The sequence below is a fragment of the Terrapene carolina genome, unplaced genomic scaffold (genome assembly GCF_002925995.2).
Source record: "Terrapene carolina triunguis isolate 2854851 unplaced genomic scaffold, T_m_triunguis-2.0 Scaffold210, whole genome shotgun sequence".
Classification (NCBI taxonomy): domain Eukaryota; kingdom Metazoa; phylum Chordata; order Testudines; family Emydidae; genus Terrapene; species Terrapene triunguis.
This window is the reverse complement of record NW_020664561.1, coordinates 39,433,927-39,506,015: the sequence shown is the minus strand read 5'-3', so window position 1 is coordinate 39,506,015 and position 72,089 is coordinate 39,433,927. Positions and strand designations below refer to the sequence as shown.

At 40.3% G+C, this 72,089-nt stretch overlaps 1 protein-coding gene across 4 annotated transcripts; it reads right to left on the bottom strand.

Moving 5' to 3' along the window:
• Window positions 1-27,012: 27,012 nt before the first annotated feature.
• LOC113405051 (protein BCAP-like) lies at window positions 27,013-71,691 on the bottom strand. Of its 4 annotated transcripts, XM_029912325.1 has the most exons (17): window positions 71,409-71,691; window positions 65,613-65,776; window positions 64,684-64,801; window positions 63,379-63,510; window positions 61,756-61,818; window positions 59,727-59,798; window positions 57,755-57,871; window positions 51,845-52,030; window positions 50,041-50,150; window positions 48,354-48,489; window positions 46,183-46,293; window positions 39,809-39,913; window positions 38,143-38,301; window positions 36,183-36,268; window positions 35,936-36,098; window positions 34,835-34,960; window positions 27,013-27,180 (listed from the first exon to the last, which is right to left on the bottom strand). In XM_029912325.1, the coding sequence occupies exons 1-17, from the start codon at window positions 71,493-71,495 to the stop codon at window positions 27,052-27,054; spliced, it is 2,064 nt and encodes a 687-aa protein (XP_029768185.1). In that variant the 5' UTR covers window positions 71,496-71,691; the 3' UTR covers window positions 27,013-27,051. The 4 variants fall into 4 exon arrangements, with proteins under 4 accessions (XP_029768185.1, XP_026511473.1, XP_024057295.2 ...); XM_026655688.1 differs by lacking the exon at window positions 71,409-71,691 and having other exon boundaries at window positions 65,613-65,934; XM_024201527.2 differs by lacking the exons at window positions 38,143-38,301; window positions 71,409-71,691 and having other exon boundaries at window positions 65,613-65,934.
• Window positions 71,692-72,089: the final 398 nt, after the last annotated feature.

The following is a 72,089-nucleotide window of genomic DNA, read 5'->3' as shown; positions in this document are numbered from 1 at the left end:
CATGGTTGTTTCAAGTCCTTGGCCAGGGAACAGTGTCCAATCTTCCTTACTTTGGATAGAAGGATGAAGATTTATAAATGTAAAATTCCTTTCTTGAACACCTTTCGAGAAGCGCAATTTTAATGGTGCACAAATTTCTCCCTCGTGGCTAGTGATCAAGCATATGAAAGCTGATTTCAGAAAGGGACTAGATAGAACTAGAGATAAAAACTGAATGAAAGAGCACTACCAACACAATCAAATACAGAAGAAGTTGTGAACCAGAATAGCTTCTCACTTTGAACACTAGAAAGGTTTCCAGAGGTACAGTCCTGCTGGGACACGGCTAATACTCTTTTCTGACCGTTTCACACTTCTCTCCCTCCCTCTCATTAACCTCCTATTGCCTCTTTTGAAAAATCTTTTGGAAAGTTCATTAGACATGATGTCAGACACTTTGCTGGTCTCTTCTTGCCCTAACAAGATTCAAGTATGCTTTCTCCCTGTGGCACATTCTCTCAGTGCTTTAGACCCCTCTTCACATTTTTTCTATTGACTTGGGGTCGAGTCAGTTCCTCACCTCTACAAAATAAGTGAAAGACAAGCTGAGTCAGCAAGAGTGGGCGCTAATATTGGAATATGCCTCTGTGAAGAACAAGCAGAAGGTATTTAACTATTACTGGAGAGTAGGATTTTATTATTTTGTTATTTGGTACTCATTGAGGAAGGAGAGAGAGGGGAATCTGAGAAGGAAGACATTAGAATTTCAGAGAATTCTGAGGCAAAAACCTCATTGGGAACAGAGACATCAATACCAACTGCAGAGATACTGTATCAGGAGCATTGTCCTTCAATCCTATGAAGTGCTGAGCAGCTTCAGCTCCTGCTGTCTTCATTGCCTTGCAGGATCTGACTACTAATACTCAGCACTGAAGGAGATGAAGAGAGCACCTTGGGGAAGGACCCCGGGCCAAGACCATTTTCCTGTGGGACGCCATTAACAGAATAATGAGAAGTATTCTTAAACAAGAACAGGAACACTATAAAATAAAACCATATACAACTTGAAACCAACATAAAATTCTGTGATATACAATAAAAAAATAAAAAACTTCTGAAAAACACACTTGAAAATAAATCTTTGTGAAGTGACAATACTACAACATATGCTCTCCTGACAGCTCTGCTTTATAGCTACAGAACAATATTAGTTAGGGATGGACTTTAAGTTTAAGAGTAAATTTAAAAAAAAGACCTAAGTGACTTAGGAGCCAAAGGCCCATTTAAAAGGATTTAGGCTCCTAAATCCTATTGACTTTTAATGAGACTTTGGCACCTAAGTGCCTGTCAGTTAGGCTGTTTCAAAATTTTCATCCTAACTGATTTTGTTTGGTTCAATTAATATTAATTTCTATTTTAAAATTTTCCTTAAAGGAATGGAATAATACTGAGCTGTGCAATTATGGAGTGGCTAACATACAATGCCTAATCCATAAAGAGTAACATGCATTAATATGGCAATCCATATTCTTATGGAGTGCATGCAGCATGGAACATTGACCATTGCTATTAGGTTTTTTGAGTGACAACTTTGGCTTTGATGGAGTTTCACCCATTTATACCAGCAGGGAATTTAGCCCAATGACTTAGGACCTGATCCAAAGACAACTGATGTCAGTGGAAATATGCCCATTTGACCTTAATAGATAAACCACTGACAAGCTACATCCAAAAAGAGTTGCACAATACAGTTCGGTGTGGCATTGTGTCAGCATATATACAGTTAATCCTAAGCATCCATATCACAAAACCACTGTTATAACTGATATTCTCATATCAAAGCCCCAAAGTTAAAGGGTATGAGACTCCCATTCTCCATAAAGGTAATTCCGCCAGATAAGGATTATTGAGGCACATTAACAGGGCAAGATGGGGAAATGTTTGCATTGTTAGTGTACTTAGTCTATAGATAGGCCATCTCTAATGAAGGCAGTCTGGCACCTTTCATCACTGCTAAATTCTATTCATTTATATTTATTTATATTTTTAAGTTACATGGAATGAAAGATAAGTATGAGACCTCTTCAGGATGAACTGAATGACAGAAAAGTGAATAAGGATTTTATAAGGATTGGGTTTGAATATTAAAGAAGTTAGGGATGCAAATACATTCTCAATTTGCACATGCAATTATGCACACTATGTTCACAAACTGGATAACTGAATATGTAAATGGATATTTATGGTCACTTGGATGTGCAGCTATCCAGTTTGAATGCATGTCTGAGGTATGCACATAGATTTTGCAGGCACAGTTGCACGTCTACAATGGACATCTATAAAAATAACAGCCCTGATTTTCAGCAAGGTTTTCATCTTGGGTATTATGAGTGGGATTTTTTAAAGGAATCAGTGTTGGCCTCTCTGTTCCCACTGAAGTCAACAGGTTTAAGGCTTGATTTCAAAGGGAAGACAGGACAATGCTGAATGTTTTTGAAAATTCTACCTATATGTTTTCTAAAACAAAATTGTTAATATATTTTAAACTCTTAAAAACCATGACATGTGAGATCAATTATTACTTTTTAAAATAGACTTCGGTAGTGGAGAGTCTACAGTTTCTTTTTACACTGATAAATATGTTTATGTACTAAAGACTTCTGGAGAGAACTTTTTTTTTTTTTTTTTTGAGTGCAGGCATTGTTTTATTTTGGAAAGTGTGAGAACAAGTTTTGGGATATGTGTCTAGGGGTTTAAATAACTGCATGAGATGCCTGAGTGAAGTCTATAGGAATTGCTTGTTGATATGAAACGAATGATGAATTTCTTTACCAACATCTGGTATAAATGAAGATCACGTAAATCATGGCTAGCTGGGGTCAGCTTTAACTTATGCTACAGAAATGTGCATATGGAAGTTTATATGGAGAATATATATAACCTCCATCCACTTACATTTCTCTGGGAAGTTTACGTTGATATTAGAACTGCCAAACTTTTTGCAATGAGCAATATTTGGAAAGTTCAGACATTAGGTTCCTGATTAACAGAGCAATCTATTGGTGGTACATTTTTGGTCTGATTATAAATAATTAATTGTGTTATATGTTATTGTGGTCATAAACAATGCCCTGTAGCACTTATGGGAGAGGTGTCGTGTTACTTGTAGGGGAAGGACTATGCTATTGCCTTTAAAGCATCTGAGCATGACCAGGGTGAACTAGACATTTTGAGAAGCCTGAACAGCATCAGATTGAGAGGAGTACTTATGCAGCTTAAAGAAAGACAAGGTGCGGTCTTCTCTCCAACCAGCTTGACCCTTGAGTGTCTGTTAATCATTACAGTACTGTGACCTATTGCGAGGATTTCTAAGAATCTTCATACACTATCTTGTGGTAAGATTGCAGTTTGCCTATATCACTAATGAATATTTGAAATACAGACATTATACAGAAAAATGAAGAGAGAATGTGTAATAAAACACATAATAAAAGTGTTCTTGAAACTTACTAAACATTCACACAGTATATTGACATCCCATAGGTTGATTCGAGGGATCTGTATCTCAGACTGAAAGTGACATGTTACCTTCAGAATTACCTGCCTGGATATACAGTCACAAGCATGTTCTTCTGAAACAGGTTTGGCTTGTGGTTGTGGATTCACTGATCCCTTTTCTCTGAGGTTTTCAAACCAGACGTTTGGAAGGTTTTCCTCACATTTATTTTGTTTTAGTGCATCTTAAGAACTGCAATTCTTTTTAAAGAAGTGTAAGACCATCTACTGCTCTGGCAGTCCATTACAATAATTAGTTAGCACAGATAGTTGGGTTTGCTCATTTGTGTAATTAACGGCCACAATTAATTGAAACCCCCTTTTCTTTTAAGTAAAAACATCAAAGTCTACTGATCACAGAAAGCCCAGGCTTAATTAAAATCTTTACAAATCTGCTTGCACACACCACTTCAGTTTAGTATATAAATTACTCTTCAATTGTTTCCAGCTCTTAAGGAAATTAGGGAAAGCATAAACCAATACATTGACTCAGTAAGATAAAAAATTCAACTGCATGCTCAGAGATTAGACCCTTGTGCAATTATATAGAGATATCAAAGGGAACTGAATATACACTAGATCAGTGGAAAGCAAAGAATGCTAGATACTAACAACATCTTACATTTATTAAGGAAGAACCTCTGTAATTTGGAGAGGTTCAGGTAACTTGGAAGACACCAGAATTTAGAGGCCTATAGCTAAGTTAGTTATTTTCATTGCCAACTTTCATAAACTTCATATTGCCCCTTGTCTGTTTGTAGTATCCACCTGTGATCTCTCGTTTTATACTTCGTTTGTAAGCTCTCCAGTGCAGGGACCATCTTATGTGTTTGTATAGTGCTGGAACAAAAGGACCCTGATTCCTAACTGGGGTCCACAGGCACTACTACAATATAAATAATAATATTACTAATGACAAAATTAAAATACATTTCCCCCCACCTATGAAAATTGTTACATTGTTAGCTGTGCGTGTAAGGATGGATGCGTTGTCCCTATACAAGCAGATAGTTAACAGCCTAGTTCTTTGGCTACAGGAATTTACAAGCGCAGTTGTGAGAAGGAGGAAGGAAACTGTACATTTGAGAGGATTAACAAGTTTGGTGCAAGGGACAGTGGAGCTTGTAAGTACAGGAAACTGCTTATCTCCAGACTAAAGAGCTTTACATTGCCTTTGTAGTTTCAGTAGCTCTGCTGACAATCTCTGCTGGGAAAAGGGGCATTAGCTGCAGAAAACCAAATAGCTGTGAAAGGAATTTGCATTAATTATTCATTGAACTGATGCTACTTTTGAAGCTCAGGTTAAAGGATCTGACATGTCCACAGTGGACGCTACAGGTGGGTCTCACCTGAACAACAGCTTCATGAGCAGCCAAGCAGAATGTATTCAGGATTTTCTGTTTCTCTTTTCCTTGTTCGATGTAAGCTTTCAAATATTGTTTGCTATAATCATATACCAGAAAATACATAGGATATGCAACCTGGGTGAGTTAACATCATTGAAAGAAACCTTAACTTCTGTAATTTTGCTGAGATTAGAGCCCTTTGTCTTGCAGATTCAAAGTTTTATTATTGCTACTTTTGTGTGTTTAACCTGGATCTTTTAAAGTGAAAAGAGGCAAGCAATCAAAACCTGATGCACAACAATTTACTGGACTAGTCAGAAAAAATTATGTACAAGTAATTTCTATAAGAGTTTGTTGGCAGTGAAACTAGTATTTTCTATGTGCTGAACAACTTTGCTCTTTAATGTGTAAATAGAAATCTCCTTTAATTTCACCTATTTGGATTGCAATATCCTCTGTTTTATAAAGTCAAAATGTTGATGAAGAGGAAAAGTTTCAGCTAATGAATGCAGGACAAGACTTGCCAGGCAGCAAGTCTAACAAGACTGAAGTCAGACTTTTCAACATCGTCTCTTGAACACATGTTCAAGAGATTCAAAGCCCATCTAGCAATTTGTTTCATACAGGTTAAAGTTATGTTAGGACCTATAAAAACCTCTTCTCATTCATTTAAAGGAATCTAAATATAGCTGCTTTTATTGTATTCATAATAATGCAGCTGTCAGCAATATGTTTTTCCAGAAGGGATTCGTATGTACACTGTAAGTCTGTTGTTCCTAGTTTCAAGAATGTGGTCATAGTTTGTACTCATCCAAGGAAAGGTGTGCAGTGTAGTTCAAATATAATTTTATATTTGCCAGCACATATGCACATTGTTTTACATAGTGGAACCACAAGAGCTCTAAAATGCAAGTCTCACACATACACTTTCAGATGGCTACCATGTGCTCTATGCCAGGAATTGTAATCATTAGGGCCAGAATTCCCATCTGAGAGATGAATGTGGTCTAACACTTGTGAGAGGCCCATCACCGCCCTAAAGGTCAGATCCTGAGCAATGCAGAGGTCTCGCAACACTCTGAAGTCAGTGGGCAGTAGCTACACCAGAAAACTTAACACCCGTTTTCTAACACCAGAGGAACTGCACTGCTGCTAGCAAGGCTCAAATACTTCCAGCACCAGGGAAATGTGGGTAATTACTACTAAATAAGATCAGCCCTATCATGTTTGTATTGCAAGGCAATACCTTACATTTGTTGTTTTACTAGATTCATGGATTTTAAGGCCACAAGTGACTTATGCTTATGTACTCCACCCCCTGCATGACATCAGCTGTAGAGCTTCACCCAGTAGCACACACACAACTTCCATGGTTCTATAAGCACCACTTGGATTTTACCAAAACATACTGATCTGCTAAGTGCACATTTATCATAAGTAACATATTGATAGGTAAACAATCTAGCTCAAAGAATGTTTAATCAGCTCCAGTGTGATAAAATTAAACAAGGATGATCAATTCTGGATCCTAGATTCAAGACCTTAAGCTTCTGGATGGGTAATCAAATACATACATACAATTTAGTCGCATATCACAGGTCTCATTTGCCACAATGAGACATCATAGGCCAGCCTCATCTGTCACAAGAATAATTTCATTGTGAGAGCCACTTGGCCGCATTGTTGGATATTGCACCTCAAAAACTCTACCCATTGAACCAAAAAATACTGCCTGCTAGCTACCTTGAAAGAATCTCTGTAATCCATATACTCTCTCATATACCTTTATAAAGGACACAAGAGTTCCCATTATGAGCTCTTAGTGGAAGTACTCCATCTTCATCATCTCTACGGCCAGGGTTTCATTGGTAGGTGCCATTTTCTCTTAGAAGACATGTATCTTTCCAACTGTTTGGTTGTCTCGATCATGGGGTTTTACTCACAGCTGGGGTACCTCCCTGTGGCTGAGGCTGGGGATTAGCTTTGCTGGATCTGATGCCTCCTTTCTTCTCTTGCTGACGCTGTGGCCCCTCTTGCTCTCTAGGAGTTTTACTGCTTCCTCTTTGTGGCTTGGCCCTCCAGCCGGCTCACTATACAGTTCTCCCCTTCCAGGGTAACCAAGTCTCACTGTTATCTAGGTGCCATTTCAGGCAGCCTTCCTAATCAATTTTGTGCCACTTTCCCAGTGGCTAGTTGGGGAACCCAGGCACACCTGCTAATTTAGGTTCCATCCAAGGGACCCCACAATCAATAGCCAATGTCTCCACCATTTCAACCCTTGCTGCCATTTCCCTGGGCTTCTCTGCAGAGAGCTAACTCCTGTTAGCTCTACAGAGTGTTGTTTTAGATTTTGTAGTGAAGACTAGGAGTTATAGAGTTTGTATACTTTAGAAACCATAGGTAAAATCCTGGCCACACTAAAGTCAATAGTGGAACTTCCGTCAACTCCAATAAGGTCAGAATTTCACCCTAGATCCTTAGCCCTGTTCTAGCTGGCTTGTGCTACTGCAAAGCTGCCAAGAAAACAACTAAACCAGTCACTGAAGATTGCTGGCTTAAAAAAATCCAAGCTCAGATCATAGCTATAAATTTTATCTAAGTACACCTGCACAGTGAGATGTAGGGTGAAATCTTGGCTCCATTGCAGTCAATGACAAAATTCCCATTGACTTCAATGGAGCCAGATTTCACCCAAGCTCTCTAAGGGCTTGTCTACACTGCACTGTAATGCACATTAAATGGGTGTGATTTCTAAAGTGCATTAATGTGTTGCATATTAATTGGTCTGTGTAGATGCTGCAGGTGTGCACTAAATGTTCTCTAAAGTGCGCTATGTTAAAGCACACTAAAAACAGTTAGTGCACATCAGCAGGGTCTACATGGACCAATTAACGCTCCATGTGTTAGTGTGCTTTAGAAATCACACCCCTGTAGGGCACATAACCTCCCTGTGTTGACAAGCCCTTAATGGGGTTATTTTCTTACAGAGAGAAACTCTAGGTTGATGGAGAGCCAGTGCAGAATCTCCTCCACCACCCTCCAACCCAACCTTTGGGACAGGGGACAGGATTGGAGAGAAAGATGGTGTGCCTACAGGGATCCTGTGTTGTTGGAAGAGCACTTTGGGACCAGGGCTGGGTCCAGGCACCAGCCGAGCAAGCTCGTGCTTGGGCCGGCAGATTCCAAGGGGCGGCATTCCATCTAATCCTTTTTTTGTTTGTTTGTTTTTTTTGTTTTGCGCTTCACCGCTTTGGCTGCCCCTGCAGGTTTTTTCTTTTTGGGTTGCTGCTCCCGCTGCCCTGTAGGGAGCGGAGGAGGGGAGTGCCCTGCAGCAAGCCCAGCAGGGCAGCCCGCGTCCTTCCCTGCCTGTCGACTGGAGCGGCGTTGAGCCCTTCCGGCAGGCGGCGCAGCGGGAGGGTCCGCGTGGCAAGCACCCCGTTTAAGGAAGCCCTGGCTGCCCCCCTTCTCTCTCTCCCCCCCCCACTAGCCGGGGTGCGCATTCCGCTGCCCGGGGTCTGCAGGGCCGGGAGTCTCCCTGCACCCACGCTCCTGCCGCCCCCCAGGTATCTTTTTTTGTTTTTGTATTTTCTTTCCTTCGCCGCTCCGGACGGCCGGCCAGTTTGTTTCCCTCCTCCCCCACCGCTCCGGCCAGGGGCAGGTTTGTTTCCCGCCCCCCCCCCCTTCGCCGCTCCGGCCGGCCGGTTTGTTTCCCACCCTTCGCCGCTCCGGCCGGGGACGGGTTTGTTTTCCTCCTCCCCTTCCCCCCCTTTGCTGCTCCGGCCGGCCAGGCGTTTTTTGCTTGGGGCGGCAAAAAAGCCAGAGCCGGCCCTGTTTGGGACCATCTGGGCTGGGCATCAATGAGAGCAGCAATAGAATCAAGGAAACTACTGAGAGGGCAAAATTTGCAAATGATACAAAACTACTCAAGATAGTTAAGTCCAAAGCAGACTGCGAAGAGTCACAAAGGGATCTCACTACACTGGGGGACTGAGGAACAAAATGGCAGATGAAATTCAATGTTGATAAATGTAATGCATATTGGAAAACAGAAACTATACATATAAAATGATGGGGTCTAAATTAGCTGTTACCATTCAAGAGAGAGATCTTGGAGTCATTGTGGATACTTCTCTGAAAATATCCCCTCAATGTGCAGCAGCAGTCAAAAAATCAAACAGAATGTTGGGAATCATTAGGAAAGGGATAGATAATAAGACAGAAAATATCGTATTGCCTCTATATAAATCCATGGTACGCCTACATCTTGCATACTGCACGCAGATGTCGTTGCCCCATCTCAAAAAAGATATATTGGAATTGGAAAAGGTACAGAAAAGGGCAACAAAAATTCTTAGGGGTATGGAACAGCTTCCATATGAGGAGAGATTAATAAGACTAGGACTTTTCAGCTTGAAAGAGAGACGACTAAACGGGGATATGATTGAGGTCTATAAAAATCATGACGGGTGTGGAGAAAGTAAATAACGAAGTGTTATTTACTCCTTCTCATAACGCACAAATCAGGAGTCACCCTATGAAATTAATAGGCAGCAGGTTTAAAACAAACAAAAGGAAGTATTTCTTCACACAATCCACAGTCAACCTGCAGAACTCTTTGCCAGAGGATGTTGTGAAGGCCATCTCTATAACAGGATTCAAAAAAGAACTAGATAGCTTCATGGAGGATAGGTCCATTAATGGCTATTAGCCAGGATGGGCAGAGATGGTGTCCCTAGTCTCTGTTTGCCAGAAGCTGAAAATGGGCAACAAGGGATGGATCACTTGATTGCCTGTTCTGTTCATTCTCTCTGAAGCACCTGGCATTGGCCACTGTCGGAAGACAGGATACTGAGCTAGATGGACGTTTGGTCTGACTCAGTATGGCCTTTCTTATGTTCTTAAAAGTAAAAGTAACTTTAAACCATTTTTGGCCAACCTCTTTGGTTTTGCACTGAGCACAGTATGTGATTTCTGCCCACTAGAACTCTTGGTCACCAATTCTGAAACTCAAGTATCAACAATGGATTTTTTGCAGGGTGGATAAAACTCAATTGAAAAAAAAACAAAATTTTATTTACATTCATTCTTCTTTTTCAAAGTAAACCTATTTAAAATTATGACATTCTATAATCTCTTAAAATCATTTAATTTAAATTATAAAAAATATTCAAGCATTACATGTTTACTGTTGAATTTTAAAGAAAATCAGGCAACTAAACTGGTGGAAGTCACTGACTACGCACCTGGAACCAGAGCTCATTGAAGTGGTAAACCAGCTTTTGCTAGCAGTAACTTCTCCTGCAGGTACACAGAGAATGTTTTCTTTGTTTCAGTTTATTCAAGTAGTTCATTTCAATGATTAGTTCATTCGAAGTTGAGAAACCAATTGGGAGTTTCCACTTGTTTTCCTCTTCCAATCTATGAACAAAAATGAGGTGAGAGAGAAGGAGATCTAGTAGTTCTAAAATCTAGATGGTCACAGTGATCAAAACCAATCAGTTCTATGCACGAACTACAAACAACACATCCTTTATTTAATAAATCAGTTAGTTATAAATGCAAAACATGTTTTAATAAACTTACCTTTTTTCCCCTTATGTATTCAACACATTTAAGGTAGTTTTATTTAACTAATTTAAAACCATTTTAGTTGTGTATTTTTAATTGAATTCAATTTCCATTCAAATGCATATTGACACAAATCATACATAAATAAAAATAATCATTATCTTGTTAATAAGAAATGCATCATTCACTATTTTCTAACAAAAAAAGTAAAAATTAAGAATCTGAATAAATGTACGTTAGGCAACATAACTGCTTAAATAAACACATTGGAGAAAAACAGAGTTTTTACTTTTTTGGTTGGGTGCAGCAAATTAGATATTTTATTATTTTTAGCAATTGCGTGGAGGGAGAGAGCTGAACAGGTTTTTTTTATAGGTAAACAATTACAGCACGCATTTATACCTTTTGTTACATACAATAATAAGCAACAGCTGCATTTTGTTTATACATAGGTTATTTTGATATTTTATTTTTTTTACTTATTTAGACTTTAGTTTACATTTTATATTATTTACACAAGGTCGCAACAACTTTTTACACCGTTTTTTTTTACTTGCCTTACACAATTTTTGCTTTTACAAGTTTTGCGTTATTAGGGTTACAGTTAGCCTGACTTTTGCTAACAAAGACTATTTGGATTTGAAATTTTTTTCAAATCCCTGTTAGGCCTTGCTTTGCTTTTACAAACATATATAAATACAGTGTATTCTCTTGGTTAGCAAAAAGAAGTACCACATTTAATGTAAATGCTGTATTTCATTACAAATCAACATGCTTTAATGGTTACCAACTAATGAGAATCAATCTTTCTTTAGGAAAATGAAAGTACAAACACAAATATTAAAATAAATTATTTGAATCAAGGTTTCATTTAATTTAAATAATTATTGAAATCTGTGATGTAAAACATTTCTATTTAAATCAATCTGCCCTGATTTTTTATGACTATTCCATAGACTGCCATTTGTTTGCTTAGGATAGTCAAATAACGTTGAATAAGTGTCAAAGTGTCAAAATTAATGGGACTTGTTTGAGAATACTTTGGGAAGCCAAATTTCTATGCATTTTGGAAACTATGTGTTAGCAATGACAAATCCTAACTTTGTAATAGTGACTACAGTAAGGCCAAGAGATTGGTAAAGGAATATACTGGAATGTGGGGAGGACAATAGCTATAATAAGTCTTCTTTAAAATATTCATATCAAAAGCTTTGCTCTAACTGTACTGAAGGTAAACTAAGGAGGAACACAACCCCAGAGAGAAGTTATTGAGTCCACTTTGAGGTCTTTTTGGCTTGATTTTCTTGTTTCCAGTATTTAATTGGCCAAACTACAGCTGCCACTGGAAAATGCCCATGAGAGAGAGAATGAAATGGCTACTCAGTGATTTATTTAGTCTTCATTGTACAGTTGCTTGATCCCAGGGAATGATGCTGTCTTGAATTCCTGAACTTTCTATGGCGAATGTAAGGCATTTGACTTAGTACCGGATGATATTTTGATTAAAAAACTAGAACAATATAAAATTAACATGGCACACATTAAATGGATTAAAAACTGGCTAACTGATAGGTTTCAAAATGTAACTGTAAACAGGAAATAGTCATTGAGTGGGTCTGTTTCCACTGGGGTCCCGCAGGGACTGGTTTTTGGTCCTATACTAGTTAACATTTTTATCAGTGATCTAGAAGAAAATATAAAATTATCACTGATCAGGCTTGGAGATGAAGATGAAACAAAAATTGGGAGTGGTAAATATTGAAGAGTACACTGATTCAGAGTGATCTGGATTCGCTTGGTAAAGTGGGTGCAAGCAAACAATATGCGTTTTAATATGACTAAATGTATAGATCTAGGAACAAAGAAAGTAGGCCATACTTACAGAGTGGAGGACTCTATCCTGGGAGGCAGTGAGTCTGAAAAAAGATTTGGGGGTGGTGGTGGGAGCCGCGATCAGCCGAACCTGCGGATGGGGCAGGTAAACAAACCGGCCCGGCCCGCCAGGGGCTTTCCCTACACAAGCAGCATCCCCAAGTTTGGGAAACACTGGACTAGATGATTGTAATCAAAGCTGTCCCTTGGGTACGGTGAATCGGGGTGACTGCCCCAGTCCCCGTGCTTTGGGGGTCCCCGTGGGTGGGGAGGTGAGGCGGGCGAGTGAGCAGGGTGAGGAGACGAATGGGGAGGCGAGCGGCAGGTGGGCAGATGGGCGGGGGGACAAGGAGGAGCCCCCCTACCAGAACCTCCCCCCTCCTGCCCAGTGTCTCCTGCCTGCCAGCAGGCCCCGCCAATCAGCGCCTCCCTCTCCCTCCCAGCGCCTACCGCCTGCTGCGGATCAGATGTTTTGCGATGTCAGGAGGCACTGGGGGAGGAGCGAGGGCACAGCGCGCTCGAGGAAGGGGGCAGAACAGGCGGGGTGGGGCCTTGGGGGAAGGGATGGAGTGGGGGCGGGGCCTGGGCAGAGCACCCCCCGGCAGATAGACACCGAGTTTCTAATGTCCCAGGCTCCGCACCCCCTTAGGGACGGCTCTGATTGTAATGATCCCTTAAAATCTATGAATAGAAACAAACAATGCCATGTAAAGTAAGACAAAATGCAAACAGTAGCAAATCTTAGGGCTAATTCTGCCCTCAGTTATTCCTGTGCAGCTCCAGCGACGCAGGAACTCAGGCAAACTCATCTCTATTGCAACTATTCTGGAAGCTGGATCAGAGACTTTGGAAATGTAAAAGACATCGATTTGTTCACGTCTGAAAGCCGGTTTGAAGAAAGTTGCTAACTCCAACAGTTTAAATGCTGTTCTATGAAAGGAAAACCAGGCACTGAATACTATTTAGAAAAACTGTAGAGATCTTAGGGCAAATGTGGTTTGTCAAAAGGCTCATAAAGAACGGATACCAATAATAGGGCTTGTGAAAAACTGGATGCCTACCATTTGGTTTTGGATACTGTATAGGAACATTCAGATAAAGTGTTCCAAATCTTGGTGAGAAAGCTAAGTGTGGGACTAGACCATGGCAAGAAGGGATATTATTTTTCAATTATTGGATGCGAGGCTCGAACTGATGTGGAACTGGATGGAAAATAGTGCCTACTATTAACATAAAGTTATTAGTTTAATCAATATGGTGAGAAGACAGAAGGGAAAGGGAATTCTTCTTGTTAACAATTTACTGTTCAAGGCCTGATCAGATGCCAAGAACAGAGACTAAATGATTAGGCTGCTAAAAAGAAACAAGACATTGTACAAAAATCATAAAGTACTCTTGTTTCCAGATGTTAGTCTGGTAATTGAAGCCAACAGAAGAGAACTGAGTCCTAGCAAGTGGTATTTTATAAAAGTGGGAACAGAAGCTTATTTCATAGACCCAGATAAGCCCTGTGTGCTGCTGGGGGTAAGAACTGTTCGTGTAGGTTTGTGGAACTCTGCAGAGAAACTACTGCAGAAGTGATAACAGAAAATAAGCCCTGGAAGGATTTAGACAATGTCTCTCCCAGAAAAGAGTGATGAGGAGGTTTGTATTTGTTGTGGAGATTTAGTTTGTTCTGGGGAGTTTGTTTTGTTTAAGACCTTGGATGATGGTTGCCTGACAAGATCATGTCATTATAGGACAACCAAATTTCCTCCCCGTTACTACATATGCAGACTGAAAGAGAAATAAACATGAACACCACCTCTGAATGCTTCTGTCTAGGGGGAAATTCCCTTTAAATAAAAGCATACAAAAAGAGGTTGTGGCCCAGGTACAGAAAGCTTTATATTTCTATCTCCAATCCATGCATCCCAGACAGATAGATATAAGCTCCATTACATTCTAACTGTACCAAAATTATGTCAATAATTTGGACATGACTAAATGGATAAAGGCTAAATGATAGAGACCCTCCTACATTAGCTTTAATGGCACTTTTCAATGTAATTTAACAAGTGTGTTATGCCAGGTATGTTTACTGATGTTTTCCAAAGAGAATGATTTTTATAGTAATAAATTTCCAGACTTACATAGTTGTTGTTGAGACTTGGGATAAATTCTGATAATCAGGAGATTTACAGTAATTAGTAAACATTGATGGGTAGTACCTTGTTTTGATAACAGGGAGTTTCAAATAGCTGAAGTCTGGATAATCAAGGCCGAGCTACATACTTCTAAAATATTTGCTTGCAAAGGGCTTTTCTTTAACTAGATTTGGATAGCGAGACTGAGAATCATAGTTATGTCTTTTGGCCTTTCTGGCTTGGGGATTGCATTCTGCCAGCTCACAGAAGCTTGGTGAGCCAGTACATTTTCATGCTTGCCATCTTATACTCCAGAATCTAAATTTTCATTAAAAAAAACCCAACCCTCTTAGCCCTTATTGTTGCAAAGATAGCCCTCAAAACATAAATTGAATAACCAATGCAGTGTAATCCGCCTGAGTATGCAAACATCCTGAACCAATTGTGTGACCAACATAATGGCCAGCTCTCATCTCCACACTGGCCTTTCATTCTCCTTGCATTCTCCTCTACAGCCTGATGATAACACAACTCACTGGGAGCAGACTCTTCTGTCCATACTCCTTGAACAAGCTTGAGTTGGGAATTTCAGGGACTCTTTATCCTTCAGCACTTGCACTTAGAAGTTGTGGGGTTCTTTTCTCTTTGGGCAGTTCTGTGAAATTTCCCTTACTGTTAGTCTTTAAGGTGCCACCAGACTCCTTGTTGCCCTTACAACAGTAATCTAAATAAAAAGAAGATTTAGTAAAAATAGAAAAGGGAACTAAACTAGATGAGGTATTTTCAACTCACTCACAGAGAAAAGTGATTGCCTTATATCCTTTGAAAGCAGTATCCTCCTTCTGAACTCTTTTGCCCATCTGTTGGCATCGCGCTGCTGTCTACAGAAATGCTTTTGTCTGCTATCCTCAAGACTTCCTAATCAAGCCCAACCTGATCCAGGGCTGCTACTCCTCTTTCCTAACCAGTTTTCTCCGGTTACCTCTGCACACCATAACGTCTGGTAAAACAGCTTCTTTCTTCACCTTGTAGAAGATAGTCCATTGAGGAAAAGAAAATCCTTAACTATGATTAATGGCTGCCTTTCAAAGGTTTACAACCTAGCTCAGATTTTACTTTCACTGGCGATAGGCATTTTTGGTCAAGTCCCATGACAAACCTTCCAAGCAATTTTATTTAATTTCCCCCGATAACCTATGAATTATAGACAGAGGTTCAGACCTCTGTCACAGAACAGTCAACTCTGAAATCTAATCATGTCAACATAAATGTCAATATTGTTACCGGTACTGCTTGGCAGTACTCCACACACTAGGATTATGGTTAACACAAAAGAGAGAAAATAATCTGATATTTTATTTAAGTAATTATGACATATTTTTGATATTTGATTTTGAAACAATTGCAGAGCCCCATAACTAAAAACAAAGAAAAATATAAAAGCTATTTACAGTGACTTAGATCACTTTAATGGAATAGTACCGATCTTGTAGGTATTTTCCTTTAAATATAATGATCATATTCAGATAGTAATTTATCTGAAAAATAATCTGTGTGAATGAATCTGTAAGAAAATATACAGTATTTGCCCTGGATTTGTCAATGGAACAACCTGTGTGCTTAAAGTTAAGCACCTATATAAGTGACTACAAGTTTGAGGCCCAAATTTACTACAGCCAAATTGGGCTTGAGTTAAATGTGGCCTCTTCCAGTATATAAGAGTTAACTTCATAAAAAGCGAAAGAAAGAGAGGAAGAAAGGGGAAGAAGCTCAGTGAAAGCATTTCAACTGCTCTGGGTTCTGTTATGTCTTATACTAGTCATAAAAAGTACAGTGCAGTACATCACATTATAAATTAAGAAAAACAACCCCCAAAAAGAACAAAATATATTCATGCATTAGGACCATTATGAAAAAGGTAGAAAAGTTTGGGATTTCTTTTAAGATTATTGAAAATTGGGCTGTAACCTACAGAAAATAATTAAATGTAAGTAATATATAGCTCATATTTTATAATATACTGTATATTGATTTTCTTAGAGGAAAAAGATCTAACCTGGAAGAACACCCTGTATTCTGAGAATAATCTGAAATGCCAACCTAGCATTTTCGTACTTCAAAATGTTTTCAGTTTTGATAACCAGGCACGACTGTTAAAAATACATGAGGCTGTTAAAAATATATGTTTACTTTAGTAGTTTATAATTCAAAGGGGCACTTTAATGGGTGGAGCTGTAAATTGGCAAGTGGATTGCTGCCACAACGGAGTAAACTGCATCTCTGCAAGGATCTTTACTAAGAATAGATGTGGTCACAGTGATAATTAAAAAGGGCTTGGCCTGAAAGAAGCTTTGGTGGGGAATGATTAAAGTTATGGAGGTGGTTGCTGGGTGCATAAAAACTACACTAAAAATTACATGGAACAGATTGCTTTAAAAGGGTTACATTAAGATGAAAAAGATACAAAGTATAACTGATAGGCCATAGTTTCTATTTTTAGTAGAGCCAATGAAAGAAATGGGCATTTGAAGTATTTATGCTAACAATAACTCAGAAGGCACAATTTTACAGAAGAAAAAGATAATGTGTTGTGAGAAGATGTGGTGAGACTGTGGGAAAGTGTACACACTTAGAGGCATATTTTTTCTATCACTTTTCAAATGAACCAGATCAGAGATTAATTGCTTTGTGTTAATTGCTTTGTATCAAGTATTTGGTACAGTTTAACCTTTGAAAATAATAAAATATGTAGAAGGTCAACCTCAGAGGTCTGCGATTTCCTGGGGTGGGGAGAAATGCCTTTTATGCAATCAGAATGTCAAAAGGTATCAGATTTCTCTGGGCAGGAATAATTTACTCATCACTTAATAGGGTGATTTTCTTTTGGGCTACTTATAAGCCCCAAGAACCTTTGCAATGGGTCTCAAACCAGCCATGTTATGCTAAGATTCTGGGCTGCAAGTTGTGAATTCATTTTAGTGATGATGTAATCATTGCACCACTGATGGATACTCTGAAGCTTCATCACTCATTGATCATGCAGTTATGAGCTTTGGGATCAACCATGAACAAAAGAGTAAATATTCTAATCCAAAGTGCAGATCGGGATAGGTAGGGGGTTTACAATAAACGTGCCCTCTGACTGCAAGAATTCCTTGCCAGACAATAGTGTGGAAGAAGTGAGGTTTTTACCCACGAAAGCTTATGCCCAAATAAATCTGTTAGTCTTTAAGGTGCCACCAGACTCCTTGTTGTTTTTGCCAGAGAATGGCATCAATGGGGTTTATTTGCCCGTATGGGCTCAGGGAGTGTGCAAGTTCCCTGTACCTGTGGGGGAAGCTCCATCAGCAGAATCATTCTTCTGTGGAGCTTTAATTGACCGGAGCTCCACAGGAGCCTCACCAACAAAAACAGCCTGAAATTTGGGCTAAATCACTGCATCTACTTGGTGCTGAAGCCCAACCCCCTTCCTGGGTGGTTCTGCTTCTATTGTTGTTTGAACTGACTGGCTCTAGCTCTCCCACCACGGGAAGGGATATAGCTGACTTTCTACTGTTACGCTGCAGCCTAGATTCTGCTAGTGGAGTAAGTCAGGCTCACTGTTTCTTCCAAGCCCTTCCTCCCACTCTGCCCACCTTTCACCAGTTATTTCATGGAGAAAGCAGGAGCTGTTTCCTCCCCCATGTAGTCATGCTCACCTTCACTCATGCACCATCACTCCCCTGCTCAACCTGACCAAGACTATTTCAGCTCAGTCTCTGACAATTAAGTTTTTCTTTTACTGGCAACTTTAACTTATCAACTTGCCCCTTGACCCCATTCTTTCTTGGCTTCTAACTGCCCTTGCTCCTTCTTGTCCTCTTCCTCACCCACTTTAAAGTTAGGAACTAAGTATTAAGTACAACAAAAAAATTTGTTATTCCCTGAGCAACTGAAAAATTCTTGGATGTGACAGAGCTGTTGAATCTGTGCCTGATATCTGTCCAAGCATTCTCTCCTTTCTATTGTACCTCCTATGATTATGGAGCAAAAGGCTTCCAAAGGAAAGTGGGCTGCCCATCCAATCAAACATGGAAAGGGAATTGAGAGAATCTTCTAAAAAATCAACAGATTAATCCAGAACATTTGAAATCTAGAACATCTAGAAATGTTCTCCTTCTTCTAATGTCCCACAAGAGATCATGCACAAGTTCTAAGGCAACAGATTGGTGGTATCTTAGCCGGGGAAGAGATTGTAGAGGGCAAAATTAGACAGATGGCTCTACCAATAATTCTGAAATTATGCTAGATTCTAGCAGCTTCTCTTGCAACTCTTCACATTCCAAGCAAAAGAAAGATGATGGGGAATGCCCCTTTGAAAAGGAAAGTCTTCAGGAGGAAGAGAATTTTCCATAGATATATAACTCTATGGGGGACTTCCAGAACAATCAGAAAACAGGAGATTGGAGACATTTATCTGCAAGTTCCCTTGTAGGGAAGACTCAGTGACAGGTGCCTTTGCAAAAAACGTGCATATATGGGGACTAATTTCTTTCCTTTATTCCCTCTGCTGCAAAATGCAGTAGTGGAGATTTTAGTGGAAGTTATGGTGAGTTGGATATTAGTAGTCCCTTTTTAAATTTATCTGGAGATCCAGATCTTGGTTCCAGGCACTAATAAGAATACTAATGGACTATGCAAGAGAATTGGGAAGGCATGAGAGCTAGTAACATATCACATCAGGCTGATGACTCAGCTGTAAGGAACTCAGTGGAGATCATATCTCATATGTCTTCTATCAAGAAATTCCTTGAGGAGGCAGGTTTACAGAGGGAAGCTATTAAGTTTTCTATTATCTCTCTGGAAAGTCTCCATGAATATATCTTACAACAGAATTTATAGCAGCTTTATGCCATGGATAGGAAACAGAGATAAAAGATCTTCTATCAACCCTAAACTACTAGTAATAGCCTATTTGGCAGACAGGATTAAAGAGGGTAGGGCCCCAAGTAGCCTTAAAATTTATGCTTCTGCTTTAAATTCTGTTTTTCCAGACATTAACAAATCTAAAGCATATGATATTATGAGCATCTTCTACTTCAAATCCTGACTTTCCCAAATACAGTGAAAAATGGGGCACTGGTGCATTACTTTCCCTTTTATCAGAGATCAATAATTGCAAGACTGGTGACTGAGTGCTTATTGGCTTCTTTTGGACTAGCAGACTCAAAACTCCACCTGGTTAGAATTTCAGAACCTTAATTAAGGGACACTGTGCATGGATATGGAATTTTCTGGATAGAATGGACAAAATGCAACTCATCTCCCAACTTTACTGTGTCTAGATTGTTCTAGATAATTCTAAACAAAACAGTTTAAATTTTATTGTGTTAACAAATATACAGTACCCAGAAAGGTACAGAGAACGGAGGAAAGACAACTCTTCTGAATGACACTGTCCCTTTAATGGGCTGCTTCTCCTCCCAGCCCCAAACACTCAAACCAATCTGTCAGGTTGATTAAAGAGACCTGGGTCCATGGATCACATATTAACAATCCTTGGATGGAAGCTACAGTAAAACGTAATTTAAGAAAAAAAATCCCATTCATCATGTGGAGTTACTAGTACAAATACAGTGATTAAAAAACATGGATGCTTCAGTACTATCAAGAGCATAATGTAACAGTGTAAGTGTCCTTGACCTTGATTTAGCGAGGAACTTAAGCATGAGACAATAGTCCCAATGACATTGATGGGACAGCAGGACTACTCACATGCTCAAAGTTATGTACAGATTAAGTACAATGCTGAATCAGCCTTTAGGTTGTATTGGCACAAACTGTTTATAAGTCAGATGTCTCATCTAGAATGTAAAACCTATAGTATGCAGAATGAATGGCTTTGTATTAAAAATTAAAAAGCTATAGTGAAATATATTTTTACTAGAGACGCTTCTTAAAACGGAATAGTGTTGACCTGACCAATATTACAGCCTTTTTTTCCTCCTCATCGTTATAACAACACAAACTGTTTGTGTTCTGTGACAGACCCAGACCAATGGGGTACAGGAGTCTGGTAGAGGGCAAATATACTGGTCACTGGATGGGTAGTTTTCTGTTCCCTAAGTGACCAGAGCAGGGGCTGCACTAGAGTAATCAGGAACCTACTAGAACTAGTTAAGGCAGGCAGGCTAATTAGGACACCTGGAGCCAATTAAGAAGAAGCTGCTAGAATCAATTAAGACAGGCTAATCAGGGCACCTGGGTTTTAAAAGGAGTTCACTTCAGTTTGTGGTGAGAGTGTGAGGAGCTGGGAGCAAGAGGTGCAAGGAGCTGAGAGTGAGAGGGTGTGCTGCTGGAGGACTGAGGAGCACAAGTGTCATCAGACACCAGGAGGAAGGTCCTGTGGTGAGAATAAGGAAGGTGTTTGGAGGAGGCCATGGGGAAGTAGCCCAGGGAGTTGTAGCTGTCATGCAGCTGTTACAGGAGGCACTATAGACAGCTGCAGTCCACAGGGCCCTGGGCTGGAACCCGGAGTAGAGGGCGGGCCCGGGTTCCCCCCAAACCTCCCAATTGACCTGGACTGTGGGTTCTTCCAGAGGGGAAGGTCTCTGGGCTGTTCCCCCAACCCACATGGTGAATCTCTGAGGCAAGAAAATCCACCAATAAGTGCAGGACCCACCAAGATAGAGGAAGAACTTTGTCACAGTTCTTACATAGTTTAAATCTCTTGATCACTTTCTGCTGGATGAACTCATCTTTGAAAAGGATGTTCAAACTGACATGAAGAATGTCTGATCATTTTTTGCTACTCTATGTGAGCTCAGAGCAGCAGAAAGGGAAGGTTCCCACTTGTTAAAGCTCCTACAAAAGAGTATTATAAAAGACAGATATTCATGACCACGTAAGCAAGTACAGTACTGATGAGCTCATATTGCTGCTTGACAATTCTTCTGTAACCTTTTGTAACAACAACCAGAAAGAAGTTGGATGCAACCAGCTTTCTCTCTTTTGACGTGATACAGCTGCAGTTGGAATATCTAAAGATTTTTGGGGGGAAAAAAATCAAAAGCTTATTTGAAAACTATGTGGGCACTTATGTTAGTAGCTTTGTCCTGAAGTGCCTCTAAAGATGAAAATGACAGTAAAAGGTACATATAGCAACATTCCAGAAGCCCTATTTGATAGAGATTTAAGATATACATATAGGAAATGAAGAACTGGGTTCTCTCTAAAGAATGGTGTAGGCTCTGTCATCATTTTCGTGTGTGTGTGTGTGGGGGGGGGGACGACAAATAAAATAATTTAAAGGATAAGAGACCCCAAACTCCATCGGTTCAACATAGCTCTGCTAAGGAAATCTGCATTCTATACAGTAAAATAAACACATAGAATTAAATTGGCAGTATTAACAATGTTGCTAAAAATAACTGCAGTAATCTGGTGAGAATTTTAAGTACTTAACCAGTTAGAGAATAAAAGAAATCAGTCTCTTTCTTCATAAAAAGAATAAGCCCAGTTGAGATAGAAAACAAATTATGCATGGGGCTAGCCACCTTATTTCAACGGTGTGGAAAAAAACTTCAACCATCCTGAACAGCCACAAAATGTCACTATGATCAGGAAAACACAGTTGTCATTGTAAGAGGGACTTCAGACTCCTAAAAGGTCCTGTTGGAAGACTCTGGAATTGCAAAGATTATAAAGTGAATTTTAAAAACATACAGCTTTCATTTCATAAACTGAGTTAGATCAAATTTACTGAGCCAAGTCCTAAATTTCTTCTATCTACAGTAACCTATCTAGGCAGTTATAGTGCTTAACTTGAGGAGTTCAGTATAAATTAAGGGAATTTTGCCTGAGTACAGATGGGATTCAGCTCACTGGGATGCAAATGGGAAGGTTATGTCTCATGACACTATGCTGCATATTTGTAGAACCAGTGATAAGTCATCTTGAACGCTGAAGGTTTCTTCCTGCTTAAGAAAGAACCAGCAGCACTGTTGATGGGTTGGAACTCAGGTAATAAACACAGTGTTCATATGATTTGATTTGTGATATGGTCAAGAGTGTCCTTAAAAGCTGCTTATAAAATTAAGTTTTCTTCCACAGTGCATTGGTGGTGGCTGCATATCATGAGGTTGAGTACAAGCATTACAAGGACATCATTTTAGTGATATGACTAAATGACATGAATGTCAATTTTGCCACTAGCAGTATGAGAAAAAAGCCAATGAACATGCCTCATAATAAGAGAACTACACATAAAGACATTTGAATTCTGTAATGTGAAAATAAAGATCACAAGCTGCTGTGTATGCTGAAAAACAAGGAGACATAAAGGTACCTTCTAAAATACAAGATGTAGAAATGTTAATGGTAACACATAGCTAATGCTTCATAAAGAAATAAAATCCTTTTTGGGTTGTCATTTCTCTGGAGCTCAGGATGTCCCCTTTCAGCGTGGAGGCAACATGCACTTACTACTGAGCAGATGTATGACGTATGTGACTTAGCAGTATTATCCAGTTGGATCTAGCAATTGTTTAAACCATTTGGAAACAATAAAAGAGCACAATCGGGAACGGTGCTGTCTTATTTTCAAAAAAAGGCAGATTTTGGGAACATTCTGATGGCTGGCAATGTACCATATGCATCCTAACATCTTCTCTGAACACTCTCCATTTGTCCATATTTTCCTGTAAATAAAATGCTCAGAATTGAACATTGTATTCTGGGTGTTCTACACTGGAGTCATACAGACCTTTCATTTCCTGGGCTGTTATTCTTTTATGTATACAGCCTAAAACTGCATTGGCCTTTGTTGCTCTCATTTGACATTACAAACTATGTCCAACTTGCTGTCACTATCACCAATAAATTTCTCCTACTGAATATCTGCTTATCCAGATGTATTAGTTCAACCATGCAAAAAGTTACTCACTTGCCCGGGGTTAGTAATTTTTTGACAGGCAAGTTATCAACATTAAGATAGGCGAATATACTTTGTTCTTCTGTGTAGTAAATATACAGATTGTCTGCAGCCCTCCAATTCACAATCCTATAATATCTCTGAGGCAACTACATATATGTCTATCTGTCTTTTAATACCATTTAGCAGTTGGAAATAAGGGGGAAGGATCTAGCACCATGTGATCAACCAGCTCTCTGCAGACCACACAAAGTGCTCCACAGAACACAATTTAAGAACCTCTGACCTACAAGGCATGACTTACATACATGCCAGCTGACTTTTATATGTTCAAATTTTCCAAGTGTTCCTTTATGGTTCCCTGTTATTCTTTTTGCTTAGCATTAACACATCCTGGCCTCAAGTAAATAATACTTAAGCACAGTCAGAGTATCAACAGGTAATTTAGTAGCCTCAGCCAAACTCTCAGTGCTTTCTAGTTGCAGCTACCTATAGTAGGAGAATCAAAGTATGTGGGTGAAAGGGCTGCATAGCTACTGTCTCTTAAGCTTCAATCTGTAAATACTTACACATAAGCAACTTTATACAAAAACACATGGTCCCACAGACTCTACCTTGCACAAGCTTAACTTGACGCATATAAGTAATTCCATTGGCTTCAACAGGCATAATGTTAAGTGCATGGATAAGAATTTGCAAGATAAGGGCATAAGTGGTCCCATAATTTCTTTTCTCAGTTCACAAGTGAAAAAATATATATTTTTCTAACTGCCAACCCAGCAACCTCAACCTGATATCTCAGTGGCTTAGTGTTTTCTGAGCAGGGCATCACCATCAGTCAGCCTGACCCAACTGAGGTGTATTATACTGTGATACTTGAAGCATACAAACTTATGTCCTACATTGAGGTAAAGATTCTGCCTCTGAAACTGTCACCAATTGCACTAATCCATGTAGCCAGCTATGGTAGGTAAGGTATAGGTCTGGATAGAGCTCTGCGCGGATACAAAAATGTGGATCTGCATCTGCCAGGATCAACCCGTGATCCGACCCACAATCTGCTAGCCAACTTTTACCTCTATCCGCATCTGCAAGCTGTCTCCAGGGCGGGTGGAGATGAGCGAGCGGGGGGGGGGGGGGGTGTTTCAGGGAAGAGGAAGCATGAGGGCAGGGACTGGGGGTAAGGGCCAGGGTCTCGAGTAGAAGGGGCCGTGAGGAGGGGCAAGCTAAGCTGCTGGATGGCGTGCAGGTGCTGGACAGCCCCGATTCCAATCTGCCACCCAGCCCCAGCCACTGGTTGCTGGCCGCCAGCCCAGAGCGCATTGCACCCCCCCGGGTTGCCCGAGCCGGATGCCACGGGACCGGTGCCGCTAGGGTGAGCAGATGTCCAAATTTTATAGGTACAGTCCTGATATTCGGGGCTTTTTCTTATATAGACACCTATTACCCCACACTCTGTCCTAATTTTTCATACTTGCTAGCTGGTCACCATGATGGCACTAAGTGCTGCCATGAGACATGGCGCCAGAGTTCAGCTGCTGCTGCTCAACATGTACTTGCCAGATATGGGGCCTGCCGCATCGGGGGACAGGAGGGCAGGACAGGGCCCAGGAGGCCCCAGGGCTCGGCTCAGATTCCCCACCCCCCGCATGAGTGGGCCTGCCTGAGAGGATGGGAACGGGCTCCCAAGTCTTCTTACCTGCTCCTGCTTATCCCCTGGCTCGTGGACTTTCATCCCTCCACTCCCTGAGCCGTCAGCCAGGCAGCCCGGCTCCTTGGTCTCTCCTTCATGGTCTCTCCATTCCCTGCCAGGCACTGACTCTCTCCCTTTCCCTCACTCTCCCTTCTCACCACTCCCAGCACAGGCAGCATACTTTTCATCCCTATTTAAAGTGCTCCGGGCTCTGTCGGAAATCAGATTACCTTTTCCTGGACGTATTTCTTGGCTTCATAGCCCCAGCGGGGGGGAGGGGGAGGGAGAGGGAGGGAGAGGGAGGAGTGTTCGCCGCCACTGCCACGAAGGGGGCTCGGGACTGGGCTGCGCTTTATAAGTCGCCCACCAGGCGCTGGGAAGAGGCAAAGTGTCTTCAAAACGGTTTGGGACTTGGCCGGGTGCAGCTCAGCTTGGCTCGGCCCTGTGTGAACGCGTCTCTGTCTCTACTCCAGATCCATAGAGCCCTGTGAGGTTGTATCTGGATCAGCTCCACTATCCGCAAAAATGGTCCGTGGATATGAAGCAGATAGCCGTGTATTTGCAGGGCTCTAATTATTGCATTAAAGTAAAGACAAAAGGTTCAGGTTTTTCTAATTTCCTGGATAGCAGAGGATAGGTTAAAAGCAATTTATTGGAAATTCTTAAACCATTTATCAAATAAGAAGCCTACACTTACTACAGTGACCTTCATGTGGTTTAATTGGACTGTGCTAGGCTTTTAAAAGTAAACCTGGTACTGGATTCAAGGTTTTACTTCTGCATATCTTGATGTTTCTTCATTCATGATTTTTTAAAAAGGTTATGATCGTTCAGTATCACTAAACAGGTAAATTCTGAAGTGGTGGAGGAAAATGTTAAACCTAATCAAAAGAAAATTTAGTGTTTTTTTTTTTTAAGGCAGGGAACCAAAAAATTGTAACAGAAAGTACTGTGCTAGTGTCACAATAATCAAATATACTTAAATAATAGTTTTCTTAAAAAAAAAAAGTGTAGAGTGTAAACCAACAGAATAATACTTCATATACCATTAGCTTGTTGATATGGATACCTAATTGCAAAGTAAAAAAGAAAACACTGATGCACCAATAAATATTTCATTGCTAGTAGTTTGTTATATGTTGAGAAAAGATTATAGTTAAAACATGTGCATGTAAAACAAAATAAGTAACATCAGTTATATTTTTATATAAAAAGGACATTTATAGGATATTTAATATACACTTAAAATTTATATATTGAGATGTTTAGATGTTATCTGAATCTGTTATCCTTTAAAAACTATATCACAATTCTGTAAGAATATTTTATACTATTGCTACAGAAAACCAACTTACATAATCAGGATTTTCCTTCATACTGGCCCCAGTTCAGCTAGGTACTTAGGCATGTGGTTTGTTTTAGGCACATGAGTAATCCCATTGACTTCAAATGAATTCCTAATGTGCTTAAAATTAGGGATATTCTTAAATACCTTGTTGAATTGGGGCCATTATCAGGAGGATTGTCACCACATTTAGTGCCTCCATATAATAATTTGAATGGATTTTCTTTCAATTATATATTACATTTACAAAATATTAAGAATAGTATTTCTATTACTATCATGGTAGCTGGAATGCAAATTGAATCCAGTGATATTTCTACAGCAACGGAAGTACATTGAATAACAGGAACACACATCTTTCCTGGAGATTGCGCAGTTTTTCCTTCACTATTGTTCAAGAAATGAAGATTAGTAATGCCATTTTTAGATTAGTAATGCCATGTAAACATTCAGCACATGATCGACCAGTGTATATACATCAGGGTAGGCTCAATTCTGCAAAACTTGGAGCGAGAGTTTCGCTATGAAGCCCTAATGATACAGGGTTCAATCCAGCAAAGTGTCCTCCACTTCCATTGACTTCACTGAGAGTTAAGGACACTCAGCACCTTCCAAGATTCTGCCCTTATTATTTAAAATATTCTAAATTAAAAAAATCAGCCAAACATTGTTACATATGAGTTTTTCAAGAACTGTACATAATTGTGGATGCTGTGGTTCTGGTTTTCTGATTTTTGTAGATTGTGCTCTAATTCTTTCAAACATACTTCCTGATGTTTCTCTCTCTAAAGAAAAAGAGGGAAGGGGGATGCAAGTTAGAAATAAAATACAAAATAAAAATACAGTAAGACTAGTACTTCAAGTTTATAACTCTATCTGTCATTCCCTAAAATTTTAGTCAACTCCACACAAACACAAGACCTTCAAAATGACCCCAAAATCTTGAACCTATACATTATGTCTCCTGAGCACAAATTGATCTGTTTGAGTAACTTTATACTCTTAAAAAAGGACATGAGTCCTGGGATATCCTTTACAGCAACTGTCGAACATTTCGCATTTCCATCATTAAAGATTTGTGGCACCTTAATTCTAATACAAACTCAAAACTCTCATGCTTACTTTTTTAATGAGAACATCTGTTACTGATCTTTAATGCAGCCTGATTTTTGTTGCCTATGTTACCCTTTAAAATAAAGGGTGAATGATAACACTGTTTACTTATTAGATCCATATATGGTAATTTGTTACATAAAAATAGTAATTTTTTGGATTTTCTTTAATGCCTATCATAACACGATTTCAGATATGAGTTACTTAAAATAAACAACATTTTTCTTAAATTTGTTAGTCATTTATAACATTTAGATTTAATTCTAACATTATATGAAATAATCAGGTTAAAGTGAACTAAAGAAAAAATTACCTTCTTGAGTCCTGCCCTGTTTCCAGCATCACGCTAACAGGAATAAAACAATATGATTTTTGTTTTTCCTCTCCATAATGTATTCCCAATTTTATGGATATGTAACTGGAGAAGGTGAATATGTTTTGTGTTTGTTCAGAATAACACTCCCCTCAGGCATAAGGTCCGGCTGATCGCGGCTCCCACTGGCCGCGGTTCGCTGCTCCAGGCCAATGGGAGCTGCTGGAAGTGGCGGCCAGTACGTCCCTCGGCCCGCGCCGCTTCCAGCAGCTCCCATTGGCCTGAAGCAGCGAACCGCGGCCAGCGGAAGCTGCGATCGGCCGGGCCTGCGGACGCGGCAGGTAAACAAACCGGCCCGGCCCGCCAAAGGCTTTCCCTACACAAGCGGCATCCCAAGTTTGGGAAACACTGTTCTAGAGGAATAAAAATCATAAGCATTCAAACGTATTGCTAAAAGAACAAGGGACAGATGATTCCCTGTCCCGGCATAATAAACAGATTTTACTTACAAAGAAATAACAAAAGTACCACAGAGACAACACAGTCTTGAAAAAAGCCAGTATTCTAAGAGTTTAATATGTGGCCAACTGGGAAATAGCTATACAGTGGAATCCTGATTAATTGGGACCAGGGCCAGAACGCATAATCAAAAATTTGGATAATCGGGAGAATGGGCAAGGCTCCAGCTGTCAGCCCCAGAAGCGGCAGGACTGACAACCCGAGCCCCGCTGCCCTGTTCAGTTAATATGGAGAGCCAGATAATGGAGGCGTGGATAAATGGGGGTCTATTGTATTGTTTTGTATGAATAACATACATGCCTCTATAAGTTGCTTATGATTAAGGCTACGATTTAGTTATGGATATTTTTTAGTAAAAGTAATGGACAGGTCATGGGCCATAAACAAAAATTCACAGCCTATGACCTGTCCATGACCTTTACTATAAATACCCTTGACTAAATCCGAGCTGGGGGGCCCCAGGGTGCCACTACTTTGGGTGCCCCCAGGGAGCTGCTGCTCTAGGGGGTCCCTGGGGCATCACTGCTCTGGGGGGCCCCCGGAGCCAGCCCCACCAACTGCTGCTCAGGCCGTCCGTGGGGCCAGTGGCACCAGCTACTGCTTGGGCAGTCCTCAGTGCCAGCAGCCGTGGGACGCCGAGCAGCAGCTGGTGCGGCTGGCTCCTGGACTGCCAAGCAGCAGCCGGTGTGGCTGACTGCGGGACTGCCCGAGCGGCAGGCTGCAGGGACACTCCAGCAGTGGCCGGTGTGGCTGTCCTGGTGTTGCCTGAACAGCTGGCCCCAGCGTGCTTGGGTGGCCCTGGGGTCAGCCACACTGGCTGCTGCAGAAGTCAGGGAGGTCGTGGAAAGTCACAGAATCTGTGACTTCTGCGACCTCCGTGACAGACATGCAGCCTTAGTTATGATAGATTCTTGTTATGGAGACATGGGTTTATTAAAGAAACAAAGCATGAAAAGTAAAAATAATGATCTAGATAAGTAGCATCTCAAACACTCCAACAACATCATCTGTGAATAGATGACTCCTTGTCCCCAACCCTTGTGACAAAGCTGTTTTGCCAAGACTAAGGGAAAGACCAAAGAGTATACAGGAACTCCTCACTTAACTTTGTAGTTATGTTCCTGAAAAATGCGACTTTAAGTGAAACAATGTTAAGTGAATCCAATTTCCCCATATGAATTAATCTAAATGAGGGGTTAGGTTCCAGGGAAATTTTTTTCACCAGACAAAAGACATATATATATACACATACACACACACACACACACACACACACATGCAGTATAAGTTTTAAACAAACAATTTAATATTGGTACACAGTGATGATGATTGTGAAGCTTGGTTGAAGTGGAGGAGTCAGAGGGTGGGATATTTCCCAGGGAATGCCTTACTGCTAAATGAACTAGCAATTGACTGAGCCCTCAAGGGTTAACTCTCACAACAATCTACAAGGCAGCAGGAAAGGAGAGAAGGCACACACACCCTGTGTGTGTGAGAAAAAATGCGCATTTCCCCTTTAAGTAGCTGACCCCAGGCTTAAGTACACTGCCTTGCTAATTAAATCAGCTTGCTGAGACCTGAGATGGCAGCTACTGCCGAGAAGCTCCCTCCCTCCGTCGTGTCCCCCCCTACTCTATGGAAGATGGGGTAAGCGGCGTGCAGGAGCAGGGGGGAGGGGGAGACACCCTGACATTAGCCCCCTTCTTCCCCTCCTCCCCCTAGCGTGACCAGACGTCCCGATAAAATCGGGACTGTCCCGATATTTAGGTGTTTGTCCCAAAGATCAGTCGGGACGCAATTTGTCCCGATATTTCGCTCCGTCGGCAGCATTCGGGCACTCGGTTTTTTATTTATTTTTTGCTCCGTCGGCAGCACTTGGCTTTTTTTTTTTTTCCCCCCCCCCCCCCGCTCCGAACCCCGCCCCCCCCCCCCCCCCCGTGTGTCCCGATATTTTCTTCCTCTCATCTGGTCACCCTACCTCCCCCTCATACAGCAAGCAGGAGTCTCTGGGAGCAGCTCCAAGGCAGAGGACAGGAGCAGCACATGGCAGTGGGGGAAGAGACAGCTACTGCACAGGGAATTTAGGGAAGTGGGGAGCTGATAGGGGGGCTGCTGGTCCACCCTGGTTCCAACCACCCACCAGCTAGCTGCAACGGGCTGCTCTTCCTGCAAACAGCGGACAAAACAGGCGGCTGCCAAACGACATTAGAAGGGAGAATTTCACAACTTTAAACGAGCATGTTCCCTAATTGATCAGCAACTTAACATTGAAACAACCTTAACCAGGATGCCGTTAGGTGAGGAGTTCCTATCCTAAACTCTTACAGATGCTAGCCTACAAAAAGGGAGGGGTACTGTAATGGGGTTCACACTGCATCCCTCCGGATTCAGCCTCTTGGCCCCTCACCTCCGTGAATCAGGGACACTTCTGTCTGGTGCAACAGCCGTGTTCTTTATTCATGACCAGTTTCCCACCACCAGTTTCCAGCTATATACAGGTTTTACAGCTGCTTGGCCTACCACAGGCCTTGCCGGCAACAGACTAGGAGGCTTCTACTCCCTCTGAGCCTGACCTCCCACTCTTAGTCTCCAGCCCCACACCCCTTTTCTCACTTCCTTCCAGCCTTATAGCTCCTGCTAATGAGGCTGGCAGGTGTGGTCAGTTATCAGGCAAACATAGGGCGGTTCACCTTGACCCAGCCCCAATACATTCTCCCTGATTGGGGCTGGAGCAGCAGGAACTGATTAAGGGCTTCTGTAGCAGCACCCTGCCACAGGTAGAAAAGGGTGTCAGCAGACTGAGGCTGACACCAAGATGGATGCCAAGAGACAGAGATGTTGTGTAGGGTAGGCTGCCTCTCCCTGCCACAGATGGAGTTAGCTGGGCTGATGAGTACTTATACCTTAAACTTTCCTTGGTAGCCTTTGTAAGTAAGATTCATGCATGCAGGTCTTTTATTGTTTCTACCCTGTATTCTAAAGTGCTTTGTACTTTTGAGGAACAAACAAATAATGCTTCATTTGGAAGACACTTTCTGTGTCACTGCAAACTTGCATTGCTACAGACCCCTGAAGGAAACCTCTTATAGGTACCAAAAGCGAGTTGGGCCTGTGTCATTACTATGCTTGGTAAAAAGGGACTGCAGCCCAGAGATCCAGTTTAAGAGTTGTTGGACCGAGTGCTTCTACTGAAGCGAGGCACAGAAAGACAGACCTGTCAGCTAAAGGGTGTATTTGAAAGGAACTAAAAGAAGTCTAAGGCGCAGCTTGCCCTGTAGCCATGACAGGATTAGCAGCTTCCATAGAAAAATCTTAAACTCTCAAGAATCCAGCACCTCAAAGAGCGATCATAAACCAGCGAAGAGTCAACATTACTCCTGGGGGGAATTCTGCGCCACTGTGCGTGCACAGAATTCACGTACCCAACAGATTTCTTTGCTTCCGCACAGAAAAATGCCTTCTCATGGGGAAGCCGCCAGAACAGTCATGCGCTTCTCCCCAGCAGCCCGGGTGTGTCGTTTTGGGTACCCGGAGCAGCTGGCGGAGAGGTAAATCGCTGCTGGGAGGGGGCATTGGGGGATCTACTGGCCATTGGCTCCTACTGGAGCTGGGCTCAGCTGCTAGCCCTGGCTGGGCTGGGCCAGGGGAGGATGGGACTTACTCTTCCCTCCAAGGAGCAGCCATGTCTGGGTCAGACTAGGAACCTCCCCCAGCTGCAGGAAGCTCCACCCTCTGGCTTCCTGCCCCCATCACTCCTCAGCTGTGGGGGGAGAGGTGATCATACGGGGAACTGCTCCCCCATCCACCCAACCCCCATGCATCCAGACCCTCCCATACGCAGATTTCCCTGCCAAGCCCCACCCCTTCTCTACCTGGCTCACCTGCCGAGCCCCTCTTTCCTGCCTCTGGACTCCCACCTCTGCACCCAGATCCCTCCCCCCCTGCTGAGACCCCCGCACTTGAACCCCACCTTGATGAGCCCCACCCCCCAAAACCTGGATCCCTCTGCTCAGCCCCTCACCAAGCTGCCACACCCAGATTACCCCACATCTAACCCTCTGACCCCACATCTGGATCCCCCCCCCACTAAACCCCCTCCAAACTTGGATCCTGCCAGGCTGAGCCTGCTGGCCTCACACATGGATTGGGAGCCAGGGCTGAGCGTGCATGCAAGACTCTGTCCCTCTCTCTTGCTATCTTGGTGTGTATGGTGTGGAGGGGCAGGGCCCTGGGGTGTTTCTGGGGCAGGCCAGGCCCTTACGCTGTGTCAGGATCAGGTGCAGCCTCACTGCTGAGTCTGTGTCCTGGGTGGGGGGGAAGCTGCAGGGTGATCTCCCACCTCCATGCAGCCAGTGGCCTGTGTCTTCCGCTGCCATGCTGGAGCCTCCACATTTATTTATTGAAAAATAAAATATGCAGGTTTTTCAAAATTACAACATAAAATTGGAATCAGAACTCAGGAGTTTCTACTTTGGAGTAACAGTAAAAACTGTTGTGCAACCTAGACGCTCATGAAAACTGTTAAAATACAGTGGTACATATTGCACGCTAGGCTGATGTGGAGGGACACTTGTTATTGACAACCCCACAGGTAAGTTATCTTACTCATTTAAAAACCATATAGACTCCACCCCCCCCCCAAGTTGACCGTTTTAACTGTTGGTACAGTCATACACTGCTAGACTTCTTTATAATAGTTGCCCAGAGAAACATGACAAATTGGAAAGATGTATCAAAAATATTAAAAAAAAAATCAATAATAAAATCAACTGACTACACAAGGTTGAACAACAGGGAGCAGCCAAAAAAGCCAACTTCATTCTCTGTCTCAAACTTGGAAAACTCTAATAGATTTCACAGAAACATCCAAAGTAGAACAAGAAACTAAATTCTCCCTGCAATATTGCTTATCTTGGTCAGTGATGTGCCTTATCATTCTTATTGTATCATTTCTATCCATTGTAAATTGTTTTTATTTTATTATAATTAAAGACACATCAAAACAATTCTGTGATAATGGGGAGACGTAGGCCATCAGTTTTGGGCTTTTTTCCCCGAGCTTCTAGAGGGTTTAAAAAACTTCCTGTGAATCTTAAACCAGAGTTCATGCTAGAAGGAGAAAAAGGCCAGTTCAGAATGTAAGAAGGATCGCTGGCTCTAGGTGACCCGGTGTAGCCAGAGTTCCTTTTGACCATATGCCACCTTCAATTTAGCTGGAATTCAGCTCTTCTCCCCCACCCCACCCCCAAAAAAGTCTGAGGATTTATGTAATATTCATCCATCTCATGAAGGATGAGAGAAAAACGAAATTTTGTGTTTTTTTTAAATTAAAGGGGGAAATGTTTGTTACCTTTGTGGTGTTTATGTGGCTGTTGGCTGAAAATACCATTTTACAGCACTGCAGGGCCAGAATCAGGCCCCCGGTCTCTGAAACTTTATGTATCTCTTTGAGTACTGTTGTCTCTAGCCTGACGCCATGAAATCAAGGGCCAACATTTTTTATTTGGATACCTAAAGTTAAGCACCCGGGATGCAATTTTCGAAGAGTAGAGGATTTAGACATGCCTTCCATTAACAATAATGGAAAATGTGTTGAAATCCCCAAGATTGCTTTGAAAATCTCCACCTAAATTATATTTTGGCACTAATATAGGTAGCTAGTCTGATTTTCAAAAGGTGCCAAGTCCACAATATCTTCTTGAAATGGGACCCTGCTGATAGGGTAAGTACCAATGTGCCACACCTAGGATTTGCAAGTTCTTGAAACCTTTGAAAATCAGGACACTTATTTAGATTCCTGTATAAGGCTATGGGTGCCTAACTTTAAGCACTCATGTTTGAAAATATTCGCATAGATTCCTGGTAAGATCAGATCCTTTTACCAGCTCAGAAATCCATTTATCCACTTCACTAAGTAGGTCTGGACCTGCTAACAATTTGTGTCTGGGTCAGGGCCGGCTCCAGGCACCAGCTTACCAAGCAGGTGCTTGGGGCGGCCACTTCGGAGAGGGGCGGCACGTCCAGCTGTTTGGCGGCAATTCGGTGGACGGTCCCTCACTCCTGCTCGGAGCGAAGGACCTCCTGCTGAATTGCCGCCGCAGATCGCGATTGCAGCTTTTTTGTTTGTTTGGCTGCTTGGGGCGGCCAAACCCTGGAGCCGGCCTGGTCTGGGTGAGCCTTTAGAATAAGGAGCAGCCCCAAAGGAGGTTACTAAAGGGTCTTAGCAGAGTAGACAATCCTGCACTAATGTAGGAAGATGGATTAGCTATCCTGGAGATCTTTTCCTAACCTGTCATCTATAATACTGTGCACAAAATATGCAGTCTTTCTGATAGTTTTATGCTTAACTGAATTATGTGAACTGACTCTGTGCCCCAAATTATGTACAAATTCATTTAGAAATATATTCATCCATTTAAAACACTTTAGTGTATGTAGTGATTAAATTAACTAAGCAGTTTATGATCAGTGTCAGTAAAGTGATAGATTCTTACATTGTTTAATTTGCAGACAAGTCGCTTTTGCTCCTCTCGTCTCTCTCTCAATTCGGTTTCCAGAGTCAATATTTTTGTCTGAAGAGCTCTCTCCTTGGATGACATTTTTTCCACCTCTTCAGACTCCTGTGATGGTAATGAAGGAAGAAAAAGCTATTTAATTACATATAGACCTGCATTTGAAGCCCAAAACAACAAATAATTATTTTAAACTATTTTATGCTACACTTGATCGTCTCTTCCATATTTGCTGATTATAATCCTCCCTCTATTCCCCATCAATTATCTTGAGCACACATGGAATACATTCTGATTTAAAATGAAATAAGCTGTCTCATAGGAAAATACTATAGGAATGATTAATGGGGGGGAAAAAGTCTGACTCATCTGTGAATCTGTCCTGAATTGAGACTTATTCAGAATCCATCAGTATTACTAGAATATGAGAACAATCCTACAACTGTACATTCTACTTCACTTATAGTTAATTTAATGGGAACATTATCACTTCAGCTATATATTTTTCTGATTGTACTGCAATAGTTACTTGTGACGTAAATTCCTACAATTCTTCGCCTATTTGTTTTATTGCTTGAAATATTTTCTGTTCATGACCACACAAAACCTTGTACATTTTGAGTGTGGAAAGCCCTCTTCTGATATTAGAAAGGCTCAATATCAAAGTCCTAGTGGGCTGCCCATTCAAAAGGGAAATGAAAAAAGACAAGCTGAAGCTTTTGATCAGAAACTCTGTCACTTCTGCACATTTAAATATTGGGTGGTTGATGCTCTTCATGTTGTTTGAAGGAAAGAATTCCTTTGTATAAAGATGAAGGACAAAATCCCGGCCCCATTGAAGTCAATGGGAGTTTTGCCATCAGCTTCAATAGGGCTAGGAAATCCAAAGTTCTTTGTATTTATTCAGGCAAAACTCCCATTGACCTATTTTTCCACATTGCCTACTATTATGGAATGATCTACCTTTCTTGATTTGTCTGGCCATTACACCTCCTCAAGCCCTTTGTTCTTTTCCAGAGTTTTCTTTATTTGAAAATGGGAAAAACTGCAATCAAATTCAGAAACATATTACACCATATATACCTTTTTTCTGCCTTCTTCCAAAGCAGCCTCCAACTGTCTGGCTAAAGCATCATATTCTGCTAATTTCTCTTTAAGCTGCAATTCACTGTGCTGAAGACTCTCCTCTTGGTTTGCCAGCTGATGTGCAAGTTCTTCATTTTGTACTTCCATCTTTTCTAACTGTCTTTATGCAAAACAGATACACACATGAAATTTGATTATGAGGAGAAAAATGTAAAAGTGAGTACTAGTCAGATATCACATTTACCTTTTAAGATATTTATATTTCTTCTGAATGTTATAGTTTTCCTCTTCCAAAGAATGGTTTCTCAAGAACCTGTTGTTGTCATCCATCTGTGAAAATGATGTTTCCATTCTATTTAATGGAGATTTGCACAGGGCATTATAAGCCAAATCAAGCTTGCCTTATTCAAGCTATCCTATTAAAATCAGTGCGCCTACTTCATCACCATGGCAAGCAGTATTTGGCCTATATTTGAAGCAAATAAAATACAACTATAGTAGCAGACTATATTGTAAGCTAAAGACTTGTTAAGGCATGAACTTAGGGCTGGCTTACCCCTGCAACCTAATGCATTTAGTTGGACAGGTTTAAATTTGTGGAAAATCTGGCTCATAAAGCTTTTTTTCCTCCATTTTAAAATTATTTTGTCCTCGCAGTATATAAAAAGTGCTTGGAAGCTTGATAATGATATTTGTTTCCTTACCATTTTCCTACATGTACAATTGTTGTTATGCAGGAGCAGCTTAGGAGTGCTGTCTGATGGATTTCATTAAAGCACCAAAGCATTTATTTTGAAAAGAGCAATAAACTTTGCAAAGATATATACTAGACTTTAACTATATATATTAGACTATAGCTAGATATAATAGAAGAAAAATACTGATTATTTGAATTTAAATGTCTTGTCGACAAATTAGTGATCAGATTCTGATCTCAGGTACACAGTGAAAACCTTGAGAAACATCACTGACATTAGAGTTCCTCTGTATTTAGGCATCAATTCAGGACAGTCTCCCTCTTCAAGAAAGCACGCAAGCATTAGATTAACTTTAAGTACATACTTATTCTCAATGAAATTAATGGAACTTACTTAAAATTAAACACGTGATTAAGTGCTTTCCTGAATTGAGGCCTTGGACAGGTTTAAGTGAGAGCAGAATCTGGTCCTATAGCTATAAAGATGACCTTTCCAAGAAATTTAACATAAAATCCAGAGCTTGTATTTTTATACGGATCATAAAAATAGCACATGGGACCTCTTTCTGTTTCTAATGACGTCATTGGAAGTTTTGCCACTGACTACCTGTCAATAAGTTTTAGAAGACTCTTTCTGGTTTTCCCCATTAATTCAAACACTTCCCAGAGCTCTGCTGTCACAGATTATTCTGGTCCACAAAAAAGATATATGGTCTGTCACATAAACTTCAGTTTAAAATAAAAAACTGTAAGTTGTTTTTCTCTCAGTGTTCAGAATCAAAATCTTTGAAAAATGAAATGTATATAAAAACAGGAGGAAAAACACATTCAGGCCCTTAAGAGGTACTACAAACAGTGATTAAAAAACTCTAAAAATTACTTGAAATTATCTTTTTTAGAAGTCTGAAGTGTCCTTTTTAGTATATTTATATGTAAAATACAATGTAACTTGTAAAATAGAAAGGATATAATTTACTGCTTTGAAAGTTTGATTTGTAGCCATTTCCCTGAACAAGTATTGCCCAGCTTATAAATTAGGCATTACAATATCATTTTTTAAAAAAATGCAATATTTCCATTACATGAAAAAAATCCAGAGATTGAAATTACTCTATTAGATATAACTGTGTCCTTTAGAACTGTACAGTACATTAACAAAGAAAACTTTCTGGGATTCAGCTGGGGATTCACATTTAACATATCTAATTATTCAAAAGGGAAGAGGTCTTTCTTATTAGAAAGCTCTAAAATCTAAACGCAAAAATAAATAAGAATTTTCAGTTAGGTACTGAAGCTGCAATTTCATCTCTCTAAACGTACAAAAAAATGCAGGCAGAACATATCACAAAGAGCATCACAATCGCTGCAGAAGGAACTTTTGTTCTATTAAGCAAGTATGTGGATGAGAGAACATTGACATGGGTTCCCTCAGATTGCAAAACTACTCCCAAGACTTTCTTCCACATAGTTTAGATACTTTACTATTAAATGGTTATGCTCTAAGCACCTGAACCTGTAGCTCCCTAATGGTTTTGGATTTGTCTGCATAACTCCTTTTATAGGACAACAGATTTTCCTGATACTCCTGCAGCCTCTCTTCAGCTACTTTCAGTAAGTCACGAACATGTTCTAACTCCTTCAGTTGAGCCTGTATCTGGCTCCTCACCTGCACGGTAGCATTAAGGGAAAACAGGTAGGTACAAAACCATAAATTAATTGTTAAAAAATTTCAAAAGCTTTCCATATGGTAACATACATAATACATCTAAAATTCTACACACATTTTTGCATAATGTTATTCCTCCAATGAAAAATAGAATGAACATTATGGCACAAACTCATCCCCCCAGCCCTATATTTTAGTTAGGGCTCAGTGAAACTGGAAATGTAATGAAATGTTTATGAAAAGTAATGTGAACATTTTCAACAAGTTATTGTATGTGTACTGCACTCCTAAAATGCTGATTTATTGGGACATTGTGTAACAGAATATTTTTCACAGTGAGGCATGTGAAAGCTCTAAAAGCTTTTTAGATGAGACATTCTGAACATGAGGATTATAGTGTAATTTTGGAAGGCAGTGGCAAGTGCCCTCCTCAGCCCCAACAGCTACATACAACACTTTTCAAACCTTGTTTAGTTATGAGATGGGCAAATACCATATCCCCATTTTACAGATGAAGGTTGGAACAGTATGTGACTTGCTGAAGGTCACACAGTGGGTTCGTTTCAGCACCAGAATAAAAACCTAGGACTTCTCACTGTGAGGCTCAGGCCTAATCTTTAAAACCATGGTGCCCTATAGGCGAACCAACACCTGTCTGTGTCTCAGTTTAAAAAAAAAAAAAAAAAAAAAAGGGCAACAATATTTACCATAAGGGAAATCCACAAACATATAGCAATTAAGTTATATGCAGTCACAGTTAATCAGGTAAAGGATTATCCCAATTTTACTAATTCAGAAACTGAAGCACATGCTTCATGCTCTACCAAGCATGGCTAACAATGAACCAGGGAAGAGTCACGGGGAGCCAGGAAGCAGAGTGAAGAAGCATTGCCTCTGTATAGATACCAGAGAGCTATGTAGAATCATAGGACTGGAAAGGACCTTGAGAGGTCATCTAGTCCAGTCCCCTGCACAACCATAGTATTTGCATAGTTGGGAATGTTGCTCCCCACAAAAGGAAGAATTTGTAGGATGCTTAGCAAAGCAAACCGTACAGTAATTTCCTTCTTCCCTGTCCAGCTTCCACAGCTTTTCTTGAGGGTGGGGGTAAACTAGGCCACTGATTGGTATTTAAAAAGCAAACAAACAAATCAGTCAATCTGAACATTCTATGGTGGGTTCACAAATTGTTATAGTGTGAACCACACCTTAATTGAGAGTATCTTATGGACCACCTCCTACCTAGTCACTGTCCTGGGAATGACTGCCGCTTCTGCTCTGCAATTCTCACTCTGTGGTGATTACAGCAATTGCTTACAGGGAAAAGTAATGTTAGTGAAGTATTTAATGTATTTTTGGCATTGTTTTATGCAATTTAGTACCTGGAAAACAAGAAAGCCACCACCTTACAACCACCAGCAAGTGGTTCCCAGGCCAATCTGAGGTTCACTGTTCTACAAAATACCATGAAACCATGTTATACTGTTTGTTAAAATGGACTACTTACCTCACTTATCTCTAAATCTTTGGCTTCTGTTATTATTTTGTTTTCATTTAACACTTTTTTGTATCTGGCTTTCAGTTCTTCTGCTTCTGTTTGTAATTTTTGTACCTAGGATACAATATATTTTACATATATTTGCAAATGCTACTCCATCATTCCTTAAAGCTGGAAGCATTTATGTCAAGCAACAGCCTTTCATTTCCCCAAATGGTACTTTGTCATTGCCTATACTTACTTATTCATTTTCTCTATCCTCATAATTGCCTTCACAACTGAGTAGGCTGCAGAAACACTGAATACCACCCAAGCTGCTGAGCAACTGGAGACTGCTCCCTATTCCAAGCCATGTATTGTACTCGTATTTTGACTTTGTTGCCCCCAAACTTATATCTTTGCAGCGGCATAAACTGTGACTTGGCACTATTTGACTATTATCTGACTCATTTACTCGAACCCCCTTGCATCACTCCCTAATCGCAACAACTGCAGTTTTCCTTCCTTGCCGTGCGACACCGGGTCAACCTGATGAAGTCAGCCAAATGTGTAAACGGCAAATGTAGTCTTCTGGGACTCAAACAAGACCAAATTACTTTTCAGATGAGGTTCCTATGTATTAATTCAACATTGTAGTTATTTTTTTCAGAGGCAAACTTTTCTGTCCTGCAATTAAAACTCATCTAACAAAGCTCAAATAGCATTAACATATTCATGTTAAGACACTTAGGCTAGGTCTACACTGGGGGCAGGGGGGTCGACCTAAGATACGCAACTTCAGCTACGCGAATAGCGTAGCTGAAGTCGGCGTATGTTAGGTCGATTTACCTGGCCGTGAGGACGGCGGCGAGTCGACCGCTGCCGCTCCCCCATAGACTCCGCTTCCGCCTCTCGCTGCGGTGGAGTTCCGGAGTTGACGGCAGAGAGATCGGGGATCAATTTTATCGTGTCTACACTAGACACAATAAATTGATCCCCGATAGATCGATCACTACCCGCCGATCCGGCGGGTAGTGTAGACGTACCCACAGACTTTAATCAAAAGCCTCTGTGCTTATCATGAAAAAAAACCCACAATCTTTGAAACAATTCACTTGAATTTACACAGCACTTGAGGCTCACTGCACTTTAAAGTTACTTTATTTCATACAGTAAATAAAAGGAAACAAGTGGTTAATTAATATGATTTGTGAGCACCTATATCTTCCATTTCAAAGGCTTTGTTACGGCCAAAGGCCATATGCAAAAAGTTATAAAGACATAAATATGAATATATCTAGCCATTTCAAGAGATCATACTTCCATGTCTCCAAATTTCAAAAATTCTCATCACTTTAAGATACATGGAGTCAAATTCATCCTTGGTGTAATGAATGTTGCCAGTTATTCATTAAGGGCCTGATGCAACTCCCATTGGCGTCACTGGACAGGCTCCTATTGATTTCAGTGGGAGTTGGACTGATTCTAAAGGGCCAAGGCCAACATTTTCAAAATTGTGTGCATAAATTTAGGCTCCTAAACACATTTTTTGGCACCTAAATGTCTGGTGTGGCTTTCTAAGGTGAAGAGGACCCAGAAGCTCCTGCTGAAGTCAATGGACCACCACCTTTAAAATGACCAAATTGTACCCCCTTTTAGTTAGATAGCAGTAACTGAATTTTTATTTCTCATGGGGATAAAAATATTCAACATTAATTTACCATAATTTAGATTTGGTGCGATGAGATCTTATTGCAGACTGGAAAATTCTGTCTGTGAAAAAAGTGCTGTACTGTTTAAAATGTTTGTAATAGATTTAACAGAGAGAAATACTACTTCAGTTCAAAAGAGCTTTTACACTGCAGAATACTTAAAGGTAAACCCATTCTTCTTACATGTGTTTCACAGGTTTTCCATGCCTCCAACTTCTGTTACTTATCAAAAATATATGTGCTTTAACAAGGAATTTCCCCCTTTGTATTCCAATCTCTCCTCTATCTTTGTACTGAAATCAAAATTACATCAATCATTTCCACTGTAACAAATTCCTATGATAAAGAGCAAAATTATGGCTTCACTGCAACAGCAAGTAAGTGGAGAAGCTGGGCTGAGAGGGAGAAAGTTCTTTTTTTGAAACAAACGTAATCAAGAGAAGCAGTGAGGAAACTAAGTTCCTGGCATCAGGAAATGATATTTGTATTGTTTTCTTTTTTCAAATTTGCTGCAGTGTGACAGACCCCGCTTCACAGCAAATATTTTGAAAGGACAACTCTGAATATAAAATGCCAAATTAACTGGTAATATAATGGCTCATTATCCACCATGGAGAACGAGCTGCAGCTGTTGTGTGGGGGCAGTTGATTGTCCAATCCCCTCCCTCTCAAAACAGTGGGTGTCAGCTAATGGCAGCCTATTTCTGAAGGTAGCCCAGCCATTAGTTTGGACCCTAATAACTACTTAAGGCTGGATGTGAGGAACTACCTCTTGTCTCTTACAGCAGGCTAAAAGTTTTATTGTAGCTCTTTGCTCCATAGGCTAGGCCCGTTGGCAGGGTTTAGAGTTTGTAATAAAACTGTTGCCTGGTCAGTAATTTCAAAATACGATGAGTCAGGGATGTCAATCAAGTGTGTCCTTACACTATCGCTGAATTCTATACAACATCTGATTCATCACGCTAAAATGTCCTCTCTGTAAACAAAGGCACACACTACAAAGGAATTGCTAAGGAACTTAAAACAGATTTGTAAAATATGGGCTTTACTGGTATTTCCCTAGCACTGAGACAAAATATCCATATGCCATATAAACAGACTGCCAAAACATTACTCTAGTGCTACCTCACTAGTCCCTGGACTGTTACCAGATGTCCTGGTCTGTGGGGATCTTTTTTCAGACAATGAGCTTTGAGAGGTTGTTTGGAGGCCAGAAGAGGGAGTTCAGGAAAGATTTATTTCAGGATGGGGTCCTCATCAAGTAAGGGTTGTAGTAGTTTGATGATACTATGTATGGGTTCCAGTGTGGGGTGGTTGGTGACAACTAAGGGTGTGCAATTGGAATGGGTTTTATTTCTGTACTGAAGCAGGTTCTCTCCAGGTATTTGGGTGGTCCATTCCATGATGCGATCTACTTCTCAGATGAAGTGTCCTTGTTTGGTGAAGGTGGTTTTGAGTGTTTTACGGTATGTATCCTGGACTTTCTCCTTGGAGCATATTCTGTGGTATCTGAGTGCCTGGCTTTAAATAAGAGATTTCTTGGTGTGTTTGGGGTGATTAATGGATCTATGAAGGAAAGTGTAGTGATCCGTGGGTTTCTTGTATATAATTGTCTCTAGGGTTCCATTGTTGAAGCTGATCATTGTGTCCAGGAAGTTGATGCTAGCATCAGAGTGTTCCAGAGAGAGTTTAATGGGTGGGTGGTGCTTGTTGAAGTCATGGTGGAAATCTATGAGGGAACTTAAGTCATCTGAAATATCATTGATGTATCTCAGGTATATCATTGGTTTCATGGTGCATTTGTCCAAAAAAATTTCTTCAAGGTATTATCTGTTATCTATAGCCAGGTACTCAGATACCATTGACTATGCTCCAAGGAGAAAGTCCGGGATACACACGTTAAATCACTCAAAACCACCTTCATTAAACAAGTACACTCCACCAGAGAAGTAGATCACATCATGGAACAGGCCACCCAAATACCCTGAGAGAACCTGCTTCAATGCAGAAATACACCCCCCTCTGACAGCACACCCCTACTTGTCACCTACCACCCCATACTGGAACCCATAAAGGGTATCATCAAACAACTATAATCCATACTCGAGGGGGACCCTACACATGCTTATCACAACATGTGGTGTACCTCATCCAGTACACTAAATGCCCCAGTAACAACTGTGTGGGTGAAACCAGACGATCACTACAGTCTCGAATGAACTCACACAGGAAAATGATAAAAGACAAAAACACCATATCACCTCTGAGTGAACACTATATCTGACCTATCAGTCCTCATCCTCAAAGGAAACCTGCACAACAACACTTTCAAAAGGAGAGCCTAGGAACTTAGTCATAACTTTGCTAGACACTATAGCCTTGTCTTCACTACAAAGTTTTGTCAGCAAAAGCTGCATTTTGCCGACAAAACAGGGGAGGTGTACACACTACAGAGCTACTTTTGGCAGCAAAACACTGCTGTTTTGCCAACAAAATAAAACCACCTCGACGAGAGGCATAAAGCTTTTTGCAGCAAAGTTAAAGCGACAAAGCGTCAGGTCAGTGTAGACGCTGCTGTTTGTTTTGTCAACATAGTTGGCTTCCAACAGTATCCTACAATGCATGCAGTGACCACTCTGCTCACTGTTTTGATCTCTTCTGCCCCTTTCAAAGCTCCAGGACAGCTGAACATGCTGCTCTGCTCTGCTCTGGGAACAAAGAGCAAATCATTAACTTGGAATGCTCCTGTTCTGCCCTGCACTAGGAACACAGCAGCAGGCAGACTGCTGCTGCAGGGAGTGGAGTGGTGGGTGGGTGGGTGGGTGGGGACTGCTGTGCTGCTTTGACATTCCTTAGCATGGAGAGCTCAGAGCTGCTCAGGATGCCACCCCCGGCAGCTGAGGAGGCTGTGGGAGAACTCGGAGGGAATCACAGAACCATAGGCAGGCAGGCAGAGCGGGCTGCTTCGGGAGAGACTGCTGTGCCGAGCAGGGCCAGGGGCGGACATGGAGGGGCATGTCCCCCTCCCCTGCCTCAGGATAGGTCGGTTGGCCTGCTGTCTCCCCCGCCCTGGACACACCACTCTCCTGTCTCTCCCCCCACCACTTCAGTTGAAAAGCATCTGATAATCTGCTAGGATGCCCATGGAAAGATGGGATTGAGAAACCTGCATCATGTGACACTGTACCTGCCCCATGAGGCATTGCAAACCCTTTCAAAAGCATCCTGCGGCCAGTTGCACATTGGGATAGCTACCACAGTGGCCTCCTCTCTGTATCATGCAACTGCTGATAGTGTGGATGCACTCTGTCAACACAAGAAGCATAGTGTGGACATGCAACAGTGGTTTTAATTAAAGCAGCTTAACTCAGTGGCTTGAGCATTGGCCTGCTAAACCCAGGGCTATGAGTTCAATCCTTGAGGGAGCCACTTAGGGATTTGGGGCAAAATCAGTACTTGGTCCTGCTAGTGAAGGCAGGGGGCTGGACTCAATGACTTTTCAGGGTCCCTTCCAGTTCTGAGATAGGTATATCTCCATTTTTTTTTATTATTATTTTATAACTTTTGCTGACAAAACTTTGTAGTGTAGAAAAGGCCTAAGAATTATGATCTTAGTAAAGACAACAATCTGTAACCCACTAAACCCCCCTCCCCCGCTTTTTGTACTATGACTACAGGGATGCTAATAGGGCACTTCACCTTCAATGGTCCCTTAGAATATGTGCTAACTACTTATGCTAAACTGTTCAACCTCATATTTAGCTGTGACACTCTGAGGGCATGGCTACACTTGCAGATGTAGAGCACTGTGAGTTAAACCCGCCTTCGGAGAGCGCAGTAGGGAAAGCGCTGCAGTCTGTCCACACTGACAACTGCTTGCGCACTGGCGTGGCCTCATTTGCGGCACTTGCAGCGGCATTGGGAGCGGTGCATTATGGGCAGCTATCCTGGCATGCAAGTGACTGCAACGTGCTTTTCAAATGGGGGGGGAGGGGGGAGATGGTGTGGTGTGTGACAGGGAGTGTGTTGTGTGTATGTGGGGGGAGAGAGAGTGGGTTTTTGGGGCGCTGAGAGCATGTTAGCATGCTGTCTTGTACGTTCAGACAGCAGCAGGCCTCCCCTCCCCCCCGCCTCTCTCTCTCACGCACAGCATTCCATACTTATCTGTCTCGGAGCAGATAAGTAGAAGTCTGTCAGAAACGGAGCTTTCAAACAGCATATCCGAATTCCTACAGCGAGTTCAAAACAATGACAAGAGTGGCCACTTGACTTAAGGGGATTACGGGACGTTTCCGGAGGCTGATCAGAGCGCAGTAATGCAACACCTCATCCACACTGGCACCACGGCGCTCCAGCGGGGGCGCAGCAAACGTATTCCACTCGCCGAGGTGGAGTACCAGCAGCGCTGTAGCCGCGGAGTCAGAGCGCTCTACGTGCCTTGCCAGTGTGGACAGGTAGTGAGCTAGTGCACCCGGTGCTCCTTTATTGCGCTGTAACTCGCAAGTGTAGCCAAGCCCTCAATACCTTTCCCAGACCTGAGGAAGACCTCTATGTAGCTCAGAAACTTGTCTCTTTCACCAACCGAAGATATTACCTCATCCGCCTTGTCTCTCAAATAAGAGCTTCATCATTATCTCAAAACTGCATATAGACATAAAACTGATACTTAAGCCTTCCAGGTCCATTAGTCACCTGAATTTTATACTGTTCAGCAAGGTTTTCCTGCTGCTTTACTTTTTCTTGCAGGTTTAAAAGTTCAGCTTCAGCCGAAACAGTGTTGTCTTCCAAAGCAGCAAGTAAAGCCTAGATTAAAATACACAGAAAATTAAATATTTTATTCTTGTTATAGGCAATACACTTTTTTTCTGATAGTGGAGAATTAAGAAATCAAAGCACCATCAGCACTATTATATGACTAGCAATTAAACTACTGGTATTTAACTGTACATGATTACATTTTGTTATTTTGCATGGTAAGTAACTGTGACAAACTCATTTAAATCTGTCAACTTCCATTCATATTTGATCCAGAGTAGAAATACTATACAAAAGATGTAAATCCTGTCATTTTAAAGACAGACTGAGTGTGAGTTAATCTAACTCTAGGGCAAACCAAGATTCAATCAGCTTGATTCTCTGGCTGGCTAAAATGCAGGCAAAATAAAAGAGGCATTTGACAGTCTTGGTTTTAAAAAAGAAAATTTTGGAATTATTTTCCAAGTTGGAAGGGCTGTTGAATGTTAAAGACTATAGGGGATAATAGTCACTATACAGAGAACAGAGACTATTACACTTCCCCCAGATAGTGGAATATATTGATCAAACAATATATTGTTGAATTGCCTATGTAACCTTGACTGGCATGTCTGCTATGATGATGAATTCTGGAACATCTTTATAGTCTGTGACCACTTTCAACATTAAAGTACAGGGATCTGAAAGGATAGCAGTGAGGTACTTGAAATCAGAGAATGTGATTCTCAATATATGTCTACACTTCAAGCTAAAAGTGTGATTCCCAACTTGAGGAGAAATACTCGCACTAGTTCTGATCAAGCTACCATGCTAAAAACAGAATGTAGCTGTGGCAGCACAAGCAGTGGGACGGGCTAGCAGCCCTGAGTATATGCCTGGGGTCTTGGATGGGAACGTACTTGTGGCAGCTAGGCCCTCCGCTGCTCATGGCTACAGGCTAGTTTTATCATGGTCGCTTGATCAGAGCTAGCACGAGTATTTCTTCTTGAGCTGGGAATTACACACCCAAGCTCCAATTCCAAGTGTAGGCATACTGTGAAAGGCTAGAAGGACAAAAGGAAAAAGTACTTTCTAGACATGTTTAGGTTTTTTTAAACTTTTATTATAACTAAACGTAGACCAGATATTATGTATACTATTTATTTTATTCTGAGCTGATCTTCTCTCTCCACTCTTAATAAATCTTGTTTTTAATTGGATCTCTCGAGACTTACTGTTTGGGAATTTCACACAGAAAGTCAGATGCCATTTGAACTATGTTTGCAGCAATAAAATTACTTGAATGGTACAGAAGCTTTCTTATTACAAACTGTATTATTTGCAGTATTTGTAGATCAGATGACATATGAACTAGACATCTTTTGATGTAATTAACAATTAAATAATTATTGTGAATATAATCTTTGGAGGAGTGGGATGAAAGGTGGCCACCCACAAGCCCAAGTGATTGGTTTTTCAGTGTGTAAAGCTTTGGTTTGGAGGAAAAGACCACAATGGAGATATCCAGGATCAAGAATATGAACCACAGAAAAAGAGTAGTAGGATAGGTAGGAGCAAAACCAGCAAAGGGAAGTCCTAGAGACTTTATCCAATTGTGCCAAGCAAGTTTGAAACCTCCCTAACTTAATTTGAAACTAGCTATTAAAAGTGAACTCAGTTCCCATGTTTGGAACATTAGTAAAATTTTGTTTCAAGTTAAAAGGGTAACTGTTAGTTAAGTAATCATATAGATAATGATAATGAAAAGGACAGAAGGTAGTGTGGTTAAGGTACAGGACTGGGAGATCAAAGACCTATTCCTAGCTCTGCCACAGATTTCCTGTGTTAACCTATCAATGTCTCATTTTCACCAACTTCAAAATGGGGATGATAATACCTACTTCACAGGGGTCTTGTGATGTTTAGTTCATTAATACCTATAAAGCTCTTTGGGGTCCTTGGATGGAAGGTACTGTATAAGTGTACAGTTTATTAAAGGAGGCCTCGAGATATTAAAAACGTATAGTAATAACAAAATTTGAATTAAATCTAGGTACTCTTTATTTTAAAATACATCAGGTATCCATGGTTATTCTCATACTGAACAATGAAATGATATAACAATCTACCTTTAATTTTGCATTTTCAAGACGAATATTTGCACTTTCTGAATTGATAGAATTAAGCTTCCCATGGATTTCTTCATTTGAATTTCTTCCACGATCTTGTATTTTTTTCATGTCCTCCAAAAGGTTTGTGATCTGTCTTTATTAAATAAATCAAGAACTTTTGCAGCAACTAGCATGTTGTACTTTTTAAAATTTAATTTGCATATTATGTTCCTCTAGCAGCTATTGAAAAGTTTGTGGGTTTTTTTTGGTTTTGTTTTTATTAAAGTAACTCCATATATTTACACACCCCAAATGAGCAACAACTGGAGAAGTTGGAAGTTCTTCAGCTTTTCCAATAAATGACGTAATAAGATTAAAGGATGTGAAATGGGGTTAGAACAATTGTAAATAAGCTGATTAGATGGAATGCACAGGCACTCTTCCAACGCAAATATCAGATTATATATATTTACAGTCCAAGACATTATGATGCAGAATTTAAAAAGGGACTGCCAAATAAAAAGCTATCTTAAAACATTTTCTTACGTAGGTTAGGAATACCACCTTCAACTATTAAAAGTAAACCGATTCTACTTTACTTTTCACCATTTATACCAATTTACTTTTTGTACTAGTCAAATTAGATAATGAAAATTGTCTAATCAGATTCACTTCTGTTCACAGACAGTTTAGCTTTCTGGTGCTCATTCACTGGCATAGTGCCATAGTTTTTGCTGCAATGTTTAATTCTAAGCAAAGAAACTTTTTCTTTGAAATTAAAAAAAAATGAGAACGCTTTCCATGAAAATTTGGTTTTCTGAAACTCAAAAAACCAAAACCCGTAAACTTAATTTTGGCCCTTATAAACATGTGAACGTTCTTCTTTAAACAGCTATTTGACAAAACAAACATTCTGCATGAAACCCAACAAAAAAGTATAGGCAGCAGCCTTTAGTCTTATTTTATGTATTTATGACAAACCTATTGGAAATACAAACTGTAGTTCAAACCATAAAAATGTGTAAGGATACTTCTTACCATATGCCAAGGAAAAAGGCATTTTTAGTTATTCAACCTTTTTCTATTATATATTTTAAGATTTTAGGGAGTTCTGTTTTGTCTGTGATTACAGACAAATGGCATACATGCATGCATTCGGGAGCAAATCCTACCCCCCATCTCCATGTATGGAAGGCCCATTCTGTAGTGGAACTAACTGGTCCAATTCACTGCAGCAAAATTGTGAGTAGAAAGCCAGGAGTCTATGCAGGGAGGTTCTTCTGTGCTGCTGTGGAGGCCAGGTTTGACAGTGGGGCTGGAGAGGAGAATCCTTGTTGTATCAGTTACAACTCAGATCCTTCAGCTATTTTCCCCCTATGGGGTGTAACCCAAGTACAGGTTACAGCAGCTCATAGCCTGTAATTTCAGCCACTGCTGACAGGTGAGAGGGTTCCCTGTGTCAAGCACAGTAAGCCCCTGTAGTCAGGAATGATGTAGGAGTTACTCTTTAGTTATAATGGAAGTTGTGTGATCCAGTGGAGAGAAGGCGATAATGCTAAAATATGTTCCATAGTTGAAACATCTAATTCTGATCACCATTTTCCAAGTTCTAAATTCTACCTGGAATTTTAAATAGTAAAAACATGTACATGAAATTAATGTTATTTCTTATTCATTTGCAAAAAGCTTCAACAGTTTAACTTACTTCTTCAGACTTTCAAATTGAACCTCTAACCGAGTCTTTTCTTCTACAGCCTTCTCATGATGATTTTTCCAGACACTGGAAGCTGAAAGTACTTCAGACAATTTGACTTCCTGGAGAATATACAAAATATAGATCATGTAACATAAGAACTGCTTTTTAATTTTGCACAGTTCCTAAACACAAAAGATATTTTAACTTAAAGCAGCCTTAAATCACACCTCACTAGTATAAAATAATGTAAACTTAAGCTTGCAATCTCAAGGAGAGAAATTAAAATAATTTAAATATATTAAATAAGCTTGAACTACAGAATTATGAGTCCCTAGAACTGAATCACAATTAAGCATTCATGTGTTTTCAAGCTGCAAACTACAGCAAGACTTCAAAATTTGAGGTAAAATGATTTCTTAAAATAAATATATTCAACTGTACTAATCTGAGACATAAGAATGACATTTTAAAATAAGAGATCAAAATAAAGGCCAGAATAAAATTGAGTCATAATAGCAAAATGTTGTGAAAAAGAAACAATAGCTAACTAAGAGAGTTTCAAACACAAAAGAAGAAAGATTGGATTTTGTGGTTTATTTAATGGCAGTTAAGTTGAGCTTTTCAAAGCGGTGAAGTGTTAGCCACACGTTTCATTAAAATTAACTGCTTTGAAAACCTTCACCTTAAACCTCACAATAGGAAAATAAAGAGAAAGCGCTATGACAACACAAAAAAACTGAAATTGAAGTTAGACAAATGCCAATTAAATTAATTTAATTAATTAAAATGTCCAGTACAACTGACTGTCATCATGAGAAAACCAAGTTGCATCGTATGGTCTGAAGATAAATTAAGCCCACAAAGAAGAAACAAAGCAAATTTAATTAGATCCTGATACAATACATTTGCCTAGTCGTTCTATGTCTACAATGGTATAACATGCTATGAAATGTTATGATGAAAGTATATTCCCACCTGTTGGAAAGTGCAATGAAAGGAGACCAAGTTTTAAATGTACTCTAATGGGCTAACTGATTCCATTCAGAATTGTAAGCCACCAACTCCAGAAAGATCACTCAAAAAAGTTCTGATTCTCCTGGCCTTCTGAAATTTCTTAACATTGGTGAAAAAAATGTTGAGGCAGCAAGAGGCCCTCAACAAGGTCTGAGGGACAGCTGAATGAGAGGGTTCTAACTTCATTTTCAAAGCTCTATAAAATTCAGAGCATACAGCTTACAAAGAGAAATTTGAGCATCTACAAGACATGCTGCCTGCTGGATCCATTGTAAAAAAAGACAATGGCTGAGTACTAAGACATCAAGATCCCAATCCTGCAATCTGATCTGTGTGAGTGGACACTTGTGCCCATTAACTTCAATGTCTATCCACACAGCTCAAACTGCAGGATCGGGGCCTACCTATGAATGTAAGGGAACAAGCTTCTCAATGATATTTAGGGATTAATGTGCATGACTCCTAGTAGCATTAACTGGCATATACCATACTGAAAGGAGACCAGACCCCCTAGAGCAAAATTACAAAGTGGACAACCACATGGTCCAAGTCATGATGGTCCCTTCTGACCTTAAAGTTCATGCATCTTATCTAGCAATTGCTTTTGGATCACTGATTTTAAATTACCCTTCTCTAAAGTGGAACAAATTAAAATGTACCAGTCCAGAGTATAGTATGCTCAGTTGGTCATTACTGTTCTCCAACGATGAGGCAATCTTAATGTTTGATTGCACTTATTATTTTAAACAATACTTGATTATTTTAAAAAACATTTGATTATATCAACACAGCCACTTACCCTCTTTCTAATTTTGGAAGTTAGTTTTTCAACAGATGCTTCAAAACATTCAGCTCTTTGTTTCTGGCCTCTGGTTGCTTTTTTCAGAGCTTTCTTCTTTTGCTCATTTGTTTCCTTTACAGCTAAAATTTGGTGCTTGTGTTTTCCAATTTGAAGCTTCCACTCAGTTATTTTCTTTTCCAGAGTCTGCAGAATAATTAAGCAAAATGAATATGTTCTGAACATTATGGGGCAGATTTTGAGTCACAGTAACATAACCATGCAGGGGAGAAAGACTTCCACCCCACCTGCATTAGGCTTCCTGCATCCCAAATACATGCACAAGGGTGAGAGCAGAAGCTGTGCACCCAGTATTTCCACCCACTGAGTAGTGAGAAATGGGGATGGAGGGACAGAGGGGGAGGAGGGTGCATAAGTCAGAGGGTAGGGAAGGAGCCAAATGGTGGGGAAAAGCCATGGGGATGGGGGCACAGCAGAATGGGAAGAGGATAGGAATCAGTGAGTAGGTTGTGGGGGGCAGCAGCAGATGGGGACAAGGGCAGACTGGGGTCACAGGGGCAGAAGAGTCTACAACTACTAGAAAATACTCTCCTCCAGAACCTGGAATAGAACCCAAGAGTCCTAAATCGCTACATTCTTCTGTTGTCAGCAAATAGATCTGAAGACCACTGAAAAAGTGTGTGTTTCATCCTCCTCTAGTGGCTGGCCCACACAGAATATAACCACCTACTACTGCTATCAGTTACTACATTAGCTCAAGTGGTACTGGTATGTGCTGTGGATGTAAGGGTCTAAAATCTGCTGATTACCCAACCAGGTGATCAATATGACTCCACATGACAGAAACTGTGTTTTTCCAGTTTGTTTTTGAAAAAATTAGGAAATTACATTTAACCAAATACATTAAAAGGACATTAAGGCTGCATAGTCACACACTCAAAAGTTAGGAAATGCCAACACTGCCATATGTGTATGCATTATAGTACAGTCTTTAATTATATGATCGCTTGCTATTTTTTCAACAGGACCCCTGCCTCATTCAGCATTCAGTGGTCTGGATGCACCTGCTCTGGGGATGAATCAGGGCTGTGTAGCGAATAAGACAATTACACCTCTACCCCGATATAATGTGACCCGATATAACACGAATTCGGATATAACGTGGTAAAGCAGCGCTCCGGGGGGGCGGGGCTGAGCGCTCCGGCGGATCAAAGCAAGTTCAATATAACGCGGTTTCACCTATAACACGGTAAGATTTTTTGGCTCCCGAGGATAGCGTTATATCGGGGTAGAAGTGTATCTACAGCACCCCTGCATCATTTGTTGCGGAAGTTAGAAGTACACAGTGAATGAGGCAGAAGATTGCAAGAAGAGAAAGGATGGTCTCAATGTTGAGTCAGATGAATGTTGCCCTGGAGAACTGGATTCTCTTCCTGCCTTGGCTACAGAGTTCCTATGCAAGGCTGGGCAAGTTACTTGAACTAGATTTTTCATGGGTGTTACTATCATGATATTTATGTTTGTTTCCCTACATAGCATTTTTTATTTAAATAAGGATGCTAAAGGCAAATCACATCAAAGACGTTAAAACGAGGTACAGTGACATTTGGTGAAGAAAGCAATCAGATGTATCCTTAAAGCCTGCTTTAAAGAGGGCCCAAACACAGTTGTCTTTAGGATGGTCATGGATGGCATCAACAAGCTACCAGCATGCAACTGTTTCTTGATGGACAGTCTTAAATCCACATTGATATCATAAACAATTTTTCCACCATGCAATAAAGTAGTAAACATGTCAGCTACATATACCAGTCTATATAAAATACTTTCAGGTCATCTTAAAATAGCTTAAAGGCAGACATGACTAAATGTAACATAAATTAAAAACAGGTATAGTGCCTTCTCATTCATGTCTGGGCCGTGACCCTTCCTAAGGTGTGTTCCAGACACATACATAGCTAGAATGACATGAAATTTACTTGGTAGTCAAAAGGGGAAAAAAGGAACAATGCTACTTCTTGATGTAAGTGTGAAATGAAGCAGTTTATATTTGACTTTGATATTTATAACTGTGACTTGGGAGATAATATCTTCAATGAATGAAGCAAATTTAGGAGAATATAGAAGATTTTTATTTGTCAGTCTGTTGCTTATACACTGGTAAAAGATATTACCTCACCTACCTTGTAGCTTATATTAACAGTTAAAGAAATACATAGGGAATACAATTGTAATTCTTTTATGTCACCACAAGATGTCACTATCACACTATTACTGACAGTCCTGTGTAGCATGCAGCTCCATCCTTTACAAAGACTTAGGTAAATTTAAACTTGGAACTCATTTCATAATGAGCAGAAAACATTCACGCTGTCCGAAGGCTTTGTCAGGGTATCAGCTGACTTCAGTGGGATATGGACACTTAATTACCTTAGACTCCTTTGAAAACCTCAGCCTAGATGGCTGTGTACTCTCACTGAATCTGTATGCAAAGATCAGCTTATTCCTTGAAATATACCATTTAATAAAATGCGCTGGGAGAATTCTAATAATGACACTGTGCAGAAGTACAAAAAACAATATCCTTCAGAACAAAACATGAAATGTGTATACTTAATTTCATGTTCTGGAGTAAAAGTGTTAGAGGAGAAAATAAGTAATCTTCCAAACCTGGAAAAAAAAATCTACCTTACTTTTAATTTCCAAATGTTGACTTCTTAATGGCAAATACCATATATATATTAGGGCTGTCAAGCGATTAAAAAAAATTAATCGTGATTAATCGCCCGATTAAAAAATACCATTTAAATATTTTTGGATGTTTTCTATATTTTCAATTACAACACAGAATACAAAGTGTACAGTGCTCACTTTATATTTATTTTTGATTACAAATACTTGCACTGTAAAAAACAAAAGAAATAGTATTTTTCAATTAACACAAGTATTGTAATGCAATCTCTTTATCATGAAAGTTACAAATGTAGAATTATATACAAAAAATATCTGCATTCAAAAATAAAACAATGTGAAACTTTAGAGCCTACAAGTCCACTCAGTCTAGTTCAACCAATCACTCAGACAAACAAGTTTGGTTACAATTTGCAGGAGATAATGCTGCCAGGAGATAATGCATGTCCTCTGGAATGGTGGCCGAAGCATCAAGCAGTATAAAATGTTTAGCATATCTGGCACATAAATACCTTGCACCACCAGCTACAAAAATGCCATGCGAACGCCTGTTCTCACTTTCAGGTGACATTGTAAATAAGAAGCAGGCAGCATTATCTCCTGTAAACGTGAACAAGCTTGTTTGTCTTAGCGACTGGCTGAACAAGAAGTAGGACTGAGTGAACTTGTAGGCTCTAAAGTTTTAAATTGTTTTGTTTTTGAGTGCAGTTATGTAATCAAAAAAACCCTACATTTGTAAGTTACACTTTCACGATAAAGAGATTGCATTACAGTACTTGTATGAGGTGAACTGAAAAATACTATTTCTTTTGTTTATCATTTTTACAATGCAAATATTTGTAATAAAAATACTATAAAGTGAGCACTGTACACTTTGCATTGTGTTGTAACAGAAATCAATATATTTTAAAATGTAGAAAAACATCCAACAATATTTAATACATTTCAATTGGTATTCTATAGTTTAACAGTGCAATTAATCGCGATTAATTTTTTGAGTTAATCGTGTGAGTTAACTGCGATTAATTGACAGCCCTAATATATACATACACACACACACACACACACACACACACACACACACACACACACACACACACACACACACAATGTTAGCATTTGGCATTGCTCTGAAACCTCCACGGTGATATTGTTTTAAAGTCACTTTCATTCCTATTTTCCAAAGTGTAAAAATACATCATTACAAAGGTTTATATGCACTATTAGAACATCATATCCACCAAGAAACAGGTATAATCACTGTTAGAATTAATTAATTTCTATAATTAACTTATCAATTGAGTTTATCTTTGTAGTTGAGTAAGATTCTAGTAAGTCTAAACACAAAAAACTTGCATATTTGTCTGTATGGTATTTATAAGGAGATCATTAATATCCCAAACATCAGAGTCCTAGGTCAAATCCAAGCCTTATTACTAATCTAGGCAAGTTACTTTTGCAATATCAAATATCATGGCTATCAACTCCTACTGTCCTAGGAGGGCTTTGTGAGTGACCAAAAGACCCAAATTACGCATGCAAAATGATTTCAACTGATTTTTCTGACATGTTCAGCTAATACACATACAATGCTTAGCTTAACTACAAACCTCACCTTTCCTCAGATTATATAAAATCTCTCCTTCCCCTTTAAAATTATATTGCAAACTTGTATTAATTTCCCTAGTTTCTTTAATTGTGCTTAAAAGATTGAATATCTGGTTAGTTACAACTGATTTGGAGCAACCACGAATAATTACTTAGCGATTCAGTTAAAATGAAATGAAAATGATATGCTGCTCTATCCTTCTCCAGTAAGAAATTCTATTTTAAGAATTTTTAATTAACTATACAGATCAACTGGCCAAACCTTCCCCTCTGCATATGATGTGAGATGACAGAGCACCTATGCAAGCTGTCACAGACCATGAATTGTAGAAGTGGCCTCTCCACTGGTGCTCCATTGCCAGTGGGGTAGGATTCCATGCTACTTTGCCCTGGAAAAGAACCCTGCACAAAGCCCATTTACTCGGCTGTTTTGTTTGGGCTCCGTTAGCCATAATTCTGTATGCAGAGAACAATACTATATGTAGTAGACAAAGAAGCTAATTTCAGTTATGTTATCTAGTATGTAGAATACATGAATTGAACTGGTAAAGAACCAGCAGGCATGACAGCCAGGCCTATAGACAGCACAGACCATAAAAAGAGCCAAACAAAATTAGCTCATCTTTAATAAGGGAGAATAAAGTACGGCTAACACAGGGTTTTACTGAATGTCATTGTCATTATTTAGTGTACAAGCAAGAATGAGTTTAAATAAAAAAACAAGCTTGGCGGTTATATTTTCAGCAGTAGCAGTCCTGATTGAAGTTTGGCCCATTGAAAGTGTGTGCAGCAGAGACCATTATCACAATATTGTTCAGTAAGAGTGAACAGCCTTTTTATTATTATTATTCTAAGCTGGAGAAAGTGAACAGAGGCTTATATTCATATAAAGATTTTTCTTTTTTTATTGTGTGTGTGAGATAACAAGCAACTGACCAACAGATTGATGGTAAGGTATAAGGTAAATTCAAGAAGATAAAAGGTAATAGGGATAGTCCACTTTTAAGACAACTCACCTGCTCAATCTTAAATTTCATCTTCCTTGCAAATTTCAAATACTCATAGAGAATCTGTGGCTAGTCTGTCTCCTCCCTTGCAGCCACCTGATCACACCCTTGCAGTCTTTCAACACTGACAACTCCTGTCAACTTTCTCTGTTTGGTAACACTAAATATGCATCCCTTTATTAGGCCTTGATCCTGCAAACATTTCCATACATGTTTACTTTAAACATGTGAATAGTTGCATTCTCTTCAGTGGGACTCCTTATATGCACATGTGTAAGTGTTTGCAGGATAAAGGCGTTACTTTGGATACTTTTTACATCATTCTATGAGTGTCTATAGTGTAAGCTCTGAACATTCGTAAAATTCATTTGTAATTAAGAACATTGTCCAAATGGCTCTCAGGAAATATCTATTTCCATTATTTTTACTGGTTTGGGGTTTTCTATTCTAATTTGTCTATACCAGGGATTTAATTTAATAATAGCAAGTGACATTTTAAGATTTGACTGACAACTTCTAATTAAAAATGGCCCTCTGGCCCTAATATACTTTTATTAATTTACCAATGAACTAAAAGTAAACCCAAAGGAAAAATATTTGTAACCTGTATTTTTGCTTTCAACTGATCATTCTCAGCCTCCTTTTTTTGAATCTGGCATTGCAGATGGGCTTGTACAGCTTCTACTGACTTTGATAGGTGATCTGCTTTTAGTGCATTTGCCTATGCAAAAGATATGAACACAAATCTTTTAATTTATACAGATATGCCATAAGAAGATTTCTCTATTTTTTTGGTATAATTGATTTCTAACGTATGGTAGTATACACATTCTGTGAGTCATGCACAGACACAATGTAATTATGAAATAGATTGTAAACCCAGACTCAAGCATAATGCCCTCAACCGAAGCACTGTCAAGAGCTGTTTTAACCCTTTTATTGAGTATAGTCAGTGCTTTTCCTCCCACACTCACTTTGCATGGAACCACCTCCCTTGTCTGGTACAGAGCGTAAAAGGAACCTTTATCTACACATTTTGGTGAGGTTAGCACTGTCTAGAGCACTAGCCTTCAGCGGGTGATGAACTCAAAGAGCACAAGCAGAGTGACTGTGAACAGCCCCTGTACAGAGGCAAAATGGAGGGGGACTTTTGCACTCTCTTCTCTATAGGACTGCCAACTTTCTAATAGCAGAAAACTGAACACTCTTATATAATAATATATGGAGATATACCTATCTCATAGAACTGGAAGTGACCCTGAAAGGTCATTGAGTCCAGCCCCCTGCTTTCACTAGCAGGACTAAGTACTGATTTTGCCCCAAAACCCTAAGTGGCTCCCTCAAGGATTGAACTCACAACCCTAGGTTTAGCAAGCCAATGCTCAAACCACTGAGCTATCCCTCTCCCACCCTTACCCCAAGGCCCCACCCCTTCTCACTCCATCCCCCCCTCCGTCCGTCGGTTGCTCACTCTCCCCCACCCTCACTCACTCGCACACTTTCACCGGGCTGGGGCATGGGGTTGGGATGAGGGCTCTGGCTGGTGGTGTGGGCTCTGAGGTGGGGCCAGAAATGGGGGGCTCAGGGTGCAGGAGGAGGCTCCAGCTGGGGGTGCGGGCTCTGGGGTGGGGTTGGGGATGAGGGATTTGGGGTGCAGGAGGGGGCTCCAGGCTGCGGGGGTAGGGCCGAGGGGTTTGGATTGTGGGAGGGGGCTCCGGGCTGGGGCAAGAGGGTGGGGTGCGGGAGGGGAAGCAGGGTGTAGTCTCTGGGACGGAGTTTGGGTGTGGGAGGGGGCTCAGAGCTGGGGCACAGGGTTGGGGTGCGGGAGGAGGTGAGGGGTGTGGGCTCCCGGCGGCGCTTACCCCAGGCGGCTTCTGGAAGCAGTGACATGTCCCTCTGGCTCCTAGGCGGAGGCGTGGCCAGGGAGCTCTGCGTGCTGCCCCCGCCTGCAGGCACCACCCCCACAGCCCCATTGGCTGCAATTCCCGGCCAATGGAAACTACGGAGCTGGTGCTCAGGGCGGGGGCAGCACGCGGAGTCCCTGTGGCTGCCCCTATGCCTAGAAGCCAGAGGCACATGTCGCTGCTTCCTTGGAGCGGTGCAGAGTCGGGTAGGGAGCCTGCCAGCCCCGCACCAACTGGACTTTTAATGGCCCGTCAGCAGTGCTGACCAGAGCTGTCAGGGTCCCTTTTCGACCAGGAGTTCCGGTCAAAAACCAGACACTTGGCAACCCTACCTCTCTACCTTATGCATTTGTGCAACATTAGCCTAAACCTAATCTTAAATGAGAAATGACAGTCAGGTCCAAACCAACCTCCCCCTTCGGAGCCATCCCTCACACTGACCATTGGAGGGGCTGGGGTGAGGATGGTTCACAATCCAAAAAAAACATCTGGAGTCAAACTTCCTGGTATGGGTCCACCTCTGTGAGAAACACTGGCCCACAGGAATAGCTTTTCATATAATGTTTGAAATTAAATATTACCCTTCTCACAATTAGAAAAATTAGGAGTTTTGGAGGTAAGAATTTAGCACACGGAGATAAAACATCCATTCTGAGGAGGAAACTGACTTACTTTTTCCTGTTGAAGCTGAGAAGAAAGCTCTACAATATGCTTCTCTGTTTCAAGTGTTTCTTTTCTGAGACCCTTCATGAAGGAAAATTAACACAAAATGAAAAGGTCTCAATATGCACATTTTGGGCTACATTATCATAACAGTGCACCCAAATTGCACATGTAAAAGGGATACTTTATTAGCGGAATTGAGCTCTCATTTCCAGTGGCACAAACATTTCAAGATGATGCTTAAAAGCAAACAAATTGTACACCTAAATATAAGAACAAAAGTGTCTCAAAGCAGGGCCATGAATTTAAGTGTACAGATGCACAGTCAACATAATTGGGTACCTAAATATAGCTGATGTACAATGTTGGCTTGTATTATAGGGATTTGTTCTGGGACACTCTTTTTGTCAATTTCCTGCAAATCAAATTACTGAAGGATACACATACACTTCATTTACTTATCAAATTGTTTTGAAAATTCTGCTTTTTCAAAATTATGTTTGAAGAGGCCACAAGGGAGCAAGGAGACAGAGCAGACAATAAGGGAAAAGCCAGAAAAAGGAATTAAACAAGAATGGGGTGCTACTCTGGTGAGTAAAAAAACAAAAACCAATCTAAACACAGAGCCAGTAAATATTTGTGAACAAAGTAAAAGTAATGTTACTTCTGAGAGATGAGCTCCTAATTGTAAAGGTTATTTGGTCTTCACCGGAAATTAAGCTTAAGGATTTGATCTCTGTTGAAGGAAAATGTGTTGCCTGAATGGTTTTCAGACATAACAGCCATATTCTGCCCCTCTCCCAGACTGGTAGTGTTCCATAAGCAGCCCTTGTACTGACACTTATAGTTCAGGTTGCCTTAACTACTGAGTATCAGACTTCCTGGGTTGTGAAAAAAAATATAAATAAATAGCTCTTTTAAATCTGATAGCATTCCAATTCCAAGGTAGTCAATTTCTGCTCAGATTAGGAATAAAGTGATTTGGGTTATATTTTTTGGCCTTGGACAGTCATTAACACCACCTTGGGCCTCAATTTACCCCATTTATAAAATGAGGATAATAATACATGCTACCTGAGATATTTAGCACTGTATTACGCTTTTCAGCTAAGCATCTTGTTATTCCTTCTCAGTACTGGGGTAAATTGAACTTCAACTTCCAATTACTTTGTTTTAAAATTATTAAAAAAAAAAAGATACTGGCGGAATTTTACATTTCTTTGTAATACTGAAGTTGCACCAATAGTTAAAACTTCTCTTATCATTGCTTTCATGGAGTTAACTGTCTGGATTCACCTTTCTGAAGATTTAGGTACTTGGATACCATATTGCCCTTTATTTTCTCATTTGTGGCAAATGGCATATTTGGGGGAATGATTTGGAGGGTTTACAAACGTTTAGTTCCATCTGCTTTCTCAAGACTGTGTAGCCTGATTACGATAGCTACCATCTGGGCAGGAATGTGACCTCATGATGGAATGGAAACATTACATAAACTATAACAAAAATGGTAATTTTGGGGGGCAACGAATTCACAGCTTTTCCCTCCCTTACACTGCCTATCGGTTTATGTCAGAATAAAAAGGCAATGCACTTGAATAAGCATAACATTGAAGCAAAAGTAACATCTGGTCTTAGAGAAACAAAGCTAGACATTCTTCTCAGTTACACCAGTGTAAATAAGTAGCATTTCCATTAAAGTTACTCTGGAATTACACTGGTGAACAACATCAGAAACTGGCCCATGCTGTATATAGGATAATATACAGCACATTAAACTCTGTGTAATAAGCGTGACACCATACTCCTGAAAAATATCACTAGTCAAATGGGTAAGGAAGAAACAAAATGATGGAAATTGGGTGGAAGCCAGGCAAGTATATCAATATACACATACATGTGAGCGCAAGACAGAAAGACCAAGCAGTCTTCCTGATCCTAGGTCTAGCAGTTGCCTAGTGGAATTGTATGAGACTGGGATTTCACTGTTTTGTCATGCCGTGATAGAGTAAGGAGCCAGAAAGTGTAATTTACTTACATCATTTTCAGTTTCACTTTCAGTTAACTTCTGCATCAAAATGTCAATTTGTTTACTGCTTATCTGCATGTTCAAAATAGAAAAAACAACCAATATTTTAAAATTAATTATTTTACAGTATATGGAACTTGCGGATTCAGTGTACTCAGAATGGAGACTGATACATATGAAATACCAACAGCAAGGAGATATTTACTTTGACATGCATGATTATATACAATTGGTGGGAAATATCTTAAGAGATTCTGTTCATTCTATGTGCGGAGCTTATGAATAGGGGAAAATAAACCAAGGTTAATTCTATATGTAACACTGATTATTTTTTAAATGGAAGCACTTACATGCCATGCTTATTTAATTTTCCTTGTTCAAATAGTAGCCTAAAGGTCAAGTGTGTATTCCATTCATCTATTTTAAAGACAAAGTAAAGCATTTCCTTAAGTGTTTCTGAAAATATTGTTTGATGGCAGCTAGGATTATCTCCAGACCCCAAAATCTTATATCCCACAATATTAACTTCTATCACAAATATAAATAAACTTGGAATGGCAAAACCATTTATATAGCCATAACTATCACACAACCATCAATTACATAATTTGGCAGTCAAAGTTGTCCTTATTTTATCAATTAGTTTTTTTACACTAATTGATGGAACTTCCAGTTAAGTAAATCCCAAACTTTTTAACTTCAGAGAATGGGCCCACTGACTTCCAAGGAAGTTTAGATAACTCAGCATGTTATAGGACCAGGCCCAATATGAATATTGAATTATAGGAAGGAGATAGCCAGCAAGTTGGGTGTCAAACTACAGATGGATCGGAAAGCAGGGAAAAGTAGCAAGGGGAAAAGCAAATGAGAGCTGCATTCTCTGCACTGGTATTTGCAGAGTGCACTCTGCTGGATTTTAGAAGCATGATGTACTCTGGCTCATCAGTGAGAGGGAAGCCTTACAGATCATTCTGAACAGAGCCAGAGCACACGTGTACAATGTTCACTTTAGGAATTCACTGCTTATGTATGTTTGGTTTTGTTTGAATACAAACACCTGTGAATTGCAGGTATTCAAACACAAAGAGATAATCACACCACTATTGTAATATAATGCTCTCTATATTTCTTCACTTTTCTTCTCTCTCTGCCTCCTTATTATTTATCAATTGCCATTCTCTATTTGTTTGTCTTTTCCTTTTTAAACTTCCTCTCCCTCCTTGATTATTCTATATATACAGGCTCCAGAATAAAGAAGAAACACGTCTTCTCTCATCTGCTTTTTATTAAAAATTTAATATATCTTTTTGAAGTCAAGCAATTCCTATTCTGTCTTATTCAGCAAATATGATTATGCTTAAAGACTAACATATACATGAAAGGAAAGTATCTGTGATATTTACAATACTATACAAGCATAGCATAACATAGATTTCTCAAAATAGGTTAAACTTCCCACACAACCTGGGGTTGATTTGGACAATAAAGAATATTTGAAATACTATAATTTTGCATTTTCTGTGACTGGCTATTGCTTTCTTTTTTTGAAAACACTACTGAAAAAGATCAGGAAAAAAAAATGTGTTCGTGCTCACTGTTAAACCACCCCAAGATTGCTTTGGGTCATCTTACTTCTTTATGCTCTGTTGTTCTAAGTAGGTGTAGTAATAATCCTTTTATGTGTTTGAGAGTCTCCAGTTCCTTTATCAGTAAATCCTCTTGTTTAGAAATCTTAATCATATCTGATGTAGAAAGGTTACACACCTGATAAAATATTAAGCCACAAACAAATATACTGTAAGTGTACTACAATATTTCCCCAAAACAGCATGATTACCATTATTAAAACTTAGCTTTAAAATATTGAAACCATAAAACTATTTTTCAAAGTACACTGCAAAATATGATAATGAATATGCAAAAATACTGTTTAGATTAGGATTTAAACATTTTGGTATGAAATACTACATAATTCAATATTCACTCTTCAAAGTTTGTAACAGAGAGATCAGGCATATGCTCTTTCTATTTTAACTTTTTTGCTGATAAAAGGCCCAATTTTCCTCTCTCAAGGGAAAATCCATTTAAATCAAACTAATTTTGCTGCTCCAAAAATAACAAAGGACAATCAGGTAGCAGACCTTTTAGTAAGTACTATCACAGAAGTTATTTCATCCTGATTTGCACATATGTATTCATGATACTTCTACCTGTAGCTGGAGAGAAATTGAAGTACTATTGGAAATGTTAACTCTGTTGTACAGAAAAGTGTGAATTCCCAATGGCAATTCTTAAATAAATTAGCCATGAGGGAATGCAAAATATCAAGATATCTTGACTCCTAGAATAGTATTTGTTTTGTTTTATAAACTTAAATAGTAATAATGTATTTGTACTCAACAGGTTACAGACATCAAAAACTTCATTTGAAAATTTTTTTAAAATCATAGTAAAAAAATATATCTACTGTACAATATTGTGTATAAACAGGGTTACAATTGGGGAAGAAGATGCAAATGTACTCAAGTTCTGCTCACAAACCCAGAATAGACAGGTAGCTATATGTTTCTGCTAAAATGATCAGCAGTGAAATAGCTCAGAATGTTGACTTTTAAACTGACAACATTAGGGTTCAGAATTAACATTCATGTGAGATGAAAACAAACATTTGGACCCCTCAAAGCTCTTATTTAAAGATGTATGTCTGCACTCAGATATCACATCAGTCAACATTTAGAGTGCTTTTCTAATCAACCATATGAGTTAGACATTTAAGGTTTTTTACAATAAATGTTTAATTCTGCAGAAATGAGTGGAGCAAAAAAAAAAAAAGACTGTACAGCATATCCCAGAACACTAACCCAGTTACAGTTCTGAGAGTAAATATGCACACAATTTTTATATAGTATTAAAATACAGCAAAATACAGAAACTTACATTTGTCATTCCAGCAATAGTGACTTTAAATGAAGGCAAAAACATTTCTGTTGAACTGATTGCCATCTCTGCTTCAAGAATCTTTTCCTGTAATGTGGCAATTTCATCTTCTTTCAACCTATTCACAAGAAGAACTTAATAGAAATCAAATTGCACTAACTATACATGTTTAATATATATAAATATAAATAAACTTTTCCATTTCACAAATATTTATTAACCAAAGGCAGAATTTTCTCAAGTTTTCTCTGAGTAAGAACCTCAGAATTTGGCCTATAGTGTTCCCTTAATATGCAGGCTACAACTCCTTTCCTTTCCTTTGCCTATCATAAATTATTTACACTGAACACTTATGGGAACACTTTCTTGCTGCTGCATTCTATGTCCTCTAAAGCCAGCAGAAGTAGGAACTTTGGGATTTACCCTATTAAAAAAAAAAAAAAGGTTTAAAGGAAAGTTTATTTTAAGTGTTACCAATAACTCCTTAGATGACTGTATCATGAACTTCTAAAAATCAAATGTACTTTTCACTAATTAAGCTGTTTACTTTTTGGATTTCACTCAGCCAGGGGAATGAAAATAAGACTAAACAATCTCACTTGCAGGGTCTCATGAACTAGAACAATATGCAGCAGTGTTTGGGTTGCAAACACAGGCAGGGTGGGATTTTCAAAAAGTTCCCTATTATAGGGTGAAATTAATCTCTGTTCAGAGGACCTACATAAGCCCCTATGTTGTCAAAACACAAAGCCTTAAATGAATCCTCTGCCCAGGCATGAATTGCACCCACAGAGATAAATATTTATGTTTTGAACATATTGTGTGGATTTGAACAGCTAAAGAAGCACAAATAAATGCTGTAAGAACAGATGAAAGACTGTTGGTCTCATGAAATTCTGTAATTGTATTTTTCCCAGTCTGAAGCATACCATCTCATTTCACTTTCACTCAGGTTTTGTTCTAGGAAGTTTTCCTGTGATCTGCTTTTGAGCTGTGGTGACAGTTCTTTCAGCTTGGTCTGATGTTTATCCATAACTTTGGTAAATGAACTCCAATTCTGCTTCAAGGGTTCCTCCTCCATGCATGCTGAAAACTTACAAACATTTTATTTTATTTCAGTTTTTATCTTCTCCCCAACTATTTCAAGACATATTTTCTACCTATAACAATAAAAGCTTAATCAAAAGATTATCTATCACCAGATAACAAACCAGAATATGGGGCCAGAATTATTTTAGAAGGTTATTTCAAATGTCCATCATCCCTTTTATTATGGAAAATAGAATGGAATTAAAAGATGGTACCAATTTTCTCCCCAATAACCTATTTCTCTACATACTTTTCTCCTACTTTCTTTAGTCTTTATGTAAGAAGTCTTGTCCAATGCTGTAAAACAGCTAACAGTGGATGTTATACCCTGAAGATCAAGCATATTACCATCACAGTGAGAAAAATGGAAGTCCAGAATCCAGATTATTTACTTGTACAAATGGGCAGAAAGAAGGATGTTTCTGATGATAGTTATCATAGCAACAAATTTAGCATTAAGGCCACATAGTTTAATTATTAGCTTCTTCAAAATATATAGAAAACAATCCAGCTGGGATTTCTAAAGGAGCCAAAGAAAGTTAGGCGACCAAATCCTATTTCATTTCAAAAGGGAACAGTGTGCTTAACTCCCTGATGATCCTTTGAAAGTCCCACCCTACAGGAATTTGCAGCTAGTCAGGAATTAAGTAGAATTTTCTTTATGCTTTCGCACACATCATTCTATGAATTCCTTCCAATTTAGCAGGAACTTATTTAATGCAAGGGAGTTAAGAACAAATGTGCAAATATCTCTAATGCCAACAGGAGTGCAAGAAAGGCTTAAGAGTGTCAGCCTCATACTGATACTATTTTTAGGTCTTCCACTATTCCCTACTTGGTCTGCTTCTTCACTTAGACCAGTAAAATATTTTCCATGTTGGTTGACTTTTCTGATTCTAAAAATATCTTCACAGGACTGAATCAATGAACAGAGTTTTGCTGCTTCTCCAGGTGTAATAGGTAGTGCATGTCTTGTTCCCTACAACAACAATATTGAGAATTATGTAACAATTGGTACTACTCATTGCTAGGCTTGCTATCCTTACCTGCCACCTGAGCCTAAGAGACATCTCAAGATAAAACAACTTATGTTCTTTATTAAGTAGAAATACTCCTGAAAAATTTTCAGGACGAACTAAATTATCATTTTCATCTGTTATTTCCATCATTACTAAAGGCCCTACCCTGTGACGTAATAGGAGGTGAGAATTGAGAAAACTGAGAATTTAGCATCAGACTCTTAGTAACTAGACAATAACATCACACTTATTTACATCTCGTCATAATGTGAAATTTTACATCTAACTTCTATTTTTCCCATTTTTATTTCTTTGTTTTTCCACAGGTTTACATTTCAAAGGGGATTTCAATCTGAATGACATATGCTGGAAGTCTTTATACTGTTAGAACGAAAACGTTCCCTGAATTTCTAAAAGTTATAGAGGACAATTTTTTAATTCCAAAAGTGTTACACCCAGCACAGGGGAATCCTATAAAAGACCTCATCTTGACAGGAGGAATTGATTGCAGAACTAAAAATTAGCATTTCCATAGATGCAAGTGATTGTGACTTGATTACATTTGTTGCATACAAAGACAATGAAGTCCAAGCCAGTCATAGTGATTTAAAAGGGCCAATTATACAAAGCTGAAAACAATTATGAGCCAAATCAGTCTCATAATCAGAGAAGGAATTTACACAGGAAAATATGAAGGATAATTGGTAGTTGTTTAAAAACATTTTACTAGATGCCAAAAAAGGTACAATCCCACAAATGAGAAGGCTATACTGCTTAAAAAACAACCTGGTTTAGAGGGGAGGTGATATACATAATGTATTTATATAAAAAATGAGGTGCAGTGGCTAAGTGGTTAATGCACTTGACAACAATCCCGGCGGTTGTGGGTTGGAGTCTTGATTGATCTTACACTGAAAAGCTGTCTCCAGTTCACCTCCATAGGGTTAGAGAAGTCAAAGGTGTAGCGGGGCATTCAACCCGCTCTGGCTCAGAAGTGGTTAAAAGCCAGACGTTGGGGAGAGCTGGGGCTGAGAGCCAATCAGAGAAGGCTGGGAGGCAGCCAATCAGGGCCAGGCTGTACCCTATAAAAGGGCTGCAGGGCCAGAAGGCTGTCAGTCTCTCTCCAGCCTTGAAGAGGCAAAGACTGGCTGCCTGCAAGCAGAAGGGGGTACCTGGACAGAGCAGTGCTAGGAAGAGCAGGAGCCGAGGAGCTCCAGCCTGGCAAACTCCCAGACTTAGGCTTTACTTCCAAGGCCTGAGAAAGTACTGGGGCTGTGGGGAGCAGCCAAAGAAGGAAGAGGCAACCGGTCCAACCCCCTTGCCGATGATGAGTGGCCACTTCAAACTGCAGTTTGCCCCTGAGGGAAGGGGCTAGATGAGGACTGGCAGTGGGTCACTGAGATGAAGTGGGCTTAAGGGATTGGGGTTCCCTGGGGAGGGGAGGACCCTGAGTGTGGGGGCCACTGCGGCGGGGCAGAACCCAGGAAAAGGGGCACCGCAGGCTGGGAGGGATGTAGGGCCTGAAGTATAGTGGTGGAGATTGAGAATAAAAAGACAAGTAGCGACAGCAGGAGAGACACCGGCCAGCAGGAGGTGCTCCGAGGCTGGATGAGTTAATTCCCGGACTGACCAGCAGGAGGCGCTGTGGTGGTGAGTGCATGCCATGCTACAAAAGGCAGTTGAGCATGATGCTAGCTACATTACTCCCTTGTATAGCATTGGCTATGGAAAATGACACACCTTAAAGACATTACTGCTAAAGTTTGCGGATGACATAAAGATTTGGGGAGTGTTTAAAAAATGAAGAGTTCACGTCATTGATATAGAACGATCTGGATTACTTGATAAACTGGGAAACAATATACATTTCAATGCAGCCAAATGTAAAGTCATACATCTAGGAACAAAGAATGCAGGGTATACTTAAAGGCCGGGAGACTCTTGGGGGGGGGGGGTCTCCCAGTGTGGCAGTGTACCCCAAAAGGATAATGAGAACTCCGGATGTAAAAACCGGAATATCAAGTAGGAGAACAGAGAGGTTATTTTACCTCTGTATATGGCACTGATGCGACTGACCGCTACTGAAATATTGAGTCCAGTTCTGGTGTCCACAATTCAAGAAGGAGGTTGGTAAAATGGAGATGATTCAGAGAAGAACCACAAGAATGATTAAAGGGCTGGAAAATGTGCCTTTTAGTGAAAGACATAAAGAGCTATTTAGTTTATCAAAGAGAAGATTAAGAAGAAACTTAATAGGTCTGTTAAGAAATTTCTGTTCCCCATGTAAGTAAATATTAGAAGGCTTCCCAATCTATCAGATGAAAGTATAACAAAATCCAATGGCTGGAAGTTGAAACTAGACAAATTTAGACTAGAAATAAGCTGCAAATTATTATCAGTGAGAGTAATTAACCATTGGAACAACACATCAAAGGCTGTGGCAACTTCTCCATCACTGTTACTATTTTAATCCGGACAGGATGTTTTTCTAAAAGATCGTATACTCAATGAATTTAAAACAGTTCCAGTCTGAAGTTTTAATTAATAATAATTGTAAACTGATTGCTTCTTTGACTGATGATGCAAGTTATAAAGGGTGCTTAGTTGCAGGAGGAGTAGATTTTTTTTTTTCTAGAGTGATATAAATATGTACAGCAAAACAGTAACAAAATTAAAATTCATAAGCATTTAATGAAACCATCTAACCAAATACTCATTTAAGTTGCCCCAGTTCCAGTCGTAAGAGTGAATTAAGTCTCCATTGGTTCTAACAAGTAAATTTGCAAGAATTTAATTTGATGTAAACTTAAGTAAGTTCTATAAAATATATTGATACCGAGGCTTAATACATTACATTCCATGTGTGTTGAATGCAAATAATTTTCATATGTTCTCAAGTTAATATTGCTATGAAAATATTTTGCTATATTTACACATTGCACAACTAAGCACAAAAATCTAAGACTGAGATTAGTCAAATTCCTTCAATGCAGCATTTTGGGAGGGTTAGCATAGCATTTAATTTATCCTAATTCATCCAGAGCCAGAGAAGCACAAACTAGAATTTATCCATTTTTTCAGTATGTAATTTTTAGAGGTAGCCTTTAATTAGGATATGGGATCCCTCCTACCTTGTGTCAAACTTGCATAAATCTTCTTTTAAGAACTTAGCTTCCCTTAGTAAACGTGTAGCATATTCATACACTCTCATAAACAAACGCAGAAGTCTTCCACATAATATCCTCTATTCTAATCCCATTTTTCTCTTCTTCCCCTCTGAATTTATTTCCCAGTGGCTTGAGATGTGACCAAGCAGCTTCCAACGAACACTTGTCTAAGGGCAAGTCTACACTAGCGCTTGAGTCGATCTAAGATACGTCGCTCAGGAATATGAAAAAGCAGCCTCTGAGAGACACAAGTTTTGCGCTGTTCACACTGGCGCTATGTCGGTGGGAGACACTTTCCCACCAACATAGCTTCCGCTTCTTGCGGAGGTGGAGTAATTATGCTCACTCCCGCCAGCATAGTGTCTCTTCACCAGGTGTGCTACAGCGGTGCAGCTGCGCTGATGTAGTGCTGTAATGTAGACTTGCCCTTACTCACTTAATGAATTATCCTACATATGTCCTTCATTAGCATTGCACTCCATTCCTAAACAGCAAGAGTAGACTCTTCAAAAGTGCCTAGGGGATTAGATACATGGCTCCCATTGATTTTTCAAGGGGAATTGAGTACAAAACTCCCTCAAACCCCAAATGCATCCCTTCTTTCTACTGCCTACAGATAGGAAGCAAAATTTAAAGTTTGATTTAAAGCCAGGCTCTAGTCCAGAGGTGGGCAAACTACAGCCCGCGGGACCGTCCTGCCCAGCCCCTGAGCTCCCAGCGGGGAAAGCTAGCTCCCGGCCCCTCCCACGCAGCCTCACCTCGCCGCGTGCTCTGGCCTGCCGCTCCTGCTGGGCAGCGCGGGTGGTGTGGCTGGCTGCGAGCTTCTGCTGCTCTGAGCAGCATGGTAAGGGGGCAGGGAGCTGGTTAGGGGCAGGGGGTCCCCAGGGGCAGTCAGGGGACAGGGGGCGGTTGGATGGGGCGGAGATTGTGGGGGGGGGGAGTCAGGGGATGGGGGGGTTGAATAGGGGGTGGGGTCCTGGGGGATGGTTGGGGTGGGGGTCCCAGGAGGGGGTGGTTGGGGACAAGGAGCAGAGGAGGTTGGATGGGTTGGGGATCCTCGGGGGCGAGAAGTGGGAGGGGGCGGATAGGGGGCAGGGGCCAGGCTGTTTGGGGAGGCACAGGCTTCCCTACTCGGCCCTCCATACAGTTTCGCAACGCCGATGTGGCCATTGGGCCAAAAAGTTTGCCTACCCCTGATCTAATCAGTAACAAAGTGCATAGATTACTCTTCTTTGCAGGAAATGCTCATACAACAGTAACACATTAGCAGAGCCGTTCCTTGGGTAGAGCGAATCAGGGCGACTGCTCCGGGCCCCGCGCTTTGGGGGGGGCCCATGGGCCGCTGTGATTGGTCCGTGTGGTCAGTCCCGGAAGAGATGAATCGGTCACTTCCGCCCAGGCCCCGCAGCCCCCTAGTGATGGCCCTGAACATTAGTATGAATTGACTTACCTCAGCAACATCAAGAGAAGACAACTTTTGTTGAACATGCAACTCTGATGGAATATCGTTATCCTGTCTGTGCACAGATGACAACATTCTGTCTAATTCTGCAAAAAGATTAAAAGTTGAGATAAAAGCATCTATCTACATTGCCATCACTGTAACAAAAATAATAGAAAAGCAAGCTGGTAAAGGAAGGCACATTAGTTAAAGGATCACTGGTACCTCAGTTCAGTCAAATATAAAATCCAACAAAAAGCAGGATGAACACAACCTAGACCCACAACAAGAATGAGGTTTCCAAATGACCCTGAGTGAAATTACTGGTCAGAGTCAATACTTAGTAAACATGGGTTGCAAGGATATTTATTTAGCACTTATTGTTTACTTGGCCCCGACCACTCACACATTCATTGCACAAAAGTTAAATAACCCCCCAAAACGGAGGGCTACTGACTGTAACTGACATAAAAGGCAGGGAGGGAGGGAGGCCCGCCAGGGCAAAGCCTGGCCGCAAGATCCCCCACCCTGAGTGGGAGGGGACGGGAAAGGGGCAGGCACTACACCGGCGCTACAGGTCACCCCCAAGCAGCTTCCCTTGCCCGGGCAGTGCCCAGGCACCTTCCCCCAGCGCTGCCCCGCCGGTACCGGCCACGACCCTGAGCCGCCAAGCAGAGCCGCGGGCCTTGC

Bases quoted from the DNA above. Each gene is read 5' to 3' on its own strand.
- LOC113405051 (XM_029912325.1), bottom strand. From the start codon at position 71,495: ATGTTGTCATCTGTGCACAGACAGGATAACGATATTCCATCAGAGTTG. The intron at 63,511-64,683 runs GTAAGTTTCTGT...ATATTTTATCAG, and splicing joins CTATTGCTGGAATGACAAAT to GTGTGTAACCTTTCTACATC. The intron at 46,294-48,353 runs GTAGATTGTTAT...ATTTTAATCTAG, and splicing joins TTGAAAATGCAAAATTAAAG to GCTTTACTTGCTGCTTTGGA.